The sequence below is a fragment of the Rhopalosiphum maidis genome, chromosome 1, assembly GCF_003676215.2.
Source record: "Rhopalosiphum maidis isolate BTI-1 chromosome 1, ASM367621v3, whole genome shotgun sequence".
NCBI lineage: Eukaryota > Metazoa > Arthropoda > Insecta > Hemiptera > Aphididae > Rhopalosiphum > Rhopalosiphum maidis.
Genome location: NC_040877.1, coordinates 6,596,110 through 6,646,621, shown reverse-complemented (window position 1 = coordinate 6,646,621; position 50,512 = coordinate 6,596,110). Strand labels below are relative to the sequence as shown.

The 50,512-nt window shown below is 26.5% G+C and overlaps 1 protein-coding gene across 1 annotated transcript; it reads left to right on the top strand.

The window, feature by feature from the left end:
* Window positions 1-5,047: 5,047 nt before the first annotated feature.
* On the top strand, window positions 5,048-49,033 carry LOC113560707 (Kv channel-interacting protein 4). The gene is made up of 7 exons (XM_026966743.1): window positions 5,048-5,255; window positions 11,090-11,586; window positions 43,510-43,579; window positions 43,774-43,844; window positions 45,718-45,879; window positions 48,319-48,429; window positions 48,549-49,033. The coding sequence occupies exons 2-7, from the start codon at window positions 11,410-11,412 to the stop codon at window positions 48,597-48,599; spliced, it is 642 nt and encodes a 213-aa protein (XP_026822544.1). The 5' UTR covers window positions 5,048-5,255; window positions 11,090-11,409; the 3' UTR covers window positions 48,600-49,033.
* Window positions 49,034-50,512: the final 1,479 nt, after the last annotated feature.

Here is a 50,512-nt window from a genome sequence, read left to right as displayed (position 1 = left end):
AGTTACTGATATGAATACGTATTCCATTTAAGATTTTCATCAATTAACAAACCGATGGTATTTCGCATTTGAATATTTAAATAATTTTGGGTAGGTACCTACGTGTAGTGTAATGGCGGTGCAATACGTGCAATATATCATAATAGCTTATATTTTTGTCGTGAAGTTCTTATGTAAATATTATAAATGTAATAAATGTTGATTTATTATAATTATGAGTTTTAAATTATTACTAAAAAAAGTCATCTTCTAAAGCCGTGTATGATTTTGTTTTGTGCCAAACTGATTACAGCTAGGTTAGAACGCAATAAATTGCGTTTCTCGAAATATTTCACAACATCGTTTATGTCTGCGGGCGGCTGGCGTGGTGTACAAACAATTTTCGGTACATCGGTATGTAGGCGGTATTCAAACGGTATATATACATCGTATGATGCATTCCACGTGTCGTTGTCGGTAAATGAACATTTCAATAAGTCGTACGTACATAATAATAATATTATATATTATATTACAACAACCACAGAACGTATACGTGAACAGTCCTGTTTCGTTTGGAAACGTCATAACGAAGTAGATTAAAATGGGTTATCGGTGGACGTGGTGAGATTTGAAAAAAGTCTCCTAACAGCCGTCAGGTTTTGACACGTATTTTATTAATTATTATTATATATAATCTATTTGAAAAATGTCGTACGCAGTTTAACCCGAGATTTGCACTACAGATATATGATACACTACACAATGATCACTCCGTGACAGACGCGCTGTGCATAATATCATAATATTATAATAATATAAACGCAAAATGGGTTGTCATTTAAATTCAAACACTTTCTATATTATACATACGAGAACGGTTTTAATTGGAAATAATTACTCGCCAGTTTGAATAATGACAATGATAAACATTTATTATACACAGTGAATACGAGCCAAAAAATAATGACTTCCCGTATACACATACGTATATGTATAATACGCATGCATAATACATAATATTTCCTAAATTTATATGCACATTGTCGTCTGTCATCTCGAATAACAATCGTTGTGTGTCCTGCTGTGTTCGTTGTTATATAATTAGTATAATTAACACATAATTTAAGTACATAACTTATACTTTATAACGTACATTTGACTTAAATATTTGCCATATTATAAAGGTTTTTCTAAATTTTCTTCACCGGTAAATATTTGTACTCTGTATGACCAAACAAGTGGCATAGATAAATGTTATAAAATTGACTTATTTAAACATAATATTTATACGAGATTATTCAAAATATGTTATTCCAAAATTTAAAAATTAGTTAAAAGTAGTTGTGTTATAGTTTATAAAGCATTTTACTTATTATTAGACTACCCCTATTATAGTAATACATGTAAGAGATAATATTAATAATTAAATATTTTTTTTATTGTTTCTATATGTTTAAATACCTATAATGTAGTGGTTAGTCTATTTACAAAGTTAAATCAAAATGTTAAAAATAATTTTTTTCTGATTGTAACTGTAGAAATATTAAAGACTAAGCTATTTTCAAAATTTCAAAATTTATTTAAAACATTTTTTTTTTTTTTAGATTGGAAAATTCAGGATTTCGGTAATGTTTTTTTCGTTGATAACTTTCTCTATTGAATGTTCGACATGGTTAGGTTGTTTTGTATATTTTGATATTCTAGACAATCTTGAATTATGTGTTGAGTTATTATTAGCTTGTCAATTATTGTATTTGGTAGAACTGGTAGAAGGATCTTTGTTAAGGAATGAGTGGGTCAAACAGGAATGTCCGATTTTTGGCCGATTTCTTGTTATTGACTAGTATTTGGGTGATTGTTGGACGAGGGATTGTTCTGTTTGCAGAATTGCTGTTTTATCGGCAGTTTTGTTACCAGTTATATCCACGAGTAATAAAATTCATATAAATTCTATATTATTTAGGTTTAGTTAATTTCATTTCAAATATTTTGAATAATTTAATTTACTAGGATTTTAAGTGCTAGGACAGTGTTTATTGAGTCGCTTAGAATTAGTGTAATATTTGAGGTATTTCTAGTTAAGTTTTATCTTTATAATATAATAGGTAATATATATATATGCGTTTAATTATAATTAATTTGTTTAAAATATACCAAAATAAATACGTCTTCAACTTCAATATAGTAAATACTCTTAATATACTTCTTGAAAAATTTATTAAGTAATTTGAGTTTATATTATGATAATATGTATGATTAGTATATAATAATACAAGCACAATGTACATTTGAATAATATTTACCTATTTACCGTAAAACCTCGTAATAGCTCTTTTACCATTTAACCGTTTGAATTGAATTAAAAAATTTTCATTACGATGTGTAAATGGTTAAACTTTAATTAAAATTGAAATAAATATTATAATGTTTTTGGAAAAGAGTAAATTTGAAATCAAAAGCTGACTAGAAATAATCCTTAAGTTTTAACTAAAAAATAATCTGTAATTTCTACTATGTTGGCTGGTTGACTTTGTGAGCTATTTTTTATTTTGTTTTTGACCTCGAACACTTAAGTTCCTAAAATCAGTGTCACAGTATCATTTAAAATAGTGATTTCTATACACCGATATATTTGCTGATTTTTAAATAATATTTCATCAAAAAAGTATTATTTTTTATAAATAATGATCTTTATTAATATTTTATAATGTATTTTGCTATATTATATTAAAAGAAATTTTAAAATAATACCCCTCAATAACCATTACACATATTGAATGTGAAATTGTTATATTTGTCTTGTTTATTATGTAGGTATGCTACTAAGTACTTACAACTAGATAATAAACAGAGTATACGATTATGACACATTTAACATACACTTCCATTATATTACACATGTTGTATGAACAGTGTACACATTAAATAATTATTACATGTTTATATATTATGTACACCATTTAAATGACCATTGAATCAACTTCATTATAACGATTTAACTCGAATTCAGAAAAAAAACTTTTATATACATTTTGATGTTCTTTTTGTACATATAATTTACATCTATGTTGGTATATTATGTTGAGTTTATAATACAGTAATACACTAAAAAGGAACATTGAATTGAAGTTAATAATTATACATTTTAATTGTATTATATTATAATATTTAAATTTGAACTCGATTATCTAAAAATTACCAATTTGTTTCCAATAGTACACAGTTTGATGATTAAGTGCAACTAATGTTGTATATTTGTGTATTTGATATAAATAAAAATGTATTTTTATTTTCGAAAAGTAATATTTCTAGCCTATATTTTACATTTTCTTATGCTTATATAATGGTTCATAATTCATAGATAATATGTTATCTCAAGTTTGTGATTAAAATTATTCTGCCATTTTATTCGTATTATTTTACGACAATATTTTTTTAATGAAATTTAATTAAGTTTAACGTGTAGAAATGTGTAGATATTTATAGTATCATAAGTATAAAAATTTTATTTAAGGGGTAAACTCAGTACTTCCCGTTTATATGATTTTTATTCTAGCATAATACATGATCGTTTACATTTGGATTATTAAGTGCCGTATATATCGACAGAATTAACAAATTGTTTATTACTTTATTAAAATACCAGATGTTGTTAATTTAAATTTGCAGGAAGTAAGTATTTTTTTAGTATCGATGATGTGAATTAGCTGAGACAATATTTTCTAATTTTTTTAATTATAAAACTATAATACGAACTACTAGAGTACAAGTAAAAGTATCTAAGTTAATTAAATATGCTTAGTTGACCATAATAAAAACTAATAAAAGGTGTTGATCAGGGATTCAAGAGTAAATTCGAAAACGTGGAGGATTACTGTGGTTCTTGCTGATTTAACGTGTTTGTGTTTAAAATAAAATCGTATTTAAGGTATTTGTTTCTTCTGTATTTTCTAGTATGCGTGTGTGTGTGTTTATTTAATGATGATATTTTTACACTGTACTTGTCTATTCTATGTGCGAAAACACGATGTTTAGTCTTATACAGATTGGTGTATGAGTGTACGTTGCGAGTTTAATCTAAAAAAAAAAAAAAAATAACCGCTAAAGCTCCTTTAATTTTGTCTAGTTATAATTGTACATTTGTACAATTATTGGTATAATTTATAATACACTGTTTTAATAATTTTGGTTTGATTATGCAAAAAATATATATTTTTTTTATGTTTACAGTGTATTTTGTTACATTTTTATTATTTATGCGCTTACTTAAATATGTATAGTGTAGTCGCAAATATTATTTTATAATATTTACTTAATATGCTGTTTTAAAAAACTTTTATTATCGTTTATAAATCATTGAAAAAGTAATGAATAATTAAAATTATATTTTGTATTTTAATAAATTAAATAACTATTAAAATTATTTAAAATTAAAATTTTTTTTTATTTGATATAAAACTGTTATAATTTATAAGGTTGATTGGACGATACTGTATAATTATATTCTGTTTATTGATTTTTAATTAAAATAAAATTTTCATTGTTGGATACTAAACATTTGAAACTCATTACATGTGCATCTATATGCATAAACACGATTACACAACTTTAGTTTTAGACAATTAATTAATTTAAATTTTAAATATATTAAAAGCATATAGTTATAATAAATTGTGTTTGTGTGGGTAGAACAGAACGCCTAAAAAAAAAAATACTGGTAGCGAATTTGAATTTCAAGATAAGTCTAAATTTGAATGTATTAGAAATTGTCAACCGGAACTGACTAATTGTTATGTGTAACTGAAGATAAATCGGTATCAACGGAGTATTAAATGTTGCGAAAATTGATTAAATGATTAACTTAACAAATAATAAACCTAAGACATTGTGTATTGGTATCAAATTGGTCCATGTCATATAGCTTGGTAATATTATTGGGCGAGCTTCTTACCATTTTATAGTATCCTTAAAATAAAACCGTGTCTCGAGGGCTTTTGGCAACACTGATTGCGCCTTCGGTGGGTCCTGGCGGCAGCTGCGGCGACCACAGTAGCTTTAGCAGCTTCGAGTCAAGTTGTTGGCACCGCTCATGACTGTGCTTTATAGTTAGTCCATGCACATATACCCATCTCTTCTGGCAATTTTCCCAAAAATAGTTATTCTTTAATCATCACTAATAATTTCTTATTTTTTTCAATCAACTTTACACTTTTCATTGACGCTGTCACGTGTATTATTTTTCTACAATAATAAAAAAAAATTCGAAAAGACTGGTGAGTGATATGTAAATATTATTAAATACTAATTTTTTTCGCGCCATTGTATGTTATTTATAATTTTAAATTTATTTCACCGTCATAATATCTTAACGAATTGGATTTCAATTTTTGTTTTGTTTTGTTTTAATATATTTATAGCTTGGTTTAAATTTATCAAAAGATTTTTATTCGTATTTTATTAATATAAATACAGCAAATAAACTTTGAATAAACTTGTTGAGTGTGCAAATGATTTGTCCACTAAAAGAATGCAATGTGTTTACCTACACCTCTTATATTTTTATTTAATAAATATTTATTTTGTAACAATATATATGATAATAAGTTTTTAAATCATTGAACATAGAAGATTTTTATTTACCTTAACATACCATAACTATAATTTTCAGTTTTTAATTTAGTGAATAAGTTTAAAATACGTTATTATCATTTTATTATTCGTCTTTCAATTTTTAATTTAATGAAATTTAAACCATTTTTTTGAATAAAATTATAATATTATTGGTGTTGTAAAAATATTAATTTAAAAATTAAAAAAAGATTACTGTTCTTGAAAGTTGTTCAACATAATATGTACTTATATATGAATATATAAATATTAAATTTAAGTAATTAATATAATTATTTATATAAATTATGTGAAAACTTTCTGAGTACATACTAAGATAAAAAATATGTATAAACACATAAATGACGTTTGAGAGAACAGTTCGAGAGATTTGAACGAATTGATGTATTCGAGTTATTTTTAAACCATCCAAATCATGTATTTTTCAAACTAATTTAATGTACTTAGTATTTATATTTAATAAATATTTTCTGATTTATTGTCGTATTACACAAATGATACATTCATGTTATAAAATAATAAAAGATATCATTACTATATTAGTATCTAACCTGTTGCTTAGTGAATAAAAATATTGTTGTAACTACAAAGAAAAAAATATGTATTCAATTGTCTTTGTGAAGACTAATAAAAATAAAATTATAAATAGTTTATTGAAAAGTTACACGCAATAAAATAATAGTTACATTTATAGTTCTCAAGTGAATATAATATATCTTATAAATATAAAATATAAAATATATTACAAATCTATGAATATTACTTTTAAACAAATAACCATTGGAATACAGTCTTTGACTTTCCCAGAAAAAAAATACTTGGAATATAGGGAAAATGTATCGTTTTTTTTTCTAAAGAAATCTTTTATTTATGTGTTTAAAATGTGTAAAGAGTACTGACTACTGGAGACTATAAAATATATTTTTTTATGAACGGTATAGAGTTGTTATGACGTATTGTTCAGAGCTTTTGGCCTGCACATGATAAGAAGTATTGTCTAATATATTTTCTTTATTGTGATTCATGGCCTTCGTACTTATAAGTTATTGTAAACATTATCCATTGAGGGAACTCCCAGTGGTTTTTGGCATAGTTCCTGAAAAAACTGGAATCTAAAGCTTACCAAAAATACGTCTTAAAAGACTAATTAAGTTTCTTCATCTTTTGTTTTTTTTTTTTATAGCACTCTGTTCTAACTGGACAGAGACGGAGAATAAAACTTACTACTCAACAGAAATTAAACATTTCCACCACTTTAATTTCGGAACCAACCGCATTTTACCCACTTATCAGAATAAAATCCTCCTAAGAATTATGTTGGCTGCAATTTCAGTAGACCAAAAAAAAAAAATTTAATTAAATTAAAAACGTGACGGGCGATGCCGTTAAAGAAACCAAATCACCATTGGGAGTTATGCGATATTTATTTGAAATCTAGATGCGTGTTATGGCATTGCTAAAAGTCATTAAGTGTGTTTTATCATAAGTATTATTTTTTGTAGCCAGATTTAGTACTTACTTTGAAATTTAAATGATTATGCTATAAACATAAATGTTTAGGACGGAAACATTGCAGTAGAATAAAATATGTAATATTGTTTGCTCTTTAATTTGTTATCATACGAAAATTCTGGACTTGGACGCTTCTATAGTAATGTGTGTATATGAAATATATTTTAGCACAAATTATGTTTTATAAAATTATAAAAAAAAAATTAAATATTTCAGTGTATAATATTTTATCTTGGTCACTTTGGCGAAGGTACCAATCTATTTTTGCTGGTACTTTAAAGTTTAAACACACTAGTCAAATATTAGAAGAAACAAAATAATATCAAACAATAGAATAGTAACTTTATGCACCTCCGTGATATGAATAATAAATCATTTATTGGCAGAAAAGCAAGTAAAAAGGTAAAATAAATCGAAGTTTGTTTTGTTTTTGTTAAATTTAACAATAACAAAGGGCCAGTTCAATTGTTAAATCATTGTAAACATTCCAGTTGAATATTCAATACATATCATACCTATGCTATATCTAACAAAAAACTCCTATAATATTATATTGCAGTATATTGTACTAGGACTGTTGGTTGTATAATGTATTTAACTATGAATAGAGGTCATTGCATTGAAAGGGTGTTCCATTAAACTTAAACAGCTACTATTTCCTATCAATATTAAATTTGATGTGTTTTTATTTGTTCGACCTATTTAAACATTATTATAACACTTTTTAGATGGAATTTTAATTATGTTCCTCTATAGATAGATTTACGTAAATAAGTCGTATTAACTTTTAATTTTGCTAAACTAACCTAAGTTTGATGCTTTATTGATTTCATATTATAGTAGAAAATATTTTTCTTTAAGTTTTGATGTATGTATAATGTACACGTTAATTAATTACAGCTATTTTGAAGTTTTGATGAGAGATTATGTAAATTCAAACATAGATATTGATTGGTTGCAATGGTTGCATATATCTTCTGCTACTCCTGTCTAAATTCTGATTGATTATTATAATAAGTAAACTATTCTGATATGCGTATAGTTGAAAATTGTATCTATATGAATTGTGTACAAATAATATTAACGAATTTATAAAAAAAAAAGAATTTATTTTGAAGAGTAAAATGTGTTAAATAAAAATATATATTTATAGTATACATATTATAGTTTGCAAGGGTAATTAATATTATTTTTGTATTTGAAAGGAAACAAAAATAGATAAAAAAAAATCTTTTTTTAATATCGTCAATAATTTATAGTAACTGAATTACATACTTTTAATATATGTTTATAATTTATATATTGAGTATTCGTTATTATGTATTTTCTATATTTTAGTTATAAACAATTAAATTGTAGGTTTGTGTTAATAAGTTAATTAGTTTTTTGTGAATAAAACGAGCATAGAAATAAACAGATTATTAATAATAGTATTTTATCTGGTAAATGATAATTTATATATATATATATATATATATATATTTACAACTTTCAAAATGAATTGATAAAAAAATGTTTTGTTATATTTTAAAGTATCTTGATTGTTATATCACTACACCATTTATTTGTAATATTATTTTGAACCTCAATGGTTTTTATTAAAGCTTAAATACACGAACAAAAATGATTGGTTTATTATAATACGATTTCTGAAAAAAATAATTTAACGGGTCTTATGGTTGTAATATTGTACGATGTAAGATTTTCTAACACTAGTAAAACTATAGCTAATGTTAAAGTTTAACGTTTAGTATAATCATTTGTTCAAAAAGCATGACGAAGTTTTATTCAGTCTGTGCTCATTGATGAAATACAAAATATAATATAGAACTAATTTGTTTTAATTAAGAAATATCTTGTGATTTTTTTTAAAATAACAAAGTGGAAATGGTTTAGGCGAAAACATTATTCATTAATTTTAATTCTTTATGCCTGCATTAAAATATATTTTTAAATTTAAGTTTAATTTAGGTTTACATGGTTAGAATATGTATTTAATTCGACGAGCACATCCTTTTTAATCTATTGTTTGAGAGTACTATAATAGTGATTATAAGAGAAGAATTTTTTCTTTTAAGTACTCACGAATCAATTCGGTTATGTCCAAGGCCTTATTAAGTTTACGCTGTTTGGTGATATAATATTACAAGATAATTTATTTTATTACTGATTAATTGAACCTTTATAATTTATTTTCAACGAGTCATGACGCGCAGATGATGTAACTAGCCGTGTAAATTTTCCTCGTCATAAAATCTACAAAGCGTTAAAACGTACTGTAATTTTTAAACGTTTTTCGTTATTTCGAATTGCCTTATCTGATGTGCCTTCAATCGCCAACGGGTTTAGTTAACGTAATATTGGTATATGCGAATTAAACGCCGTTGTCGAGGCATTATATTTTGCATATTCAATAGGGTCGGATAGGATCGGATCTATACCGGACGGATTTTAGCAGGTTTTTTTTATTTTTAATATCTTTTTGTTCACTCATATTAGGGAGTTTTTGCACAACGTTGGTTTAACATTACAGTAAAATAATGTTTGGTCAAATCATACGTTAATATTTTTGTAATAATAAACATCACTTTAGTTTTTGCATGACCGGTTAGGCGGTAAGAAATATTTAATTATTAATTATATTTGATGACCGATTAGGATAAACCGACTACGATTACTATTTAACGTAACGTTAAATCGAGGGTCGGCAATCCAAGGCCGGCGAAGTAATTTGACGTGGTCCGCAAAAAAAAATGTTAAATTACCGCGATATTTCAATAATATTTTAAATTGTCCACAATTTAGTTCTATTGACTTAATAAATTATCAATATGTATGTATATATAAATAAAAACAAATCGTTCTTCTATATAACGCAGTTATTCAAAATCTGATTGTTTTGAAATTTTGAAATATTCTTAATAACCATATTTTCGAATTATTGAGATTTTTTTACTACAGAAGGAGTTGTCTTGTGGAGATGCAAGATTTTGTTTTTAAAATGAGACCATCTATTTTCTACTATTTACAGTAGTAAATTATTTAGCAGATAATTTTTCTAAACATTTTGATCTATCAAAATTAAAATGCAAATGAGTAGTTTCGAGTTATTTATCTGTGGTTACTTAGGAAAATAGTTTCATGATCGTGTATATTTGGAAGAAATGGAAACTATCATGATTTCATAATCGTATTAATTACTATTAATCTATCCGATGTCTATATATCTATAGAGATTTATAATTTTTAATAATGGTTTATGGATAAAATACTATATTACAAGAAATATTCTAGTAATATCTATTTTATATTTTTGTAAAATCATTCTTAAGGACTATAATAATCTTTGGCAAAAACATTTGTACAACTGCAAAGTGTAACTCGTTCAAATTTTGAATTAAAGGTTTAAAATTTGTTGAAAAAGTTATTTATCAAACAAATTTACAGAGAAAATGGGGATTCTCGTGTTTGAAAGCTAAAAGTTTGTACCACCATCACAGGACAAATGTATAGTACCAAAAAATCTTAATAATTTTAAAATAAAATCTACATGTATTGAAAAACTTCAGAAATCAGAATTTGAATGAGATTATTATTGATGGAAAAAATCGAGAGGGAGAGCTCACGACGAATCACTCCGGATATAATATATACGGTATTTAACCGTTCGTACACGTGCGAGTACTGCCGAGTGTTTCCGTGCATTAATGTTGGGTCCTCGACGATGAAAATTCGAAAAAAAAAAAACAGTGCCCCCCGCGGTTAAAAAGGTTACCAACCGCTGCGTTAAATTATTAATAAAAAATAATCGATTATTATATTAAAAATCGTCAAATAACCGTAAACACGATTTTTTCGGAAGCACATATTACGCGCACAGACGCATTTCGGCATGCGGATTTTAGTGTTGACGGGTCGTTTTACACTTTCAGCCGGCGTATAATATTGCACGTTGGCCGTGTTTCAGGTGACTCGGAGGCCATCGAAATATTGAATCGTGCGACGACACAGTTGGGCGGTGGCCGCCGCCGCCGATCGGACACCGGTCGTCCGTGTCGTGGACGATGACGTGCCGGGACGACTGGTGCACCGGGGCGGACCATCATCGGGTGGCCAGTACGCGTGCAGACGACAGCGTGCGACGACCGGCAGGACAGCGTAAACAGCAACGACCCAGTCGCGTGGGACAACACGAGCCGTCGCAGCAACAGCTGACGGGACAGCGGCGGCAGCAGCAGCAGCAGCAGCAGCAACAACGGCGGTGAACGATTGGGGGGCCACCGTGCAATGGCGACGCCCCCCGACAGCCCGATCATCGAAGAGGCGACGCTAATCGAGCTCGAGGAACAGCTGAACAACACGTCTGCGTTTCCGCACCCCAGGCCCGTCGCCCTAGAGGACCTGTGCCGGCAGACCAAGTTCACCAGACAAGAGATCCGCATCATGTACAGGGGATTTAAACAGGTCGGTGTCGATTTCATGACATACACGCGTGTACACAGTATAATACATTTTATTTTAGTAATTAATCGCGTCCGAAATTCGTTTCGTGGTGGCAGACCCGTACGACCCACGTGGGTTACACCCGACCGTTCCGCTCCACCATCTAAATCACCCAAACCGATTGCCCGCCAGACGATTTTTTAATTTAAACTTTTTTTTCAAATTTTTTAAATCAACCAGCACTATCGGAGCACTTCCGGCGGATCGATTGCTATAATATAACGGCTGGCTCGGTTGAAATGAAATCGTTTTAACAACATCATTTTTTTTTTTTTATTTTTTTTATACGTTTAAGATAATTCAAAAATTAAAATAATAAATGCGAACGGAAATATTCACGTCTCGGGCGGAACGTCGGACGTGCAATTTCTTTAGAAGACACTGGGTGTAAAGTCCCGAATTCATTATAATTGCACTACCCACTAGCACACGATCATATAAGAAGATATTAATTATACGCGTATACGAATGTGTATATAATAATATTTACATCTCAATGCATAATATTTTGGTACAAACGAAAAGCGCAATATTATTTCGCGTCTACAACGAGACGTACAATACGAGTATGGAAATTTAGATTTACGATTAAGTCAAGTGTATTATAAAAGTTTCTACGAGGCGTACTCGTTTTTAACATATCTTATGTTTGAATGTTTCGAAACAGTTGTTAAAAATATTGTTTGTTATATAAATAATGAGAATATTTCCGTGTAATCAAGAATGGGTTCAGTTTTTTTCTGCAGTTATGATATTATTTGGTTTTCTTTACTCGTGATTGTTCTTTTAAGATTTAGTGATTACTCTGTAATAAACTTAACAGAAAAACTGTTTATGAGTTTATGCTTTTATTCGTGAAATAAAATTAACACACCGACTATGTCTTAAAACGAGTATGTAATCTACGCATTTGTTCAGTCTGATATTAATGTACTAAAGTTTGAAGTAGGTTATGCAATTATGGAAGTTATAGATGCAGCACGTCTGCGAGTATCTATTCAAAATATTAAAGTTGTCAATCAAGTAGGTATCAATAGTATTGTTGATTTATTTGTAACGTATCATGGCGTGTGGGTATAGGACATACTGGGTACGATAATAAATAATGCATGTATCCACAATGTAATCATTTTATAATCACGTTCAATAAATATGCTCAGTCTAATGCTAAAAAGTATGTTAAATTCGTATCCTTAACGGAGGGCTTCTTTGATGAAATGTTTCACTCGACACTATACGTGTTACTATTCCCTACACTAATCCATACACTTATTGTATTACATCCAGTGGATATTGTGAATGTATTATTGAGTTAGGTATCGCGATTTTATTAGTGTGCACGTAGTGTATAAAAAGAAAATCCAATTACTAAACATAAAGTAAGAAATAAATAATCATAATAATAGCATCTTCGTGATGCCATCGGTCGAGTTATTTTTTAAAAGAAATATTCATAATTTTAATTAATGATCATTATATTCCACGGTACATGTGATTTCGATTTTACTCGGGTTTATTTTACACATAGGTATTGCAATTTTTCGATGATATTCGCTTGAAAACAGAAGTGGCCGACTAAACTCGAACATCATTGGACGACGTGTCGGTTCATTAATAAGCTTAATTAGCGGTCATGACAGTTACTCTTATATACTGTTTCACTATGCGAGTGTTTAGTACTAATGATGTTTAATCAAGTAGGTGTACGTCATTCATTTTCACTTTTAAGTGTATAGGGTGTTGTTGTAAGGAAGAGAGGGGGAACTGCCCTCGTCATTTTTCACTGGTAGGTAGGTGTTAAGTCGTGGTATTCACATGGGAAAACTATGATGTTACAAATGTCTGCGTTATTTTCTGTCAAAAGAACCTATAGATTCCAGTTCTTATTTTCTGGTGTACTGTTAAGTTTGTTCTTTCTAAAGAAAAAAAAGGAAAACGAGAAAAAGAGTTACTACGTGGGAAATAATAGAACATTTTTAACAAGAGAAAAAAAAGATATAGCCGACTGAAAATGACCTTTAGTTGAGTAATTAACATTTTAATGTTGGAAAAATCTCATTTGAAATAACTTTAGGTACGTTGTACGTTTGTTCTTAGATAGTTACAAACTGAAACAGTCGTAATAGCTTATAATACTAATTTTTAGTGATTATTATTAGATTAACAATTTAAAATATATAACAAATACGCGTAGCTTGTGTTTTTTTTGTTGAAATGAATAAAACCATTTTCGTTAGAATATAAACTTAACTTAATTTTAGAATTCATCATGTTTTAAATATATATTAATTGATTTAATATAGTTTGGTTAATGGTAACCATAAATTAGTCAGATTTAATTAAATCAGAGCTTTATATTTCATTATTTTGGTATTTCTTAATACTTTGATTTTGTTTAGTATAATATTACCAGCACACTTATATCTTCGGTTTAAATTTCATGCATTTGTAGTTTTCTTGCAATCATTATTATTATTTTTTTAATTGTGAAAGCACTAAAATAATAACAATGAAAAACATAACAAAATACTAATAATATTAAAAACGTTGTACACAATTGTTGTATTATTCATTTTTGTACACTATGATATTTATAAATTGAAAGCTGCTTTTAATCCATGTACAGATTATATAAGTCAATACGTTTTTTGATTAAATATTACGTACTTCTATTCAATGCTGTATTATTATAACTATAATAATGTAGGTTATGTTAATTTTTGCTATGTCTACATTCATTCGTATATTATTTAATTTTGAAGTTTACAAATATTATAATTTATAGCTAAAACTCATCTTACACGAAATCTTATATTTATTAAATTCATTTTGGTTTTAGGCTAATATTTTTTGTCCCCTAATACTTCTAAGTTTATTATTATTTTTTTATTTAAATATAGATTGATATTATTAAGGAACACCACTAATTACTAATGCGGTTTAGGTTAATGTAGTTTAACATTCTTCGACATAGAATATTATATTTAATGAGCTTTTTTTTCTTATTTTGATCGTGTTATTTTTATAATAAAATATAAACTTTATATCTACGTATGTACCCATATGGTTCATATTAATCTTAAAATTTTCATAGTATAACACACCCTTAAGATTTCTTATTTTGTGTACACTGAAAATATATACAACTGACAGGTAAACATAATATATATTCATAAATCATGAAAACAACTCGGGTATACCATTGTGTAAAGAATAAGAATAAATATGTTTAAGTAATAAAGTGTGTGAGATACATTGCCATAACTTAAACCAACAATATTTTCTAATAATTCGTTCATGTATTTTTCGTGATGTTTGATATAAATATATATATATATATATATATATATATTTTGAACGATGATGACACGTAATACTGTACCACCTGTATATTTTTGTTTAGTGACACAAGATACGATACATACAATTTTTTTGAAACTCCTGGTATACATAATATGCCTATACAACTCAAATGTAATTTCACTTCTATAGAATAACTGTAATAGATACATTCAATGAACGTTTTGTGAAGTGATTCATTATGATAAATGTACATTTTTTTTTGCGATGGGGTAATATAGTTTCCATTAACCCAACCGACTAATCGGACATAATTAATGAATTGCCTTATACATTTCTGCGTGAATATCAGTACTTTTTAGATATATAGATAACTTTATATGTGAGTACGTGACTATACATAATGATTAGGGTCGGGCATTTGTATGACTATTTTTTTGTACCCTTAAACATTACTGTCCTAGTACAAAATTTCAATCATGCCACATTGAGAGCGGCTTTTCATATCAAAATATTATTATTACTATGCATATAACAATATTAATGTATTATTGAATATATACGAGTAAAATACTTGATAGCTGTTATAATATATACGAAACACAATAAAATAGAAAATAGAAAAATGTAATATTTTATACTTTAACACATCCACATGGTTCAGTCCGTGTTTTTTTTATTAATAATAAATTTCAAATTGTTATTTTTGGAATTTTCAAATATATTTTTAATTTTTTGTGATTATTGTATTACTTAAAGAGTTTTTTGAAGATGCAAACTTCTGTTTTTGAAGTTAGAATCCTTTTTTTATACTGTTAATTATTTGTTAATTATTCTGTTAATTATTTTTTTTTGAAAATGTTGATGTGCCGAATTCAAAATTTAAAAGACTAGTTTTTCAAGTAAAATAGTTCGTTTTAAGGATAATAGTCCTAAAATACCTAAAATGGTTTTATAAAAATGTAAAATAGATGCAATTTTATTAATATTGTTATTAGTAATTATTATCCTTGGTCTATTTTTATAAATTATAAATTTCGGTGGATTAATTATTAAAAATTTTAAGTTACCATAGCTCCCATATCTTTCAAACACGTTATGTTTTTATTCTTAGTACACACAGTTATAAGATTCAAAAAGTACTTATTCGAAATTTGATTTAGATACGTTGACATTTTCAGAAAAATTATTCATTAAATAACTTACATTAGAAAAGAAGGGTCTTATAATATTACCACTGATCACTCCTTAAATAGGTAGTGCACCAAGTCTTAATAGTTTAAAAATAGGGTATTAAGAATATTTAAAACATTCAATACTTAGATTTTAAAAAACTACGTTATAGCAGAAAAAATGGTTGATTATACTAGGTGAATTATTCTGTAATAGTATTTATGTAATATTATATTTCGATTACCTTTGTTTGTATATTAAAGTATGTATACTATACATATACGAAGCACAGATAAAATAGTTATGCAGTTGCTAAAAACTTTTATAAGTACAATTAATTAAAGATTAACAGATTTTAAAAAAATAAGCTTGCTTAAACTTAAATTATTGATATTATGCGATATCGGGAAAATCATTTTACGTTCATAATAATATTATGACGTGGTGTAGCTATAAAGCCTATCCTGTACGCCGCGAGATTATAATTTTTAAATTAAAATATATTTATATTTAACTTAATTTTAAAATTTTTATTTTGTTTTGTATTTGTATTTTTTTACGTAAATTGTATTTTTTTTTTTGTTTTGATTAGTATCGTTATATTTTTGTAATTGCATAATATAATCGATATCCCATATTGTTTTAAAACGAAATTGTTCAAACTTTAAGGTAATAAGTGAAACAGAACAACAATATATCAAATTATATCCGTTATATTTATCATTTACACATGAGGCATGGAAAAATGTATTTTGTAAAAAAAAAAGTTATCTTTAAAATTGTAGTACAGGACTCAAGTTAAAATACAAACTGAAGAGTATAACTATTTATATTATTTTAGTGAATTTTATATTTATTTTATTCTCGTTGGAATGCGGATATGTGTAATTAAATACCGAAAATTATCAATTCTAATTATTGGTTATTAATTCATGTTTTAATTTCACTAAGCTGGAGTTAATTGTAACGATAAACGTGAGAAATTTAACGAAGGAAATCTTGGTGGGCTCAAAGTGGCGTCCACTTAACATTGCATAATTTAAATATGTTAGTATAGATTAAATACACAGTACCAATATCAAAAAGTCCTTCAAACTATATCTTTATCATGATAAATCACACTGAAATTTTAAACGTTATGCATATTTTTAGGTAGTTGGGCATAATTTTAGAACTTTAAATTATTAAAAATGATAGACTCAAGTAAATAATAAGATATAAGCAATATATACGAATATTGTTTAATATTTGTTAATCATTAAAATTTAAATAATAGACAGTTGAGATAAAAATAAATATAATTTTAAGTAAATTCAAAATAGTTACACGAAATTCAAAAATTTAATAATTATATATATTGTTCTTGTCATTATCTCGAATTAAAAAATATAACTTTATTTCTATACAGTGTAATTTTGTGACCTGAATGTAAATTACAAATACTAACTGATTTCTAATTATTGTCCGGGGTTATTGTAATTTGTAATTGCTGAAGGGACGAACGCTTTCATTTAAATGACACGTTTCACCACAGTTGCCAGTTATGATTAGATAAACGCGTTAATTTATTTTTTTTTGTTTTATTTAAAAATATTTGTGATTTTATTACGGTAGCACGATCTGGATTTGCTGATTCAATAATAAACAATGCATTCGTGATTCTCGTTGGGGTTTTAGGATTCGTATTTTATTCAAATATAAACAAAAGTAAATAAATATAAAACACATCTGCTAAAATTATAGAATAATGATAATTGCAGCTGTATAATTTAGTGATGTAACACGTTGGTGCAAATCAGTGATCAGTGGAACTTGTTAATGGATATTTCGAAAAGTGGATAAATCTAAAACCGAAAGAGGACCGATTATCGTATTTCCGATCGGATGTCCGTCATGTGAACCATAGATTCCACAGGGGGCGACCTGAAGTTCAATATATATTGTAACGACAGCTATTTGACGTATATTGACGGAACGTTGAAAAATGATTCTTCCTATTATCTCTGCGACCCGCGATCATTAATAGATAAATGTTTTTTTGCTACACTTTGCGATTGGATGTGTTTGATCCCACTTCTATTGTTTTTAGAATTTTCAAATGCAAACTGGCTTGGCCACTCATGAGACCCAATATGTGACAGCCATCTCGTTGACTCGCCATTGTGATTAATTTTGCAAATATAATAATCATCTCTTTTCGTGCCTAAGCTGTTTCACATGCCAATGAGTTCTTTATTAACGTACGTTTTGAACCATAATAATATTATGCAGAAAAAATAAATTTGCCGTTTAATATAATGATTGATTAACATAATATTATATTGAAGACTTGTTGTTGATATGCTTAGAAATTGTTTTAGCGCTGATATTTTCTTTTAATACCATATTGAAAATCCAAAAAAAAAAAAAATTAAGTTTTTATTATAAAATAATACAACAATATTTATTTTTATTAAATCTTTTCATTTATTTATTATAATATATAATATATAAAACATTAAGCGTTTTGATGAACATTATATTTTAATATTTATAATATTTGAATCAAATTGTATATGTTTACACACACATATATATATATATATATATATATATATATTCTAACTTAATAAAGTTTTATATTAATTGACATTTAGTCAATCTTTTTTTTAGTTCGATTTACAACTTTGTTCATTTTTTTTAATTATTATCGATAGTGAAGTCTTTTTAAGAAAATATATTTGTAATTAAAAAATATGAGCTTTATAGTATGGTACTTGGTAGAAATTATTTTACTGCTATAACAAGATCAATCATTTGTCAATTTTATTGTCGAATAATTAAAAAGTACAAAAAAGTAAATAATAACATTTGGAAAATAAACACGATTGTTTTTAAAAAGGGGATGAAAAGTATTGATTAGACTTCAGGGCTGTGTTTACTATCAGTGTTATTTTATACTCAATATAAAATTTAATAATAAATACATTTTGTACCTATAAATAATTTTTAGGTACGTTTCGGAAAATAATGACGTAATCAGTTCAATAAATATAAATAAAGAAATAATGTAATAGATAATTTAATAATGTATGGACTGTAATATATAATTTTTATACTTATACAATACATTCAATGTACTTATATGAGTATGAGTAAGTACAAATTTAATAATAGAATTGTACATATTTTTATTACATTTTTGTTTTTTTTGTATATCTGTGAAAATATTAACTTAATTGCATATTTTCGATTGCGAAGTCATTAGCATTTGAGATTATCATTTATAATATAATTTAGCTCTTATAATATTATATACTATTTAACTTGTGTCATAATAGTACCTATGATTGAGAGAAAAATTAATTCTTACAACCTACATTTATTTTTAAACTATTTAAATCATGTATATATATATTTACTATTCATATTAAATTAGTAAAAAAATATTAATACACAAATTTAAATTAATAAATATAAATATTATAAGTTTAAAATCCAAAGTTGATATTATGTAATTTAATGACGATCGACGCATTGAACAATACATTTTGTTTGATATCGATTTAATTTAAGCTTAAAAAACTACGAGAAGCGTTAACATGGTCTCTTGTTTTTGTTATCATTACTTTTTTTCGCGCGTTAATGTAATTTGATCAAAGGGACTACTGGCGTCTGGCGTGACCCAATAAATTGAAATATTACGTCCAATGGGAATCACATTAAAAAGTATAATGCGCACTTAACACGTGAACGAAGCACACGAACAGTTTCTGGCATTTTTTAACCACCTGCGCAGTGTACCTCACGCCATTTGATGATTTTATGCAAATTAGGAGGGCAGTATAATAATAAACTTTCCCTTCCAACGCCTTTATAATACTAGACAGATATTGATTTTTCATTTTTATTTTATCATAGCATAATATGTAATGTACAATTACTTAAAGATAGAGAAACAAGAAAATAATAGTTTACTAATCTTCTCCAAAATCTAAAGAAGATATTATAGTGTATTGATGGAATTTTCTTTACATTTACACATTTTTCTCTAAGGGGCACTGAATTTATGAAAGGTCACCTGAAAAATATTTTTTTTTAAATTTCAATTTTTAGGTTCCGGATTTGGAATAATGAGTTAATTTTTACGGATTTGACAAAACACTTATTGGAACAGTGAAAAATTCAAAAAGTATATAGCTATATTCCCCTTTATTATAAATTGAACATAGATAATAATTTTAAGATAGCATATTTCAAATTAGTTTAAAAAATAACAATGAAAACAATAATATACACAGGCAAGCATGTAGATATTGAACTAAGTGAATTGTGTTTGTGTAATGTTTTCTGTAAAGCTCTGCTGATTCGTTGAAAGCAATGGTTTTTTAAATAATTGTAGAATATAAAATACAAAAAATATTAACAAAATGGGTATTATTTTCTTCTCATACAATAAATTATTTTTATTATATGCTGGGATGGTTTTTTTTTAAATATTTAATTGTGATATCCATAAAAAAAACATTTTGTTCTGGGCGATGTAAAAGTTTAATAATTTGGATATGGGCAATGAGTTAAACTAGTACTCACACACATACATTCCAATATAATACAGATACTTATAAATGAAGTTTAATTTTAAAATATACTGAAATTAAATGTAAATATATGGTTTGGTTATAAGACGTTATGTATACTGTATTTTATGATATAGATCTTATGGTAAAATCATAAACAGTTACCATAGTTGTAGACGTTGTAGTCTGTATAATCTGTGCAGTTACTACGGTAATATCCGAAAATGGTTGTTTTTATTGTTGAAATTAATCTGTGTTTATATATATATAAATAAAAATATATATACGAACACAATCATCGTTTTCTTTCATTTTGTATAAAGTGGAAAAACATGTTTGCAGTACCACTACCACGCTCATGTATTTAAATCATTGGAATTTATTGGTGTAATATTTCAACGGACTACTAACGATTAAAAGTCTTGACATGCTAAATAGTATCGTTTTATTTTTATCTTGTGGAATACCTGTCTTAAATCCGACATTTTAGAAGAGATAGATCAAATTTAAATAAGCGAAAGTCAAATATATTTATTTTTGATAATGTTAATTGATGTATTGTTTAAAATATTTAAATTTATTTTTAGCTAAAGGTACTAACCTAATTCCTGTTAAAGGAGGTATAATCACAAGTTTATTTTTATTTTTCTGGTACCAATTCTAGATGGATATAATGTTCTTAAACATAATACCCACTTGTTTTTGTTGCTTTGAGTTGTTTTTGAAATATTTTATTATTCAGTAAAATTCCAGCATAGAAAACCAAAATACATAAGCAGCTTTACTTTCTTATGATTTGATTTAGTCAAGTTTTATGGCTACTCACTAGATAAAAAAAAAGAACGAGATTAAAAGTTTAATTTTTCCTTCTTAGGTTTTCGTTAATGTCAGAATTTTGTAAAGGAACAATATAATGTGCTCCGTCATCACAATAGGTCTGAAATTCTTACCCTTATCCATCAGTTTTTAGTTTGCCAGACCTTTACTGTTGTGTAGTAAATTAAAAATATAGCTCACTTAATTTACACACCCCATGCAGTTGAAGATTACAATATGCTCTTTTGAATTCTTTACATAAAAATATCAAATAAGATTTTTTTAAATTTTTTTTTTTATTTATTGAGATGTATAAATATTAAATATAATATTTAAATAACTGTTCAATATTTATAAATATATACATAAAATATATAATATCAGACTTTTTGTATACTGAATACTGATAATATATTTTTTCGTTAGATATGAAATTTTTTCATATCTGATTGAATTGAATCTATTTAAAAACAAACATATATAAAACAAACAGATAAAACATTAATATTCAAACTGACCATCTAGAAAAGACAGTAGAAAATCCGAATGATCAACCATAAAGGTCCATCGGAAAAATAAATTCTCGTTTATTCGAGACCCAATTCTAATATTATTGTATGGAAGTCAAACCCAGAGGCTATTCAAAGATATTTATGGCTTTTTGAGAGTACAACGTTGGTTATGGAGTAGACGAAGGAAAGCCTTTATTTGCTATGTCAGGCATCGCATAAAATTCTATGTGATTAAAATTAATGACTTTATTTTTTTTAGTTAACCAATAAAATTGTCATACTTTTTTTTTCATTTATTAGCATAATATAGGTATATATATTTTATATTATAGATGTAATTAAAAATTGGTATATTTTTTTTTAAGTCTAAATAAAAATGTATTATAATATACTATTATATGAATTATATATTTTTAATAAAAATATTATTTTTTTTAAACCACACTACGGATAAAATTACACTAGAAAAAATAAATTTATCTTTTTTTAGTGTATTATTATAATGAATATTAATACATATTTAATATGTTTAGTTTGTAGATAATATTAATTCTTTGAGAATCATTAATAACTATACTTTTTTCCCTTAATTTAGTATGTGTGTTGTCGTTTTATGTTGGACGTAAATATGTGACACTTATAATATAACTAGAGAAATGATAACATGGAGATTATAAATAATAAATAAAACGTATGGTTTTCTATAGGTAATTTTAAGAACTTTAGATTTGAATAAATGTAATGATAAAAAAAAAATTGTTTTAAATAACGTTGTTGATATTAGTCGTGGTGGTTATGGATCTCAGCCATAACGACGTTGTTATTGTAAAATAGGGTGAAACTATAGGTCATACATTTTTTGGCTAGGTATTATAAAATCGGTGGATCTCAAAAATGATATTTATAATCGACATAATATAGGTTTTTATTTTTATAGGCATTGTTATATTTTTCAAATTATTTTGATTATCATAATATTTTATATTTATACCTAAAATAATTTCATTTTAATATAAATACCTATTTACCGTGTACTACTATATTATTTATTAGTGCCTTATTATCGATGTAGGTAGTTAATATGGACTTGGGGTAATAGATTACCCTATTAAGTAATAAATTTAGTATAATATGTCATAACTCATAAATACACATTGAATCGTATAAATTACATTTTTGCAACACGAATATTAACATTATAACCAATAATATTTTTAAATTTATATTCAATCCATTATTATTAATTAGGTTTGTGTGTATTACAGTTACCGATAAATATGAAATTATTCCAATTGTAACGTATTTTTTTATCACCCCCATGCGGTAAATCTTTTATAATGTTGACATCGATTGCGAATCATAAAATGTGTATAGTAATGAGAAGTCGGATCAAAGCATTTTATTTATGCAGCGATAAACAAAAAAAAAAAAAATATATGCATAAAATATAACAAGAGTTACAGTAAACAACACTACAAACATAAATTGAAAATACATATAGTTTTAACTTTAAAAACTGTTTTTACCACTGGTAACCTTTGAACAATAATGATATTTGTATCCAAACTTATGCTTATAGATAACTGTAAAAACTTTTTTAGGAGTAAAAATTCAAAGTAACCGATTAACGAATAGATACGGAAATCCAAATAATTCAAAAACCTTCTTCTGATTTATGTTCCAAACCCTTAGGTATCTCATTACAACGAAAATAATAAAACGTTTTGTCTAGGACGTGACATGTTATTGCAGGTTTTACGTTATACAATAATGCGAGTAGTCAATCAAAGTGTTCTAACATTTTTCTAACGTAATATGATTAGATCCCCTATTCTATTGTTTAAATTTACGATATCTGATGACCTTAAAAAATACAGTTCAATCGTCTAACATTATTCATACAGTATTCGATGGTCTTTTTTTTTATAACGAAGTTTCATGGAATGTTATTGCAAAATAGAAATTGATATAATATTGAATTTCTATAATTTGCTAGTTTTATTCTTCTTTAGCATTAATTAATTGGTTGTTAACTTACTACACAACTTGGTTCGTTGTGAATTGAGTAAAATATATTTTTTTTAATATTATTTATTAAATTATCGCTTGAATCACCATTTTTTTTTTCATTTAAAAAAATGTTACTATTCATCGGGTCTGGTAAAACTTTTGGTCAAATTTCATTCAATGTTAAAAGAAGTTCCAGCCTGTATAAATTTATTATAATGGGTTTAATTCACAAATTATTATTTTTTGAAAAATCAATATAATATTATATTGTAACTGACGTATGTAATAATAATAATATATAATAACTGATTAATAATTATTAGTTATTTATTTTTGATTTTTACTTAATAAATATACATTTTACCACTTTTTATTGCCTATCAATCCTAGCCGTAGTTATTTAACTGTTTTTACAGCTATCTAGATTATATGAAAACCATTATAATTTGCAAGTCATATACCGTTCACAATAATGATGTGATTTAAATACGTAACAAGTAATTTCGTATGAATTTATATGTTATATCTTTAAGTCATAATTAATTCAAATTTATTTCATTCAACCCATTAATGATCTGAACTGAATCATTGTGCTAATTTTGAGTACAAAATATAAAATAAAAAAATATTTGTATGCATAAGTATTAAGATCTATAAGAATTTATATTCTAATTTTCGTTGGTTTTATCAAAATACTATTAATATTTATGTACATAAATACATAATGTATATATTTCTAAGTACTTCGCCGATCCCGCATGAATTTGCCAACTCTCTCGGATGCTTTTTATATTTCAATACTCAAAACTATCATTTTATTTTATTTTTATTTTTATTATGTATAAAGTTATTGGTTGCTTAAACAATTTATATGATGACATGCAAAGTATATATTATTTTGCATAATATAATATAATAATATTGATTTTTTAATTAAATATAACTGTAACTATCAATTTCTTTATTTTATTCATACTTTATGAATTACTTATATTTATACATATATATATAGCTATTATACTATAATCTTACTATTGTGATTTTAAAATTTAAATTTTTTTTACCAATACATTTAAACGATTTACTATAAACTAGGCTAATTACTGCCTATAGAATTAATCAAGTATTTTCAAGTCATCCAGTCTAAAAGTTTTGACATTATTATTATTCATTATCATAGAATATTAATAATTAATACACAAGTGCAATATCCTGGGTATAATATTATAAGCTTTTGAAAGTTTTATTTAAGAAAAGATTAAGAATAACATATAACAATCAATAATTTTACATTTAAAATTATGAAAGTTTAAAAAAATAATTAAATTAACCGTGTAATTTATTTATCGATTGTTATATTAAATTAATTGTAACTTGCTTATTTTACCATTGTAAACCTTAAATAAACGATTCAAAATTATTTATAGGTAAAAAAGTAACTTTAACAGAACTATATTTTATTAAATACAACCAAACACACTTGTATTCAAAATTTAATAAGAAAGTCTCATATTTTTAATCATTATTATAGAAGTCTTAAATTGTAAATTCTGTACTATTCAGCATTCTGTATAATATTTAATGTACATATTTATCTGCTATTTTTTTTTTTTTAATTTTTTGAATACTGTAGTTTTTAGGTTTGGTTTGAATTTATTTAAAAAAAAACCTCCTTAGACATCATTAATCTCTATATTCGTATATTGATAAAATTTAAAATATATTGAAATATTAGTGAACTATAACTTTTAGGTGAAGTATTTTATTTCAAAAAACAAAACTTCATAAATATTAATGATGGCCAATGAGGGAGGAAATTTACTACCATCTCCGTAGCCATTATACCTCTGGAATAAATATACGAGTATAAAACTCCGATACGAATTCGAAGAACGAACGCATTTGGATAAAATAAGTGGAAGAGAAAAAACATTCCATAATCGATTGAAATAAAGTATAAAATCATAAATATCGTTAAGTACCTATGTATATTCTTCTTGATAATGTACCTACTCCATAAGTCTGAAAAGACTTGCGTAAATATTAATCTTGGTGTCGAGCACCAAAACTAATATTATCATTGTATTCATGGCAGTTATTGTAATTTTATATACCACTTTATTGTAGTAAAGTGAACATGTTATACCTAATACATGTAGTCATGTAGGAAACGTAAAGAAAGTCATATTTTTTGTTGTTCAGTCCAACGAACACTTTTATGTTTAGGCACATTGTGTATACTGTGTACGTGTTATACAACGAGTAAAAATAGAAAATATGGAACAACGTGAACGTCAATAAATAAATGCAATAAAAATAAAAAATGAAAGTTACGATAAATATTAATTTGACTTACGAGAAAAACTATTGAAACGGATGAGTTGAAATGGTTTTATTTTGAAAATCATTCTTTGACATTTTAATTAATATTATGTGTAATTAATAAACGTACGGATCAATGAAAATAATAAATAAATATATATTTAAATTAAAGTATAATTGCTGCAAAACGCAGACCGCGAATTTAAAAGAGAGCATTTTTTTTTTACACACGATTAGTTATCATGACGTGTCATCATTTATGGAGCACAACCGTTAAATACAGGATTTATGTCAAGCCGATTATTTGTATTGTAAGGTACCGACAACATGTAAAACTGTCAGGCGTACTTGTCACACGCGTGGACTGATGGCTGGGATTCTGTATTGATTGTTGCTTTGGATTTTTCTCTGTTCCGAGAGGACTACAGAGTGCCGAGCACTGCAAATCAATCGAAATACTCGGGCAAACAAATAAAACGTTGAAAGTAAATCAAGTCGAACGGACCAAGTTAAACGGTGCTATTGCCCCCACAAATATTTATAAAGGATCCCTGTCTTGATACTTCCGATCTAAAACAATTCACAATGCACGTCTTTCAGTTAAGTTGTATTTAAAAAAAAAAAATTAGTTTTTGTTTATTGAACATTACTTTTACCATTCTAAAGACCCATTCTCAGCGACGTCGAAGAAATATTAGGCTTTACCGAACAAACGTAGATACGTTTAAACACTAAAAACCACCCAAAGTATATAATACTAAGCGAAGATATAAAAATGCAAATTATTTTATTGCACACATGCCAAAACTCTTTTTACAATAATGTTAAAAAATGCTATATAACTTACATATTCGGGTGATCTTACTTTAAACGAGAGTTTCTTATTACATAGGTACAAAATATAATATACATGATAATTCACTTAGCATCCTCATACCTTTTTTACATATATTCACTGAATAATTTACAGTAAATTAGGGGGGAGGGGGTCTTATTTAAAAAATAGTAATTGGTATTGCCTCGGAACACTCATAACACTCATTAAGTAGAACAAAAAAATCTCAATAATAATTTAAAAACATTTAAAAAATCTAAAAATTAGAATTTGAATAGATTCATCATTATTTATTTCATGAAAAAATGTATAGATAGTCGTTAATGTAAATAATGGTTGATCAAAAAACTATTTTGTTTAACGTTATAATCTGATATTTATTTATTTATTTATTTATATATACTTTTTTTTTACCGAACAATAATAATATAATTTTGTATGTTAATTATATAAAAAAAAATGAAACGTTGATTGAGAGATCGCGATGTTTTTCGTTTCGAATAAAAGTAGTAATAGCCTCCTAGGTAGAGGCCACCTCTTCTGGGTTATATATACGAATGTACAATCATTTATCAAACGCATTGCGGTTTCTTGTCAAATAGATGTCGGCGTTTTGAACATCACTGATGATGGAAATTTAAACTCAGAATCGTAAAATCCCAAAGTAAATACGATTAAATTACCACTTTTTTCTTCGCTACCTATTCATTTTGAATACACATATCTTCTAATATCCTGTCAAAGTTTCATACTGTTGTTTATGAATTTAAAATTTAAGTATTAATAAAAAAAATTAAACAAAAATTAACTATTGTTATCAAATATAATTTGTGTTACAAATACTATAAGTTTTTGAGTGATTTATTAATAATCTAGTTCTACAGTCACTGACTAGAATATGTTTAATTTAAAAATAACTAATTACACTGTTTCAATAATTAATTTATATAATCATTTTTTATTTTTTATTTATGCATTGATTATTAATTGATACATTTAAATATATATAACAAATATTTATGTCCATACAATCCAACATATTCACGTAATGATGTATATTGAACGAAGAGCTTAATTTGTTTTTCAATTTTTTTGTACAGATTTAATGTAATTTTTCGATATTTAAGTTCAGATAGGTACTAGTTTTAGTTTAAGGTGTAATATTTATGGTACAAAAAAATAATTAAATTTTCAATTAGAATCGTTGTTCTTATTTTTTTTTAATTATTATTATCTACATGAGATATCTAAACATTTAAATAAAAATAAATGTACTTATAATTTTAACATTTTTCTCACGGATATATCATATATATAGATATATAATATAATGTATTGAGACATATGTCAACTGTCAAGTGTTAAGATGTACATTAATTATAAAGTAATACAGCGTTTTAGTTGGTGATTAATTTATCTGCTTTGTTTATAAACTATCTTATACTGTGTAGTAGGTACAGAAGAAATTAAGCATTACATAACTATGTAAATTACTTTTTAATGATCAATTAAATTATTTTCTCATATATCAATACTTACGTCATAAACGGCTCAAAGGATACTTCCCAGATCACGGTCTTAAACATTTCAACGTTAATCTATCTTTTCATGGACTGTGATCTAAATAATATATTGGTTATATTTTTACATTGAACAGAATTTTAAATACATAAACATCAAACTAAACTACTAAACTGTAGCCTAGATGTAGGTACTTTGTTGTTATTTACCGAGTCTTATAATGTAAATGTGAATTCATCAAATAATTTTAGTTACACAAGCAGTTAGAATTTTACTTATCATGTGTGTGAACACCATTTCAATATAAATTTACTGATATAGTTTAATTTATATTGTTAAGCAATTGACGTTAAAAATATAATACATAATTTACTTTAAAAGTTGTATTTAAGATAACATAATATAAAAACATAACTACTAGTAATAAAAGAATATTATCTTTTTATTGTAAATATGATTTTTTTCGTGATAATCTAAACAAATAATTTATTTGAAATAATAGATTAATTCCTTAGTATTTAATAATCATCTATAAATAGATACCTAGTTTAATTTATTTACATGTAAGTAAAATAAAATATATTACATAGGTATACAATATGAAAACACTTCAAGTGAAAACAATAAATAATTTATTTCTTCAATTTTTTCAAATTAATTTTTATGAACTTACATGGTTAACTATAAATGAAACATAATTTCTAATTCCTTTGTTTCATTTCAAAAGTTTTGCGAAACATTTACACAAAACGCCAGTGCTTACGATCATTATCTAAAATGTAGAAATGGAGCGCACGGTCTTGTGCAGTTGAAACTTTAACGTACAACATTTACTTATGTAGGATGATAAAAGGAAGGGGAGTTAAAAACAAAAGTTTGTGTGTCAGAGATATAAACCTGAAAAATTCAATAATCTAACAAGGATATGCTTGGTAAATATTATTGGTATTATTTCAATGCTGTTCAAAGACGAATGTTAACTTGTATACGTTATTTAATCGTATTTACAAACCGCATTTACAAATATGCATATACAAAAATTAAATAATGAGATGAGGTAACATATAATTTACAATTTATAATATTTTGATTGTAATATAAAGTAGTGTTAAAAATGTCTTCATACGGATGGTATTAGAGACGATTGTTGAACTTTACTATTTTAAACCTAAGTGACTAGCTCTCGTGTGAAATGGACGCAATTTGGGAATAATAATAGTCATCACGATCTTCACGATTGTGTATTTTAAACAGGATACTGACTAACATTAATTTAATATGAAGAAAAAATAAACCTCAATTCAGATTTACATTAAATTAAAAATAATTAGAGTTTTTTTAATTGCTTTTATTTACAATTTTATATTATTATTATTCGCCGTATTTTAAATCTCATTCGTTTAAGCGCATCGTACCGAATAATCGAAAGCTGCAAAGCAGACGCGTACCACAAACAAAATGTATTATTCTAGTTCTCATTTTCTCTCTAACAAGTAACAGATCACCCCTTTACGCAGTCACGCAGCTGCTGGTTAGACGTAACTCGCAAAAACTGTCGAACTATAACAATAATGTATATTATATTGAGTATTGCTTACGTTATTTTAAAAACATGATTAATACAATGTTATTGGACATAATATAAAGTTGACATTTTCGCGTATTGGTAGAGGGTAATGTAGATTCCGATAAATACATAGTTGTTATTCTTTGAGACTCCTGTTTTGGAACAAGTTATAAATCAATGACTGAAAAAAGAAGTATAAGAAATATTCGTGTAGAAATTCTCATTTTAATATTGTGCTTCGGTAGTTTGTGTCATATTATTGTTTATTTTACAAAGTTGTACATAACTTTTATACCTACCTGCCTGTATACCTACTCGAAGTGTTATACGTGTGACGGCAAGTAGAGCTGGTAACGGATTTCCTTTAAAATCACTTAAAATTACTTACCTCCGACATCATTAATAGCTTAAGTTTTTAATAAACCCACAGAAAATGTATTCTATTTTTAATTGGTGTTGGTTTAGTAACGTGGAGTTATTACAACCGATTATTTTAATCGAATCGAGATAAACAATGTAGGTACCTTGTTTTTAGTTTAGAGTTTAATTTTTAATGTTGTGTGTTGAACTACAAGCTATTTATGTACCAAGGAATAATTGTAAATGGGAAATTTATATCATTAATACCAACAATGGACTGTTATAAAAAAATAGGTATTATTAGCGTGAAAATTTGACAGAACTTCTTGTTTATTAAATATTTTTATCCTAAACGCACACATATTTATAGATTTAAGTATTTAAGGGGTTTATTAACTTGATATATATATATATGTGTGTGTGTGTGTGTGTGTGTGTGTGTGTGTGTGTGTGTGTGTGTGTGTGTGTGTGTGCACAATGAAAGCAAATTTAATTAACGACGAGTGTATCGATAAACAGTTTATAGGGTTTAGTCATATTTTAAGGTCGCTGATAGCAATCATTATTACTGTACCCGCAGTAGTATAGTAGATAAAATGATACTAAATGTATTTAGTTAACCGAACTTAATCAAATAGACCGTAAGTTTCGTAGTTATATAGTATATTAACGTTTCAATCCATTATGTAGTGTATTTGCATGCATTTGTTTACCATATATTTGTTTTGCCACTCAAAACACAGATATTGTTATAATTTGGCGAAATTAAAGTTTTTTTTTATAATGTTTTTATTCGATAACGTATATCAATTTATTGTTGTACAGATGTATGTTACCGGAAAAAGTGTTTTTTTTTTTTATTAATTTTAAAAATAACGATTTCCAGTACAACTATTCTAAAACTCAATAACTCGTTGTAATTTTCAACAAGAAGTTTCCATATTATAATAATAAATAAATAATGTTTTTTATTGAATTTCGTATTTTATATACAATGTGATTGAGTAGGTAAACAAATATGTACTTAATTGAATGAAAGTTGAATACAATAGAAAACGGTACGATAATTAAACGGAAAGTTGCTTACAACACCGTCAGCTGCAGCGGTGGAAAATTTTAAATTAATTTAGAGGAATTGTCCAGCTATATTAAACTATTCAAAATTAATAATAATAGTCGGTAAATGTATTAATTTTATTTATTCGGTGGTTGTTTGAGCACTTACAGCAGAAGTTTACTTAAGGGATAAGGGAGTTGAGCATTATTTTTTAATGATAAGGTTTTCAAATGCTCGTTACTAAAATGTACTCCAAAAAACGTAAGTATTTTGTAAATTTGCGGCTAACTCGTTACTCGGTGGTTTTTTGAATGATGTATTTTTTTGTTGGCAGTGTACGCGAACAGTTGAACGACCGTCGTCGTTGACGCATCGCGAGATTGAGCGAGGCTTACGCGCGCGGCAGTCGACGTCGTCGATGTATGCGTTATGTGATACGTATAACATTATTACGTTTTCGTAACTGCTATTATAATATTATATACGTTTGTGTTTTTCGTTTTTGTAAATCGTTTCCGAGACTGATATGGTCGTCAACGAATGATTTTGAGTATATATTTTGAGTGATATTTTGTTTAATATTAAAATCTACCTATAGCGATTTGTAAAAGTGCATTATGCGATGACGAAAACAATGGGAAAAGTCGAGGTAGCAGCTGTCAAAAATGTGCATTTAAATATATATATATATATGTGGCCCTATAGGCACTTTTTACTCGCTTCGTACTGAATGCGATCTTTTGTCTTCTCGTGTTGTCCCAATCATTTTTAGATGTATTTTGAGAGCAATGTTTACTTTGTTTACAATGTTTGCTTTAGTTGTTACTGATTTTATATTTATTTGCTTCGTTAACGTTTAATTGACTGTAAACGTTCAGATTTCTCGAAAGCTTTTAAAAATTAGAAACTTATTTACAAAATATGGCGTGTTTATTGTAATGTTGTTCTATTGACTGGCCTTAACTCAATCGTTCGCTCTGTTTTTTTTATTATTATTTAATTCTAGCCAATTAAAATGTTATTAAAAAAAGGAAAATAATAATAACAATAATAATACACGTGTTGTAGGTCCTAAACGGCTTAAACACAGCAGGACTCCCACATCCCAAGTGAGAATCCTTGCCGTTCTCCATCCTCACTGGTTAATAACTTAATTTTCGTCACGATTTTATAATACCGACAAAGTTAATAAATTATAAATTTTCTCTTATGAGAACTTCCAAATAGAGTACCACATTATTTATGATTCGTTCGATATAAGTTGGACAAGGTTGTGGAATGGGCGTATTCTGTCGTACCAACTCGCGCCTATATAACGTGTACCGGATATAGTGTCGTAGTTATCTGAATAGGCGAGGAACTTATCTTCGAGTTCGGTTTTTGCGTCACGCGTAATGTGTTTGAGTTTGAGTCAGTTATTGCGTGTCGCGCATCGTACATACGATATTATATTGTGTCCGCCGATATTATGGGCGTGATTGTTCGGATACAACGTCGACGACAATAATATATCGGGGGGAGGGGGAAATAAAATAAAAAAAAATTTAAAAAAAAAAATCGATTTTTTTTTTATTCATTTTTGTTTTTTGTACACAATAACGTCGACGAATTGAATACTGTTCTCTTAGCGTTCTCCGACTATGCAAATACATATATATGAATAACGGACGGTGGACAAAGTAAGAGAGTCGGAATCGGGATGCTAAAAAACGGATAACGACGGCGTGCATGGATATAATTCGAGGATATTGTAACTCGTCGTGTTTTTAATATTTCTTAGCGACGTAACTGTTGTCAGTCTGCGTTTAAATCGACTGTACACTACATAATAACGAACGACGACGACGGCGGCGATGAACGTCCATAACGAATTCGATAATGTGTAAACTGCGTAACAATATTATCATAAGCCCATGATGTCGAATGATTTGACTTGTGTTGTCTTTACGAAGTCTTTCGGATGTTTAGGTATTTCACGACGAATACAAATATACCGGCCACGTTTCAAAAGCCGTTTTAGACTTCTCGTCCTAGTCCGGAAGACGGTAGGCACCTACGAAGCTAACAGTATACCGAATCGCATGCCGCGTTATATTATAATATATTTATATGATAATCGCGTTGTGCGCGTTTATCGGCAAGTCCGTGACGTCGTTTACCGGGCGGAATGTGTGGTGATCGTACACTGTACGTATATATATATATATATATATATATATATATCATAATATGCTCTTTCCCACCGACCCAAAGCCCACACACTCACCGACATATACTCACACGCACATACATATATATATATATATATATATGCATACGCACACGTACAACAATCGATGAGTTCCGGTGACGTCACGGACGCGCGTTTTCTCCTCAACCCCTTCCGCGTGCCCAACCCCCCCCAACACCCGACTTCAACCCCTCGCGCCGCGCAGTCGCTACCACCCCCTCGGCGTATAGGTCGAGTCAGACGAACGGCGGACGGTTATGACATCATATACACGGAAAGCCGCTGCTCCGAACTAATCCAAAATCTCCGGCTTCGAGGGCGGCCAATTGAATCTGACACCGTCGGCGCTAGTGAGCGTGTGTGTGTGTGTTCGGCGGAATTGGATTTTCTACTATAGTCTGTTTGCGAGCCGCCGCGGCGGCACCTGTGGAAAGCTGATAATACGGTAGATTATTATCACCGTCGGTTTAGGGGGATTTTTTTCTCACCCGATCTCTGACATTCGTCTAAATGTACGCGTATAATAATATTATATTATTATTATTATTATTATTATTATTATCATCATCTCCGACAACGACGTGCGATGATGATGGTGACCAGCTGTGTACATTTTAGGTATATCTAGCCACTATACCTAATAGGTATCACTTCAGGAATTGCAAAAACCATTCGTTCCGTTTTTTTTTTTTTTGTATTATATTATATACATGTAACGCGATGAAATTAGTTCGTTGAGGGCGCCAATGATGGCGAGAGTGGGGAGGGTGAACGATTGTCACGGAGGATGAATATGAGTTTTATTTTGTTTCGAAACGACAATATATCAGTGAGCAAGACTATGCGATATTATTGTATTCATTCGCGGTCTTTACTGTTTGTTTATTTATTTATTTATTTTTTTGTTCTCGGTATTTCCGTTATAGTCATTAGATAATAATATATTTTTCTGCGGGGAAAACGAGTAAAAAATGATACTTTAGTCCCGCTCGGAAACACTCCACCTTTACCCGCTCTCTCAGATTACGTTTATGGCGGTGAACGAGAAAACAATGTTTATTCGGGACGTTGTGGAGACGCTGCCATAACGCCTTTTCTACATATATCTAACGCTGTCGTTGGCCGCAGGACACGAAAAATACATATACAGGACAAACACGACAAGAGAAACGTATACGCTGTAATGACTACCCCGGGGGAAAAACATTGAAAGATAAAATTTCCAAAGGAAAATATACTTCCAGGGAAAATGTAGGATCTAAAATAGAAAACGTTTGATGAAAATAAAGGAATAAATACCCATTCATCGCAAACGAATTTACGCAGAGAAAAAATTGTGTGCGCAATTTGATAGAAAGTAATACGTTCGGATCCATCGTTTTAATTATCACCAAAATGTTTTTCCATCACTTATGATAATTAGCCAATGTCATTAATGTCACGCTTTGAAATAATTCAATTTATTCGTTAATTAACACGAATGACTACAATTAGTATAATGTTTACATCGTGTTTTCCGCGTTCATCATTTTTGAATAAATAACTCGCATTTTATTACATATTAGTTTTACGTTTATATATATAAATACCTTATAATAATATTAAAAAAATGAATTCAAGAGGGAAACATGTGAAAGAAAATTATACAAATATGATGATTTCAATTGGAATTATTTATAACTACGCGTTTGATTGTTAACTTAATTTGTATTTCATTTAAAAGCAATTGGTATGCAACTACACAATTATTCAATTATTTTGAATTTCTATTCGTATTTTTTTTCGTGTTATACTCTCAGACCTAATGTTCATGGAGATTGTGTTTTTAATATTTTGGCTTATTTTAATTTTTTTATAAATAATATATCAAATTGTGATGCAACGGTTTTTAAATTTATTTATATTTTGACATTGAATTAAAATTTTATGTTGTAATGTAGATTTTGAGTGAAACGAAAATGTATTGGTTTTATAATAATGGGTGTGTGTGTTTTTAATGAAAAAGCTCAGGTCTTGAACGTTGAAGGATTTTTCTGGTAGAAATTCGGATTTTATTTATACTTTGGGTAGTCAAAAGTTGGAAAATTTCAGTAATTTTTAAAAATAAACAAAAAGAAAAACTATTTAAGTGAAATAAAATTGATTTTATTTTATTGCTGTAATAGTGTAATACAAAAATGAAAATCGTAGAGAATTGTAGTTTTCAATAAATGTTAATAGGGATATGGATTTTCTAGATATAATATAATTTAAAGAAAAATAAATGTCTTTTTTTTGTACTATAATATAAAGACATTTGTAAATGTTGACTTTTTTCATTTTTTTCGATTTGGGTATGATAAAATTTTTAAAAACAAAGTACCTACAATGATTTTATATCAAAGTTCCCTAATTGTTTGTCTCATAGCGATTAAAAAATATTAGAACTATACATTATATATACATATAAATACATAATATACAGTTCCATTTTTTAAATTTTAATTGTTTGAGCTTAAAATGTTTTCGTAATTGGTCAGTATTTTGAAAAATTTTATTATTAAAGTTTGAAAATTGAATAAAAGGTTTCTCATAAGACTTTCTTAAATATAGTATGTATATATTAATATATAACAAGTTTAGAGTATCTTATTAATTTTTTATAAGGGTTTGAATTTCAAATTTTGACGAAAATCAAAAATTAATTTGTAGACGTATAGACTTTCAGACAGTTTCTTATCAGAATCGTTTTTCATCGTATATAATGATTTATCATTGAATTAAAATTTAACACATCCATTACAGTAACTTACTCAGTGTTGAAGTATGTATACTTGATACCTATGATGCAGAGACTTAATTTTTTTTTTTAATAAGTTAATCAAGAATTGTGTTATTAATATTTTTATGTATTTTTTAATAACAACATAAATGTAACTTAACAGCTTATTCATATAATTTTAATACGTTTTAGCTGTTAAACAAGATAAAAATATTATCTGTTATATTATTTGTAATTTGCTATCTAAGTACTTTTAACATAGAAAATGTGATCCATCATTCTCATAATATATATATGTGTACCCAATTTATCGGAGATAAATGATGTGATTGTACGAATTTTAAACTTGTTTCTTTTCCTCGGGATATAACGAAAACCGCATATATTACAAATATTGAAAAAAACTTCTCATGTGATTTCGTCCAGATTCATTTATTGAATGTGATAATTTATCATTATAAATATTAAAATGACTACATTCCTCTTTCATATCCATCAAACGATTTTCACCACTTCAAAAAATATGCGATTAAAAAAAAAAACATACTTCAGTACTTTATTATTGGATGACGGAAGCCATTAAAATTACATTTTAGAGATGTTTGTTTAATTTAATTTAACACGAAACACTAATATATCATGGCATCATAAAATATGTTGACTGTCAATACGCCAATACCTCGGTACATGTATGATCAACGTGCATGTAGTGGACCTGGTGTACCGTTATTTTTGAAAATTGTCATAAATCTATTTAATCTACTAAGAAATACAAATGATCGAACATATTATATACTTAATCACTTTTATGATTGATGAATCGTTGATAATGGCGAAACTAATAATAGTATTTTTTTTTTTAGTCAGAGATAATATTTCTTGAAGAAAAATAGCAACGTAATGAGAATTTAATTATGACGATTTATTGAGACCATATATACGTTGTGAAATATAGTGGATGTTAAACAGAGTATTCTAGAGTAGAGTGTATTTTCATAAAATAAATGTTATGGAAAAAACGCTATTTAATTTTAAAAAACATATAGTTATCTTATCGAAGCAATTGATGAAAAAAATATAACATTAATGTATTTTATTTGGAATACAACGACTCGTGGATCTAAGTACACTAACACGCCTTTATAAAATATATACGAGTATATAAGAAGACACTGCACAGTGTACAATTTACAGTCAAATATTATAAATTTATTATTTTCCACGATACACCATGTTCGAATTATTCGGTTATTGATTAAAATGTATCATACTTAACGATTCGTTTTATCAATCTATTTTTTTGTTGTCTTATTATTAGTTTCGTGATTATTTTAAAAATCTTGCTAGTTGTTTGACTTACGATGCATTCCTATTATTATGACGTTCTATCGACATTATGTTTTTATTGCGATACCTATTCTTTGTTATCGTGTCGTTGGTCACTGCGCCTTATTTCGGGGAATTTAAATTTGCATACACATGCGCACACACGCTATACACCCACACGATCATTCTGTATACCACTGATGAAAATACGTACAATTTATTGTTCAAGATTCGCGTGGTACTTGTGAGTATTGTTTGTATTATTATTATTTTTTTTTTTTTTTGACTTTTTACACCTAAACGAAAAACAAACGTACAGTAATATGGCAATGTTTGCGTATAAGTTAGGTGCCATTTAGTAACGCAAACAGACATGAGGTATTATAATAATAATAATAATAATAATAATAATAATAATAAATAACTGTCGGAGTTAACTGCGATGTGTTTGTTTTGGGTTATGTCGCCGTTCGCGGACCTTGTCAAATAATTTTTTGTCGTTTTGTAAAATAATAATTGTGTTACCATTTTTTTTCACGGATATGGCGTGTTGTTTTTAGAAATTTCGTATTTCGTCAAAGTTTGAACACACGCCTGGCGATTTATTCGTGCGATGATGTAGGGGTGTTATCGCCATAACGAGTTGTTTACCTCCACGCTGCTCTTCGTCATTCTCGCAACCGTAGAGTCGTCTCGCGTCGTTGTCATCACTGCTCGGCGGAATCGAGCCGGAGTACAATAAAGTCGAGTTTTATAAATTATGGTTAAAAAGTAAATGTAAAATATTATACCGCTATACCTCTATATTAAGGTGTATCAATATTAAGAATTAGGTATTAAAACTGAATGCAAATCGTGAACATTTCAACAGATTTTAACAGTTGTCACTTATGAACGATAATAAATTAAAAAACTTTTTAGGTTAAGTAAATTACTTTTTTATTATTATTGTAACTTATAATAATATGATCAACAAAATATAATATTAAGCAAAACGTGTTTTATATTGCAGACAATAATTATAATTTATAGAACTTAATTTTATAGATGTCTGACCAATTACTATTTTCTCGGTTGTTACGACCTATGATTACACATTTACTCTACAATTGTTGGTAAAGCGTAACTGTTATTATTATTATTATTATTATTATTACTCGTATGTCGTGTTGTATACAAACGAAACCCATTATTATATTCCTAAATAAGATAGTTCCAAAATCGCCAACCGTTGTCTTTTAAACGATAGTGCAATATCTACAAACAAAATACGGCTTACGTGTAAAAACTTACCAAATAGGCTTATCACATTTCTAACACGTGTAACGCCATAATGTGAATGCTAATACAGGTGTCAAGTAATATTATAGTATAGGGTCTTTCACATAGGGCTAAGATTTTATCTTGAAAATATATTCTAAACATTTACAAACGTGAACTTAATGGGTAGTACGATTTTTATTAAAAAGGTATTATTTCTTATGAAATAAATGCAGTATATTATTCAGCAGTATTCTTGTTTTGTATCATATATTAATATTATTATGTGTCATGATTATATTATTATTATTATAATTTATGTATCAGTTTTTGATCATATACATAATATTTTATCCTTAACGTCTGTCAACGGGTTTGTGTAGGTAATTGGTACGAATTTCTTCGTATCAATTTAGTAATTTAAAAATTACTTTTGAAATTTAAAACCAGGGTTTTATAAGTAGGCTAATTTGGATAATGAGCTACACATTAAATTTAAAATATAGAAATGATGAGAATTATATGACATTAATGGTATTGTTTTAAAATTAACCGATATATTGCAATACTGTTAGAAATTATTTTCAAACACGCATTTAACTATTTTATTATTTTATTTAGTGGATCTGTTGCCGAATATTAAGATCATTGATACAATAAATTTATTTATTTATACGTCATGATGAAAATAATGTTTTTGTATCATATAAAATGTGTAAATAGATTTGAATGCATTTTAAATATTTTTATTTAAGTTATAAAGCTTGTTCAGAATATTTAAAGTGTAGCGGGTGTTAGATTAACCAAATATTGTGAAATTACATAGAAACGGTTGACTAAAATTTACATTCACAATGATAACATGTTAATTAATTTATATTAGGTAATATATCATGTAACTAGTCTATGTGTACAATAGAATGTTATGTATTGTGGTACGATTATGTAGGTACCTACTCTCACGATAAATTGTCAGAAGCTTTTCTCTCCTGTCCTATTATTTTATGGTGACATTAATGTTTTTTGTTGTTTTTTTTATCACATTTTCTTTTCCATCGATGTTTCACAACTTTGGCAGTAGAGGCCATTAGTTACAATATATTACATTTAGAATATATTTTAATAAGATTATATCTGATAAAGAAAAGTTTACTAGAAGAAAAGGGTCAAAGAAAAATCAGTAATTAGCTTAAATGACATAATAATAATGTTCAATTTTTGCATGATGCTAGGTAAAAATAAAAATATCGATCAACGTTGCGAGATAATTTACAACTTTAAGACTGATAATGTTATTGTATAATTATTTGTATGTGCATGTAAAGTGTGTGCATCTATAAATATTTTAAAAATATTTTTCATTTTGTTATAATAAAGTATTTGTTATTTTATTTTAATATTTTTATAATAATTAATGAATACTTTTTTTTTTTTTTATGAAAAATAAGTATTATTTAATATACAATTTAGTATAAATGGCACTTGGGTATAATTGAAATACTGTAGGATAGTTATTATTACACATTTTTCATAACCTTTAATGTTAGGAACTCACTTGCGATCTTATATAACAGCCGCTCCTTTTGACAATTATGTTATGTGTATAAATATATAAATATATATGTATAGTGGTGTGTTTTTAACATTATTTTATAGACACGAGAAACGAAGTCTTGAAATTTAATTTTTAGGATTTTTGTAATACGGCGTTCTTTGTAGGCAATTGTGGTACATCCGAGTTCAGGTTAAGTTATGTATCTGTGTTCTTAGGGCAGAATGCCAGAATAGTAGTTTTTTGTAATATTTAATATAATACTACAGATTTTAACTTGTTGAAGAAACTAAATACTACGTAAGAGATCGACTTAAATGTTTAGGTACAAACCCATATTACTTATTTTACCATCATCAATTAAATGTTTATTATTATGTTTAACCTTTAATACACAATATAATACGAATTATTAAAATAAAACTAAAACATTTTTCAAGAAAAACGTATGCAAGATGATTTACCAAGCATGCTCACCTTCATATTTTTTTATAAATAATTCACATTTTGATTTTTGGAATTTTATAATAATATTATATTAAAAAATTGTATTTTCAAATTATTGAATTTTTTTTTACTAATTAAGAATTTTCTTGTTGTGATGCAAATTTCTGTTTTAACGATAACTTCCTTTTTTTTACTATTATTAAGTGGGTAATTTTTTAAAAATATTTATGTATCTACACAATTCAAAGATCGAACTAGATGTTTGTCAGTTATAAAAATGTTTATACTAAGGATAATATTTGTAGTATTTAAAAATGATTTTACAAAATAATAAAATAAATGTAATATTGGATTTAGCATATATTATGCTTTGGTCGGTTTTAAAAATTACTAAGGTTGATAGATTAATATAAATCACTAAAATTTGTTAGTTTATATAAATTAGTATTTATTATTAGTATATATTCCCTACGTCTTATTAAACGTATTAATACGGACCTATTATCCTCAGTATACAAAATTAAATAACTCAAAAACTACTTGTTCAATTTTTGATTTTAATATATTAAAATGCTTAGGAGAATAATTGGCTGAATAATTGAATAATTTATTATTGCAAATAGTTATTAGTAGTAATAGTTATTAGAAAAACAGAAGTTTGTATCGCTAAAATATTATTCTCTAAGTAATACAAAAGATATCAAGAAATTAAAAATATCGTCCTAAAGTGTACTTGGAAATTCTCAAAATTTAAATTTAAATACATTTATTATACAACTTAAGAAGTGGCTGGGCACGCTTAGTGATTTACACTGTTTATATTCAACATTTATATTTTATAAATAGTGTTCATATCATATTTTTTGTTTAATTATTTATTAGGTCAATGATGCAAATAAGAGAGACATAAAAAATAACATAATTTTTCTTTATTTTTTTTAATTCTCGGATATAATAGTGTAGTGTTGATTTGACAATACATAAAAACTAGATCAATGAGGCAAATAACCTGCAATGACAGAATGTAAAAAGTTCACAAGACGACTGTTAACGTGGTCTTGAAGTATATTTAAAAATTTAATAAATCATAGTTTGAATAACTCCATCATTTGAGAAAAAGAAAGGATAATCATGCTTGGCGATTCACTCAGTATAATAATTTTTTTATAGCTGGTTGTTAAAAAATAGTTAAAGGCACACAATAAAATTTGACAGCAGTATAAATGTAGTGAAACGATATTCAAGAAGGTGATGGCTCGATTTAGTCTCGTGTCTATTAGCAAGACGTACGAGCTAAGATAAAAGAAAATAGGATAAATATTTTTAAGTGGATAATGGGAAAAGAAGAGAAAGTTAGATTTAGTCTGGTGATTAGGGATTTTGAAATGGGTTATTTAAAGAAAACATAGTAGGTACCAAGTTTGCTTAATAACTCTATAATGTAACTCTACTTGATAATATTATGAATATTCAAACAGTCAGTCGCTTTTTATTGTTTGTATAATTGTATTAATGTACTTAATGCAATTAAATTAAATTATTTTAAATCTATTATACCTACCTAGTATTGTATGCTAATTTATTCATTATTTTACCCTTGGTTTAACAAGGGTAAAATAATAATAATAATAATTATGAATGTAATCATTGTACGGTTTTGGGTTTTTGGATTCTATCCAATAATAAATCATTGAATGAATTCGTTTGTTATACTTTAGTAGATTATGTTTTTATAAGCATTTTATGACAAACAAAGTCCTTGGCAACAAAAATACGTTTTTTGTGATTTTACATTGACTAAAAGTATTTACAAGTATAAAATAAAATGTAAAATTTTATGATTGCTGTTGAATACTTAAAAAAAAAAAAAAATTATAAAGTTAAATAATTTACAATTATTTAGGAAAAATCTTTAGTCTAGATTTGATCGATTTTTCGGTTGTTTGTAATTAATTTTAAGTAAAGGCATGTTAAAGAAGCTTAACATTATATAATTGTAAATTAAACCATTTATAGTTCCATTTGATTATTGACGACTTTTATTTGCAAATGTCAACGATGACAGAATACCACAATAAAATATGATTTAAATGTTATTTTAGTTTAGTAGTCGGTAAAATATTATTAATTGATTGCTCAAGTTGAGTGACTTTATTATAATGGAGTTTATTGTATGTTGAACATTTAATCTAAATAATTGTAAAAATTTTCAAATAAAAAATATTTGTATATTATACTACTGTAGTAATATCATAAATTGTACATGATTGTTTTAGAAATGTCCGGAAGGAGTCGTTCACGAAGATTTGTTTAAAGATATCTACTCCAAGTTTTTTCCACACGGAAGTATGTACAATAAAATACAATTATTTATTCATTTTTGTTTCTAATTATATTTTAAAAGATATATATATATATATATTGTATATTGTACTGTATTTTTATAATTAATTATTTATTATAATACATTTTTAATTATTATTTATCTTTAATATTCGTAAATTGGTCGTAGACTGTAATGTATTTACATTTATTTATAGATTCGAATTTATATGCTCATTTTGTGTTCAAAGCATTTGATGTCAAGAGCAATGGCGCAATTAGTTTTAAAGTAAGTTTATGTTGTATTTACTTGATAATATCTATTATTAACATCCGACGCAAATAATATTGCGTGCAGAATAAGCCCATTATTAGAATATTATAAGAAGTCATAAAAGTGTTTTTCTATTCATTTTGTTGAAGCCATTTTAAACCTTTTATAGTATAAATTAAATTGTTATATTTATATGTTATATAATTAGTGATATATAAATATATTTACTGAATTCACATTCTCATATGTTTGTATTTAACGTCTCAACATATTATTACAAGTTGTATGGGTGTTAAAATCTAAATTAGTCTGAAATGTTTTTACTGACACAATATTATGTCATTTTTAACTTTATAATAAGATATGATTGTACGTATATTATATAGGTAGTAGGAACTTTGTAATTTTACAATGTATAAATACATTTTATATTATAAACGAGTGTAATAAAAATTAGGTAAATAATATACTGAAAATAAATTAGTTTTTTTGAGAATATTTGAAGTTTAAAATTTAAATTAAGAAGTATAATATTTTGATGAATAAAATTGAAAAGTTTTCAAAATTCAATAAGACAGTAAAATTATATTTTTTTTTTTATATATATATATTACGCATTCGAAGTTTTTTTTTTTTTTACAAACTACTAATCAATATCCATCAAAAACAAAAATAAATTAAATTTATTCTTATCAATGAGAGATTATGTTTTAAATTTAGTATCTTTTAATTTCCATAAAACATTAGAAATTCGTATATGATTTAGTGTAATTTAAAAAGTCTTAAGAAATATTGGATGCATTTTTCCCGTATAAATTATGAACCGTAGACATATTTGAATAATTTATATTCTTGGTTATAATCTTATATTCTATGTTATCATTGAATATTAATTTTCTTTATTCTTGTACAATTAAATTGTGTAATTCGAATGAATGCATTAGTGTAATTACAATTTCAAGTTTAAATGAATTATTTAGAATGAAATATACTTTAGTTATAGAAATGTTTATAGTACGCTTATATAAATTCTTTGATTTACCATTATCATAAAATGAATGATAAAAAACACTTTGTTCCAAAAAGACAATAGATAAAAACTTTTTTCGCTGTTAAACAAATTCTTGAAAATATTCTATTTTAACAGTAATAATCATTTATTTTCTGTAATATTTTCCAGAGTAATAACGAATTTTTTTTATTTGGATACTGTAAATCTTCGAAATATAGAGTTTGAACATTATTAACCAGCTGTCAACGATATAATATTTTGAACATTTACTAAGTATATAAATCAATTTCATACGGTAAATTTGTTCGATACAATTTCATTTTTATAGTGCGTTATTCATTATAATTTATAACACAAGCGGAAATAATTCAAATGCATAGGTATATCGTTTGGGATTTATCGAAGCATAAATATTATAAATCGACGTTCTCTCAACGATGACATAAGATGTGCAAACGTCGAATGGTTTAATATTTTTTTTTAGGATTTCATTGTATTCTGAATGTTTCAAGATGCCATTCATTTTCTTGCATTAAGCAATTCCAATATTATAGCTGTTGGGAGTTTGGCCTCTCTTCAGCTTTCCCCTTTCCCGGTGTTCAAAAGCGTTAAAACTATCGATCGTGGGTAAGATGATGAGCTCTCAAAATTCTCGGTGTGAAACTTTACAGATACCGGCAGTATAATGTAAGCTTACTTTTTGTTTTGAATAATATAACACAAATTGAAACGTAAAATATGCGATTTACCGAAAACGAAAAAAAAATTCCCACACTGAATGCTTGTGTCGACCGTATAAAACTGTGCTGACCGTCATTTTGCTTAACCTTACTTATAGAAACATTGCTTACTCTATTAATTACATTAACTATGCAGGACATGCTAATGACTCTATCCACTCTGCTTCGCGGGTCTATTTACGAAAAACTAAGATGGACATTTAAGCTATACGATTTAAATGGCGACGGATGCATAACGAGATCGGAGCTCAGTCAAATCGTGTTAGCCATCCACGAGCTGATGGGCAAGAGACCACAAGTAAGTATAATATTTCAACTCGTGTTTATAATATATGTATTATATAGATGTAAGTGTGTGTGCGTGTGCATTTTTGATATGTGTATGTGTGTGCGTGTGCATTTTTGATATGTGTGTGTGTGTGTGTGTACAAGCAAGCGAAGTATATATTTGCGTTATCTTAATGGATGTCTTAAAGTTTCCCGAATAACTAAGTATAGAAACTTTGTTCAGAGTGCCAACTAAAATGCATTGCGATCTAAGTGACATATATATCTATAAGGGCTGTTGTTAGTTAGTTAAACGATGGGTATACGAGTGATAATATTATTCAAAATGTGTTCGAGAACAAATGTTGAAAAATGGTGTGGTATTTATTGTGTTTGAAAAAAACGGGGCTAGTTTCAAAGAAGATGTTTAATTTAATTTAAGAATTTTAGGACGGAGGTGTTTGAAGTTTCTCAAACTTATTAATAACTTCATAAAAATGTATTTTAATACTATTTTTATATTTTTTCCTTTAAAGAAATTACATTTAAATAAAATCCTACTCCTTTATAACGTTAACTAAAAAGATGATTGATTAGTGTAAACAGTAAACTTTCGTTTTCATTATAGCGTTTTTAATTATGTATTAAAATGGCGCTAAAAGTAATAATATAATATTATATGTTTGTTATTAATAAAGAAATACATTTATAAATATTTAATTACTTTTACCTCATGTAAACAATAATAAAATAAGTAAAGTTCTAAAATGATTGATCAACCAAAAAAAAAAAAAGATCTCATATTGTTTATAATATATTCATATATAAATACAGTTAGACTAATTTTTAAAATATTCTAAGCATTTAAGCGAATATAATAAAATATTTTAACCTAAATTGTTTTATGTGTATTGTCCAATTGATAAAAAGTTATATGTAATATTTTAAAATAAGTTATTTGTTGTACACACATTCACATTTAAATACTTAAACTTAAATTCCATACATTTTATTGTTGGCAAAATATCAGATCACTTCAGCTACAAAACTTATTTGGTAGTTTTCGTAAACATATATCATCTTAAAATAAAATATATAGATATGTTATGTACATTTTAACTCTATAACAAACTACATAGCCTTTTAGCGTTTTGAGACCTTCACAGATTTTATAAATTTAGTCAATTATTTTTTTATAGTTGTGCATTAATAGTTTGTGTTAAAAATTTAAAATTACTATTATTTATTAGTTCAATACGTTTTATAATATTAAATTGTAATAATATGTAAAACATTAAATCTGTATATTTTTTATGTAACGTTGTTAGTTGATACACTTAAATACATATCTAGATAAATGGTATGAAAAAGTTTAAATTAGAACTTAAATGAAAAATTGTAATACATAAATCATAAAATATATGAATTTTTAAAAGGTGGAATTATAATGTTGTGAGATTTATTGCACTTAATTTAATATTGTGTAATGGGTATTATAAATTATAGTTTACTTAAAAATCTGAAGATTAAATTATTCCAATTTAATATATCAGCTTAAATTAAATAAATTGAATTGGTTATTTTTTAATTAGTTATAAATTGATACACAAAATTCAATAATATATTAATTTGTTTTTATTAAAAAAAAATATTGCTGGAGTTTTATTTAACATATTTTAACCATAACCATATTATATGATTATAACGTAAGAATAAGATAGTATTCTTTTATACTGTAATTCCTTTAGTTTACACATTTAAAAAATAATAAATTATCAAAATTATTCAAGATAAATATTTATCTAATATATATTTATTAAAATACGATGTAAGCAATTCTAATTGCAAATTTTTTTATAAACATGATTCTATTGATTTATAATGTTTTGTACATAATACAAGTTCAAACTTTAAACTAATAATTATAATATATATTTTTTTTAAATATAAAATTTGTATTATATTACTCGTTATATCAAAGATAAAATATCTAGGAGGTAAGAAACTCAAACTGTGTATATAATGTGGCTTATATATATTTTAATTTGGCTTCAAATTTGTTGAGTGGATTAATAAAGTTTGAAAGGATTTTCTTAGTCTCAAACTCATTAAGAAAAATATTACTTTTTTACTTGGAAAAGATTTCGATTGTTATTACCTTTTTCTGTGGATACTATTTGTATTAAAATTATCTGATTTTAAACTTTTTTAATTTCTTAAAGTCGTATATATACTTAAAATCACAATTTTATTAGATTACCCAACCGATCTTTTTCGGCATAAAACGCTTATAAATAATACTTTAGAGTTATGTTTTACTTATAATGTAATGTCTTATGTTACAAATAAAATGAACTGTCATTTAATAGTTTTTTTTTATAAATATAATTTAACTATAAATGAAAGTTTCTTTATTTATTTCTATTAAAGATTTTATATTAAATTAATTCTTGTGTTTTATATTTGATAGGGTCGTGGTAGTACTAAATCCAAAGATCACACTGATATGGTATTCCAAAAACTCGACATCAATCAAGATGGCGTGATTACGTTTGAAGAATTCATCGAGTCATGTTTAAAGGTAATATCCATCGTAAAATATCGTATGATATGTAATATACCACCTACATCTATGATTATTGTATTAGAAAATAATACACTATTTATGATTTATTTGTATTGTTGGTTGAATGTTGACAGGACGAGGCGATCACAAAATCATTACAAGTTTTTGACTCCAGGTCCCTATGATTGTCGCTATCCTCCACCGACTCTATGGAAGTATCACTTCTGTCGTTCGATCAGTCTGCTGGTGGTCAGTCGGAGGAGGAGCAATACAATCAAATACGGCAAGCCGACAACGAGTCTTCCCAAAACAATATTTTCTTTGATTTCTAATGTAAATAATAATATAATATTATTATACTGGCCGCTTTGGTTAATGTTCAGGAACGTTCTTTTCAAATGTGTTTGGCCGTTAAAAAATTCTATACTGATGTGCGATTTTCGATTAATTATTTTTGTTCTAATAAATGTCGCTTTTATCTGGCGCCATTATTGCTCGGTCCGTCCTATATATTGTTACCGTGTTAAACGTAGCTACATTATACTACATACCAAACATTTATGTCTCGATCTTTGTAGTTTTATTATAATAATTGTTTAAATTTGATGACTATCATAAATATTTGGTCTGTTTTTGTTATCTCCTGGTGGGTAACTTGAAAATATTGAGAATTATAATTGGCGAAGATAAAATATTATTGTTAAATTGAACAAAAAAAAAAAATTTTAATAGTTATAGGTACATGTCTACAAATGACGTTGGGTAGTATTAAATTATCGTGTGGAATTATTATTGAGTGATTACTACCTAATTACTTATTACTTATATATTCATGTATATATTATATATATATATTATCTTATGGGCATATAAATAATAATTAATATGTTTATGACATACAATTACATATTGCTCACATGTTATACATACGTATTGTACTCAGGATGATCAGAAATTTGCGAATAAAAAATAATAGAAACTCATAGGACTCGTATAAAAATCTGCATAATTTTTTTGAAATAAATTTCTCATCAGGCTGTTTACACTTTTATACACATGTGTGTTGTGTTTGTGTGTGTATATTCTCGTGTGTGTGTGTGTATAATTTAGTTCATGGTTTTTGTTCCTGAAGCGATATTATTTAAATTTTAAATTCTTGTTCATTACGTATGCATAGGAAACTAACTTGTATAATAATCAAGCAAACATTTCTGTACCTATTAAGTTTGTAAATATTCCGTTCTTACTTTTAATGGCTAAATATTTGCACCTCAATATATTTTAGTTTAAGAATTAAAGTTAATGTAATAAATATAAATTCTATATTGTGTAAGTAGGTAATGAAAATTACAGTTTTTATATTACTATAATAATTTCAAGTCGATTAGACTTTTTTTTTTCGAATTTCTTATTTATTGGATATTTAATTAATCCAATTTAATAAGCACATACATATATAATAGTCTGTTTAGTTAACTTTTTAAATGTATATTAAACTTATATGTCAAATCTATGCTTAAAGTAATACTATAATAGATTTGGCTTACATAAAATAGTATAATAATATTGCACGTTGTTAATGAGCAAAAATGTATTGTTAGCGTATAATTGAGTAAACACGTGGTATAAAAATATTAATTAAATATTCCTTTTTTTTCTATTTATACCTCATTATTGTTGCAAAATAAACAACAAATATAATATTTTGAAATGCCATAATTTTAATTATTATTATTTTTTAAATATTTTATGTTCATTTTTTTTTAATTTGACTATTTGAGTTTGATTTAATATTAATTTTAAAATTTGTTTTATTAGATTTTGGATGAAATAAATAATTGTATTTGATCTATACGTCTTGATGTTTAATTTAATGTTATCTTCTAAGTATTAGAAGAAAATTTATTTTTATTTGTATCTATATCCTTCAAAAAGCAATATTCGTAAAATCAAACTATATTGAATGTTTGAATACATTTTTAAATTTTATCGAATTGTTATTTTAGATAATCAGTCCAGATATTACTATCGATTATTTACAGAACAATATTATGATTGGCTTCACTAAAATACTAAAATAAAGATTCGATATAGAAGG

What these genes read in the sequence shown, in the direction of transcription:
- LOC113560707 (XM_026966743.1), top strand. Translation starts at nt 11,410, where the DNA reads ATGGCGACGCCCCCCGACAGCCCGATCATCGAAGAGGCGACGCTAATC. An exon ending in ATGGCGCAATTAGTTTTAAA is followed by an intron (nt 43,845 to 45,717) that starts GTAAGTTTATGT and finishes TTAACTATGCAG; the next exon opens with GACATGCTAATGACTCTATC. An exon ending in TCATCGAGTCATGTTTAAAG is followed by an intron (nt 48,430 to 48,548) that starts GTAATATCCATC and finishes GAATGTTGACAG; the next exon opens with GACGAGGCGATCACAAAATC.